This window comes from Hyla sarda, unplaced genomic scaffold (genome assembly GCF_029499605.1).
Source record: "Hyla sarda isolate aHylSar1 unplaced genomic scaffold, aHylSar1.hap1 scaffold_22, whole genome shotgun sequence".
In the NCBI taxonomy this organism is placed as follows: Eukaryota; Metazoa; Chordata; class Amphibia; order Anura; family Hylidae; genus Hyla; species Hyla sarda.
In genome coordinates, this window is record NW_026608872.1 from 211409 (window position 1) to 280864 (window position 69456).

Genomic DNA, 69456 nt, shown 5'->3' on the forward strand with positions numbered 1-69456 from the left:
TATCCTGGAATAATGAGGCCCTCTGCGCGACCTTTAAAAAAGGCCTATCCAGCAACATTAAAGATGTTCTGGCCGCACGAGAAATTCCTGCTAACCTGCATGAACTTATTCATCTGGCCACCCGCATTGACATGCGTTTTTCTGAAAGGCGTCAGGAGCTCCGCCAGGATATGGACTTTGTTCGCACAAGGCGTTTTTTCTCCCCGGCTCCTCTCTCCTCTGGTCCTCTGCAATCCGTTCCTGTGCCTCCCGCCGTGGAGGCTATGCAAGTTGACCGGTCTCGCTTGACACCTCAAGAGAGGACACGACGCCGCATGGAGAATCTGTGCCTGTACTGTGCCGGTACCGAACACTTCCTGAAGGATTGTCCTATCCGTCCTCCCCGCCTGGAAAGACGTACGCTGACTCCGCACAAAGGTGAGACAGTTCTTGATGTCAACTCTGCTTCTCCACGCCTTACTGTGCCTGTGCGGATATCTTCCTCTACCTTCTCCTTCTCTACTATGGCCTTCTTGGATTCCGGATCTGCAGGAAATTTTATTTTGGCCTCTCTCATCAACAGGTTCAACATCCCGGTGACCAGTCTCGCCAGACCCCTCTACATCAATTGTGTTAACAATGAAAGATTGGACTGTACCGTGCGTTACCGCACGGAACCCCTCCTAATGTGCATCGGACCTCATCACGAAAAAATTTAGTTTTTGGTCCTCTCCAATTGCACTTCCGAAATTCTTCTTGGATTACCGTGGCTTCAACGCCATTCCCCAACCCTTGATTGGTCCACAGGAGAAATCAAGAGCTGGGGTACTTCTTGTTTCAAAGACTGTCTTAAACCGGTTCCCAGTACTCCCTGCCGTGACCCTGTGGTTCCCCCTGTAACCGGTCTTCCTAAGGCTTATATGGACTATGCTGACGTGTTTTGCAAAAAGCAAGCTGAGACTTTACCTCCTCACAGGCCTTATGACTGTCCTATTGACCTCCTCCCGGGTACTACTCCACCCCGGGGCAGAATTTATCCTCTGTCCGCTCCAGAGACTCTTGCTATGTCTGAATACATCCAGGAAAATTTAAAAAAGGGGTTTATCCGCAAATCCTCCTCTCCTGCCGGAGCTGGATTTTTTTTTTGTGTCCAAAAAAGATGGCTCCCTACGTCCTTGCATTGATTACCGCGGACTTAATAAAATCACGGTAAAGAACCGCTACCCCCTACCTCTTATCTCAGAACTCTTTGATCGCCTTCAAGGTGCCCACATCTTTACCAAACTGGACTTAAGAGGTGCTTATAATCTCATCCGCATCAGGGAGGGGGACGAATGGAAGACTGCATTTAACACCAGAGATGGACACTTTGAGTATCTGGTCATGCCCTTTGGCCTGTGCAACGCCCCTGCCGTCTTCCAAGACTTTGTTAATGAAATTTTTCGTGATCTCTTATATTCCTGTGTTGTTGTTTATCTGGACGATATTCTGATTTTTTCTGCCAACTTAGAAGAACACCGCCAGCATGTCCGCATGGTTCTTCAGAGACTTCGAGACAATCAACTTTATGCCAAAATGGAGAAATGTCTGTTTGAATGTCAATCTCTTCCTTTCCTAGGATACTTGGTCTCTGGCCAGGGATTACAAATGGACCCAGATAAACTCTCTGCCGTCTTAGATTGGCCACGCCCCTCCGGACTCCGTGCTATCCAACGTTTTTTGGGGTTCGCCAATTATTACAGACAATTTATTCCACACTTTTCCACTATTGTGGCTCCTATCGTGGCTTTAACCAAGAAAAATGCCAATCCCAAGTCCTGGTCTCCCCAAGCGGAAGACGCATTTAAACGGCTCAAGTCTGCCTTTTCTTCTGCTCCCGTGCTCTCCAGACCTGACCCATCTAAACCCTTCCTATTGGAGGTAGATGCCTCCTCAGTGGGAGCTGGAGCGGTCCTTCTACAAAAAAATTCTTCCGGGCATGCTGTTACTTGTGGTTTTTTTTCTAGGACCTTCTCTCCGGCGGAGAGAAACTACTCCATCGGGGATCGAGAACTACTGGCCATTAAATTGGCGCTTGAGGAATGGAGGCATCTGCTGGAGGGATCAAAATTTCCAGTTATCATTTACACCGATCACAAGAATCTCTCCTATCTCCAGTCTGCCCAACGGCTGAACCCTCACCAGGCCAGGTGGTCGTTGTTCTTTGCCCGTTTTAACTTTGAAATTCATTTTCGCCCTGCCGACAAGAACATTAGGGCCGATGCCCTCTCTCGTTCCTCGGATGCCTCGGAAGTAGAGGTCTCTCCGCAACACATCATTCCTCCTGACTGTCTGATCTCCACTTCTCCAGCCTCCATCAGGCAAACTCCTCCAGGGAAGACCTTAGTTTCTCCACGCCAACGTCTCGGGATTCTCAAATGGGGACACTCCTCCCACCTCGCAGGCCATGCGGGCATCAAAAAGTCCTTGCAACTCATCTCTCGTTTCTATTGGTGGCCGACTCTGGAGACGGATGTTGTTGATTTTGTGCGGGCCTGTACTGTCTGTGCCCGGGATAAGACTCCTCGCCAGAAGCCTGCTGGTCTCCTTCATCCTCTGCCTGTCCCCGAACAGCCTTGGTCACTGATTGGTATGGACTTTATTACAGACTTACCCCCATCCCGTGGCAACACTGTTGTTTGGGTGGTCGTTGATCGATTTTCCAAGATGGCACATTTTATTCCTCTTCCTGGTCTTCCTTCAGCGCCTCAGTTGGCAAAAAATTTTTTGTACACATTTTTCGTCTTCACGGTTTGCCCACGCAGATCGTCTCGGATAGAGGCGTCCAATTCGTGTCTAAATTCTGGAGGGCCCTCTGTAAACAGCTCAAGATTAAATTAAACTTCTCTTCTTCTTATCATCCCCAATCCAATGGGCAAGTAGAAAGAATTAACCAGGTCCTGGGTGACTATTTACGGCATTTTGTTTCCTCCCGCCAGGATGACTGGGCAGACCTTCTACCATGGGCCGAATTCTCATACAACTTCAGAGTCTCTGAATCTTCTGCTAAGTCCCCATTTTTTGTGGTGTACGGCCGTCACCCTCTTCCCCCCCTCCCTACTCCCTTGCCCTCTGGTTTGCCCGCTGTGGATGAAGTGACTCGTGATCTTTCCACCATATGGAAAGAGACCCAAAATTCTCTTTTACAGGCTTCATTCCGCATGAAAAGGTTTGCCGATAAGTAAAGAAGAACTCCCCCCATTTTTGCTCCCGGAGACAAGGTATGGCTATCTTGGTCCTTTCAAAGTCTTGTGCCAGATTAATCCTGTCTCTTACAAACTCCTTCTTCCTCCTTCTCTTCGTATTCCCAATGCCTTCCATGTCTCTCTCCTTAAACCACTCATCATCAACCGTTTCTCTCCCAAACTTGTTTCTCCCACTCCTGTTTCCGGTTCTTCTGACGTCTTCTCCGTGAAGGAGATACTGGCCTCCAAGACGGTCAGAGGGAAAAAAAATTTTTGGGTGGATTGGGAAGGCTGTGGTCCAGAAGAGAGATCCTGGGAACCTGAGGACAACATCCTAGACAAAAGTCTGGTCCTCAGGTTCTCAGGCTCCAAGAAGAGGGGGAGACCCAAGGGGGGGTACTGTTACGCCGAGCGCTCCGGGTCCCCGCTCCTCCCCGGAGCGCTCGCAACATCCTCGCAATTGCAGCGCCCCGGTCAGACCTGCTGACCGGGTGTGCTGCGATACCTCTCCCAGCCGGGATGCGATTCGCGATGCGGGAGGCGCCCGCTCGCGATGCGCACCCCGGCTCCCGTACCTGATTCGCTCTCCGTCGGTCTTGTCCCGGCGCGCGCGGCCCCGCTCCTTAGGGCGCGCGTGCGCCGGGTCTCTGCGATTTAAAGGGCCACTGCGCCACTGATTGGCGCAGTTGGCTTAATTAGTGTGTTCACCTGTGCACTCCCTATTTATACCTCACTTCCCCTGCACTCCCTCGCCGGATCTTGTTGCCTTTGTGCCAGTGAAAGCGTTTCCTTGTGTGTTCCTAGCCTGTGTTCCAGACCTCCTGCCGTTGCCCCTGACTACGATCCTTGCTGCCTGCCCCGACCTTCTGCTACGTCCGACCTTGCTCTTGTCTACTCCCTTGTACCGCGCCTATCTTCAGCAGTCAGAGAGGTTGAGCCGTTGCTGGTGGATACGACCTGGTTGCTACCGCCGCTGCAAGACCATCCCGCTTTGCGGCGGGCTCTGGTGAATACCAGTAGCAACTTAGAACCGGTCCACCAGCACGGTCCACGCCAATCCCTCTCTGGCACAGAGGATCCACCTCCTGCCAGCCGAATCGTGACACATATGTGTATCTATCTATCTCTCTCTCTCTCTCTCTCTCTCTCTCTCTCTCTCTCTCTCTCTCTATATATATATATATATATATATAGATATTGTGATGATTCCTCCTTGGGGATTAGCTCTGGGATCGTCCTGGTCACTTGCCACGTGACACGTTCCTCACAATAACACCAGAGACCACAGTTCCGCATACAAGTCTGGCTCCTCGCCAGATTTATTTCCACAGGTTGCAGGTAAAACAAAACATAGACAGGAACAAAATAAAGTCCTAGACAGTCTGGTCACTGACTACACATGTCAGCATGCCCTGACTACGAACTGGTGAGCTTCCCTCAGCCAGTTAAACATGTGTCTCCTGCAACCTGTTACTCACAGTTCACACCACTTCTTGGACCACTCGTAGCGCCTTCTACGTGTTACCTAAACAGGGTCTGTGTGTCTCCCCCTCTAACAGCCAGCATACTGTTTCCAAGGGAGAGCCCCAACTATTCTGATTCCTTTTCTTTTACACACACTTCCCCTTCCTGATACCTCATTAATCAGTCCACAGGTGGAGCATGCTCCAGAGTTAGTGAGGGAAATACAGCCTTTCCCTTGCCACACTGCCACAAATCCCCCCCCCCTCCCCTCTGCTCAGACCACCGGGAAGGAGCTCTTTTATTCAAAAGGCAGAGTCCAACTTCCTTTTCTTTTCCTTGGTCAACTTTTGTCCCTCAGTCTCTGAAGTCCTTGACTTTTTTTTTCCGGATTTTTACCAGCCACCAATTGCAAGTCTCTCGGTCACACCTCTCCAGTACTAGGTTCTTCACCCTGGTGTGGGCAGGGTTCTTGAAATTAAGGAGAGAGAGGACCGATGCTTCTAACCTTTGTCTTCTTCTGGCTTGCCAGACCTCTGCCTCTGCTTCAGAGAATCTTTCGGTCTCAGTGGCTTCACCAACCACTGTCTTGTTCTCTGTAGCTTCAGAGGACCTCTGACACGGGTCCATCTCAGTTTCAACTATAGAGTACTTCCCACCTGGTTTCACCACAGTTTTGACTTCAGTGCATTTCTCACATGGTTTCACCTCATCCCTTCCAGCTTTCTCTTCAGTGGCACCAGCTTCCTCATGTTTGGCTTCAGAGTCTTTGGCTCCTTCAGATTCTTGTCTAGAATCAGCTTCTCCTACTGTTTGGCTCTTCTCTGCAACTTCTTCAGGCTTACTCTTCTCTTCACCTGTAGCTTCAGTTGTGCCATTCTCTTTACTCATAGCTTTTGAGGTTGACTCTGGTTTAGCTTCTGCTTCAGAAGATTTCTCTGTCTCAGCATTACCTTCAGAATTTTTGGTCTGCTCAGGTTCAGAGGATTTCCCGCCTGACTCCTCCTTAGTCTCCACTTCAGAGGATTTCACACCAGGTTTCTGCTCAGTCCTAGCTTCAGGGGACTTCTTACAGGGCTTCACCTCAATCTTAGCATTAGAGGACTTTTTACCAGGCTTCAGAGAAAGCATCCCTGTATCCCGTAACTTCTGCCCCAGAAGCCTTTCTTGAGCCAATTCCCCCATAGCTTGGTCTCTGCTCTCTTTTAGGACTTCCTGGTCCTCTTCCTTTTTCTCACATTTTCGCTGCTTACACTGGAGCTTAGCGGACTTCATCCTCTCACTGTCAAGTAACTCTCTCAAGTCCCTGACAGTATCTTCCGAAGACAGCAATTGTTTCCTCAACTGTTCATTGTCCGCCAGAACAGCCACCTGCTCGTAGAGTGGCGCTCCCAGCAAAACCAAGGCAGCTACGTGGGACCTTCTGCGCATTTCGTTCTGCATTTCCAGGCTCTCTTTTAAGATCTTCATGTCATCTTCCAGCTTTATATATTTCAGCTGCTCACTCTTGAGTTTAGCAGAGTTCATCTTCTCACTGCCCAGCAACTGTTTCTTGGTTTTCTCTAACTCATTGATACATTTTCCACTCTCACCAATCTGTTCAGATAGATCTGAGATCTCCTGTTGCAAGTTCTTGTTTTCATGTTTCAGAGTCTCAACTTGTTTCAGGGCCTCCTCATACTGCTCACGGAGCAAGTCATTGTCATGACGAGCAGATTGAAGAGCATGTGCAAGGGCATTCTTCGCCTTGACTTCCTCCTCAAGTTGTCTCTTAGCTTTAGAGACTTTCTCCAGATTGCTGGCAAGAGCCTCAACTTCCATCTTCATTTCATTCTTCGTTTTTTCTATTTTTTTCATGGCTACCAGCCTAGCCTTGTGATCACTCCACAGAGCCTGATATGCACCATGTAGAAGACTCACTTCTTCTTCCTGGAATGACATCCGCTTGGCCAGACTCTCCACTTCACTCTCCTTGCTGGTCACAAGACCCTGGGAGAGGGACAGTTCATCCTGCAGAGCCACAAACTCACTTCTGTGGTGATCCATGACTTTTTCCAGCTGAAGCCTCGCTTCTTGCTCTTTCTTAAAGTCAGCAAGTGATTTGTCCTTCTCCTCTGTCAAGCAATGTACCTCTTTTTCTTTTTCCATCAACTTCACAGAAACCATCTGCAGGGTTTCTTCCAGATTCTGGATCTGCTCCAGTTTTTTTTCAAGGCCAGCTCGTCTTTTCCGAGACCTTTTACTGACAGCGGTCTCCTCACTCTCGCTGTTAGACCTTGAGACATCCTCTGGTCCTCTGTCAGACACTCGACCCAGCTCTTCTCCATCTCTAGATGAAGTCTCCCCCTTTTTCGGGGTTGTGGCCACTTGTGCCTCATTATTATCATCAACAACAGGTGCCACTGACACCTGGCCCTCTTCCTCTCCCACCACGTTGGCAACTCAGGAGACTCTTGCTAAACACTCCCGTCGGACTGGCAATCCCTTTGTGGTAAGTTTGTTCAATGACTCTGGGCACCAGCGAATCCGGGTGATTCCCAAACAGTTCCTCTGAACTGTCTCTTGGCTCCTTGGCCTTGACTTTTCTTTTGTCTTGTCACAGTCTCTTCATGGCCTGGAAAAAACTAGTAGGGCTCCTGGGTCTGCAACAATATGTGGTCCAGTGGTTCGACCTTCCTGGTTACGACCTCTCTCTAGTTCAGACACCACATCTTTTTCCCCTTAGGACTCTGTCTGTGACCGTAAGTGCAGCCCCCCAGCTCCACCGGTACTCTTTTCCGGAGTTTTGGTTTCTCCACAGCCATCTCTGTAGCTTCTTTTCCAGTCACCTCTTTATCTTGACTCGCGGACTGTTCTTCAGCTCCCCTAGTGGTCTGGCACACTCCCACCTGAGATATACCTAGGGTCTGCTGACACTCCCCGTCCTCAGCCTCTGTGGAGTTACTGTCCCCTGCTATGTGGTGTAAATCAAGTGTTGTGAGCCTATCAGGTGTTCCTGCTCTAGTCACCTGACTATCTTCCCACAGCTGCGGAAAAAATGGAAAATCCTTCCCCAGCACTGCTTCATACTCTTAGGTAGGCTCAATTGCAACCTTATGACTTATGGTACCATAGGGAGTAGAAATACACACATTAACTGTTTTATAACCCCAGATACCGGCTTGTATATACACTACAGCAGGGTCTGGCTTTCTGCCGCTGGTCTTTACCAGAGTTATTACAAATTTTGGATCTAACAAAACCATCATCTTTTTACCTTCTATTTCCAGCTCACAAAGGTTTTCTTTTGTCCTGTGCGAGGTGGCGACAGTACTCTTTACATCGGAACACATTAACATAGGTGCTTCAAGAAAAACATTATCAGCCTGCATGGGTTCACAATATACAGCACCATTCACACAGTCCAGTAGAGACCCCCCCAGTCCTCACTACAAACGGAACCTTTGTGCGTGAACTCTGAGGTGCACTCTCAGCATCCCACAGCTGCCAGAAATATGGAAAGTCTCTGCCCAGTGCAATTTCCACTGTAAGTTCCGCACATACCTCCATCATATGGCTTACCAAAACATGTATCAAAGGTAATTTGAACAGTCTTACTGGGCTCCGGGCGGGACTTCACAAATGGAATTATTTCTGGCATAATCCGAGATACAGTCTGGCAACAATCCAAGTTCACCCACAGTGGGATTCCGCCCACCAACAACTCACGGGACCTCGGCTTCATTCTGGCGACCACCGGTTGTGGCCCACGTCGGTTGCCCCCAGCAACGGCCTGCCGATGTCCTTTTTCCAGGAAAAAAATCTCGATCCGTTGCCCCGAGCAATGCTCCTCCACAGACTCGCTCACTCTCATACTTGGCTCGCTCGCTCGCATATCTGGCTTGCTCGCACGCATATCTGGCTCGCTCGCTTTCATATCTGGCTCGCTCGCATGCTCTCATGTCTCGCTCGCTTGCTCTAACGTCTCGCTCGCTCTCATATCTGGCTCGCTCGCTCACAAATCTGGCTCGCTCGCTCTCATATCTGGCTCGCTCTCATATCTGGCTCGCTCGCTTGCTCTCATATCTGGCTCGCTCGCTCTCATGTCTGGCTCGCTCGCTCTCATATCTGGATTGCTCGCTTGCTCTCATATCTGGCTCGCTCGCTTGCTTCCTTGTCTGGCTCGCTCTCTTATCTGGCTCGCTCGCATATCTGGCTCGCTCTCACATCTGGCTTGCTAGCTTGCTCTCATATCTGGCTCGCTCGCTTGCTCTCTTGTTTGGTTCGCTCTCTTATCTGGCTCGCTCTCATATCTGGCTTGCTCGCTTGCTCTCATATCTGGCTCGCTCGCTTGCTCTCATATCTGGCTCACTCGCTTGCTCTCTTGTCTGGCTCGCTCTTCTATCTGGCAAGCTCGCTCTCACATCTGGCTCGCTCGTTTGCTCTCATATCTGGCTCGCTTGCGCTCTTGTCTGGCTCGCTCTCTTATCTGGCTGGCTCGCATATCTTGCTCGCTAGCTCTCACATCTGGCTCGCTCTCTTGTTCTCATATCTGGCTCGCTCGCTTGCTCTCTTGTCTGACTCGCTCTCTTGTCTGTCTCGCTCTCACATCTGGCTCGCTCGCTTGCTCTCATATCTGGCTCGCTTGCTCTCTTGTGTGGCTTGCTCTCTTATCTGGCTCGCTCGCTCTCATATCTGGCTCGCTCGCTTGCTCTCATGTCTGCCTCGCTCGCTCTCATATCTGGATCACTCGCTTGCTCTCATGTCTGGCTCGCTCGCTCTCTTATCTTGCTCGCTCGCTTGCTCTCTTGTCTGGTTCGCTCTCTTAACTGGCTCGGTCTCATATCTGGCTTGCTAGCTTGCTCTCATATCTGGCTCGCTCGCTTGCTCTCTTGTCTGTCTCGCTCTCTTTTATGGCTCGCTCGCATATCTGGCTCGCTCGCTCTCACATCTGGCTCGCTCGCTTGCTCTCTTGTCTGGCTCGCTCTCTTATCTGGCCCGCTTGAATATATGGCTCACTCGCTCTCACATCTGGCTGGCGCGCTTGCTCTCATATCTGGCTCGCTTGCTTGCTCTCTTGTCTGGCTCGCTCTCTTATCTGGCTCATCTCATATCTGGCTTGCTAGCTTGCTCTCATATCTGGCTCGCTCGCTTGCTCTCTTGTCTGTCTCACTCTCTTTTATGGCTCACTCGCATATCTGGCTCGCTCACTCTCACATCTGACTCGCTCGCTTGCTCTCTTGTCTGGCTCGCTCTCTTATCTGGCTCGCTCGCATATCTGGCTCGCTCGCTCTCATATCTTGCTCGCTCGCTCTCATATCTGGCTTGCTCACTTACTCTCATGCCTGGCTCGCTCGCTCTCATATCTGGCTCGCTCGCTTGCTCTCATGTCTGGCTCGCTCGCTCTCATATCTGGCTCGCTCGCTTGCTCTCTTGTCTGGTTCGCTCTCTTATCTGTCTCGCTCTCATATCTGACTTGCTCGCTTGCTCTCACATCTGGCTCACTCGCTTGCTCTCATATCTGGCTCGCTCGCTCGCTTGCTCTCTTGTCTTGCTCGCTCTCTTATCTGTCTCGCTCTCATATCTGAATTGCTCGCTTGCTCTCACATCTGGCTCACTCGCTTGCTCTCACATCTGGCTCGCTCGCTTGCTCTCATATCTGGCTCGCTCTCTTATCTGGCTTGCTCACTAGCATATCTGGCTCGCTCGCTTGCTCTCTTGTCTGGCTTGTTCTCATATCTGGCTCGCTCGCTCTCATATCTGGCTCGCTCGCTTGCTCTCATGTCTGGCTCGCTCGCTCTCATATCTGGCTCGCTCGCTTGGGCTCATGTCTGGCTCGCTCACTCTCATATCTGGCTCGCTCGCTTGCTCTCATGTCTGGCTTGCTCGCTCTCATATCTGGCTCGCTCGCTTGCTCTCATGTCTGGCTCGCTCGCTCTCAGATCTGGTTCGCTCGCTTGCTCTCATTTCTTGCTCACTTGCTCTCATATCTGGCTCGCTCGATTGCTCTCTTGTCTGGCTCGCTCTCTTAAATGGCTCGCTCGCTCGCATATCTGGCTCACTCGCTTGCTCTCATAACTAGCTCGCTCGCTTGCACTCTTGTCTGGCTCGCTCTCTTATCTGGCTCGCTCGCTTGCATATCTGGCTAGCTCGCTCTCATATCTGTCTCGCTCGCTTGCTCTCATGTCTGGCTCGCTCGCTCTCATATCTGGATCGCTCGCTCACATATCTGTCTCGCTCGCTTGCTCTCTTGTCTGGTTCGCTCTCTTATCTGGCTCGCTCTCATATCTGGCTTGCTCGCTTGCACTCATATCTGGCTCGCTCGCCTGCTCTCATATCTGGCTCGCTCGCTTGCTCTCTTGTCTGGCTCGCTCTCTTATCTGGCTCGCTCGCATATCTGGCTCGCTCGCATATCTGGCTCGCTTGCTCTCACATCTGGTTTGCTCGCTTGTTCTCATATCTGGCTAGCTCGTTTTCTCTTTTGCCTGGCTCACTCGCATATCTTATGTGGCTCGCTCGCATATTTGGCTAGCTCGCTCTCATATCTGGCTCGCTCGCTTGCTCTCATATCTGTCTAGCTCGCTTGCTCTCATATCTGGCTCGCTCGCTTGCTCTCTTGTCTGGTTCGCTCTCTTATTTGGCTTGCTCGCATATCTGGCTCGCTCGCTCTCACATCTGGCTCGCTCGCTTGCTCTCATATCTGGCTCGCTCGTTTGCTCTCTTGTCTGGCTCGCTCTCTTATTTGCTCGCTCGCATATCTGGCTCGCTCGCTCTCAAATCTGGCTCGCTCGCTTGCTCTCATATCTGGCTTGCTCGCTTGCTCTCATATCCGGCTCGCTCGCTTGCTCTCATATCTTGCTCGCTCGCTTGCTCTCTTGTCTGGCTCGCTCTCTTATCTGGCTCTCTCGCATATCTGGCTCGCTCGCTCTCACATCTAGCTGGCTCGCTTGCTCTCATATCTGGCTCGCTTGCTCTCTTGTCTGGCTCGCTCTCTTATCTGGCTCGCTCTTATATCTGCCTTGCTAGCTCGCTCTCATATCTGGCTCGCTCGCTTGCTCTCTTGTCTGTCTCGCTCTCTTTTATGGCTCGCTCGCATATCTGGCTAGCTTGCTCTCACATCTGGCTCGCTCGCTTGCTCTCTTGTCTGGCTCGCTCTCTTATCTGGCTCGCTCGCTCGCATATCTGGCTCGCTCGCTCTCATGTCTGGCTCGCTCGCTCTCATATCTGGCTTGCTCGCTTGCTCTCATATCTGGCTCGCTCGCTTACTCTCATATCTGGCTCGCTCGCTTGCTCTCTTGTCTGGCTCACTCTCTTATCTGGCTCACTCTCTTATCTGGCTCGCTCGCATATCTGGCTCGCTCGCTCTCAAATCTGGCTCGTTCGCTTGCTCTCATATCTGGCTTGCACGCTTGCTCCCATATCTGGCTCGCTCGCTTGCTCTCATATCTGGCTCGCTCGCTTTTTCTCATATCTGGCTCGCTCGCTTGCTCTCTTGTCTGGCTCGCTCTCTTATCTGGCTCGCTCTCTTATCTGGCTCGCTCGCATATCTGGCTCGCTCGCTCTCAAATCTGGCTCGCTCGCTTGCTCTCATATTTGGCTAGCTCGCTTTCTCTCTTGTCTTGCTCGCTCTCATATCTGGCTCGCTCGCTCTCATATCTGGCTGGTTCGCTTGCTCTCATATCTGGCTCGCTCGCTTGCTCTCTTGTCTGGCTCACTCTCTTATCTGGCTTGCTCGCTAGCATATCTGGCTCGCACGCTTGCTCTCTTGTCTGGCTTGCTCTCTTATCTGTCTCGCTCTCACATCTGGCTCGCTCGCTTGCTCTCATATCTGGCTCGCTCGCTTGCTCTCTTGTCTGGCTCACTCTCTTATCTGGCTCGCTCGCTAGCATATCTGGCTTGCACGCTTGCTCTTTTGTCTGGCTTGCTCTCTTATCTCGCTCGCTCGCTCTCATATCTGGCTCGCTTGCTTGCTCTCATATCTGGCTTGCTCGCTTTCTCTCTTGTCTGGCTCGCTCTCTTATCTGGCTCGCTCACATATCTGGCTCGCTCGCTCTCACATCTAGCTGGCTCGCTTGCTCTCATATTTGGCTCGCTCGCTTGCTCTCTTGTCTGGCTCGCTCTCTTATCTGGCTCGCTCTCATATCTGGCTTGCTAGCTTGCTCTGATATCTGGCTCCCTCGCTTGCTCTCTTGTCTGTCTCGCTCGCTTGCTCTCATATCTGGCTCGCTCGCTTTTTCTCATATCTGGCTCGCTCGCTTGCTCTCTTGTCTGGCTCGCTCTCTTCTCTGGCTCGCTCGCATATCTGGCTCGCTCGCTCTCTTGTCTGGCACGCTCACTTGCTCTCATATTTGGCTAGCTCGCTTTCTCTCTTGTCTTGCTCACTCTCATATCTGGCTCGCTCGCTCTCATATCTGGCTGGTTCGCCTACTCTCATATCTGGCTCGCTCGCTTGCTCTCTTGTCTGGCTCGCTCTCTTATCTGGCTTGCTCGCTAGCATATCTGGCTCGCACGCTTGCTCTCTTGTCTGGCTTGCTCTCTTATCTGTCTCGCTCTCACATCTGGCTCGCTCGCTTGCTCTCATATCTGGCTCGATCGCTCTCATATCTGGCTTGCTCGCTTGCTCTCATGTCTGGCTCGCTCGCTCTCATATCTGGCTTTCTCACTTGCTCTCTTGTATGGTCGCTCTCTTATCTGGCTCGCTCTCATATCTGGCTCGCTCGCTTGTTCTCATATCTGGCTCGCTCGCTTGCTCTCTTGTCTGGCTCGCTCTCTTATCTGGCTCGCTCGCATATCTGGCTCGCTCGCTCTCATATCTGGCTCGCTCGCTTGCTCTCATATTTGGCTAGCTCTCTTTCTCTCTTGTCTTGCTCGCTCTCTTATCTGGCTCGCTCGCTCTCATATCTGGCTGGTTCGCTTGCTCTCATATCTGGCTCGCTCGCTTGCTCTCTTGTCTGGCTCGCTCTCTTATCTGGCTCGCTCGCTAGCATATCTGGCTTGCACGCTTGCTCTCTTGTCTGGCTTGCTCTCTTATCTGGCTCGCTCGCTCTCATATCTGGCTCGCTTGCTTGCTCTCATATCTGGCTCGCTCGCTTGCTCTCTTGTCTGGCTCGCTCTCTTATCTGGCTCGCTCACATATCTGGCTCGCTCGCTCTCACATCTAGCTGGCTCGCTTGCTCTCATATTTGGCTCACTCGCTTGCTCTCTTGTCTGGCTCGCTCTCTTATCTGGCTCGCACTCATATCTGGCTTGCTCGCTTGCTCTCATATCTGGCTCGCTCGCTTGCTCTCTTGTCTGGCTCGCTCTCTTATTTGCTCGCTCGCCTATCTGGCTCGCTCGCTCTCACATCTGGCTCGCTCGCTTGCTCTCATATCTGGCTTGCTCGCTTGCTCTCTTGTCTGGCTCGCTCTCTTATCAGGCTCGCTCGCATATCTGGCTCGCTCGCTCTCACATCTGGCTCACTCGCTTGCTCTCATATCTGGCTTGCTCGCTTGCGCTCTTGTCTGGCTCGCTCGCATATCTGGATCACTCGCTTGCTCTCATATCTGGCTCGCTCGCTTGCGCTCATGTCTGGCTCGCTCACTTTCATATCTGGCTCGCTCGCTTGCTCTCATATCTGGCACGCTCGCTTGCTCTCTTGTCTGGCTCGCTCTCTTATCTGGCTCGCTCGCATATCTGGCTCGCTCGCTCTCACATCTGGCTGGCTTGCTTGCTCTCATATCTGGCTCGCTCGCTTGCTCTCATATCTGGCTCGCTCGCTTGCTCACTTGTCTGGTTCGCTCTCATATCTGGCTTGCTAGCTTGCTCTCATATCTGGCTCTCTCGCTTGCTCTCTTGTCTGTCTCGCTCTCTTTTATGGCTCGCTTGCATATCTGGCTTGCTTGCTCTCAAATCTGGCTCGCTCGCTTGCTCTCATATCTGGCTTGTTCGGTTGCTCTCATATCCGGCTCGCTCGCTTGCTCTCATATCTGGCTCGCTCGCTTGCTCTCTTGTCTGGCTCGCTCTCTTATCTGGCTCGCTCGCATATCTGACTCGCTCGCTCTCAAATCTGGCTCGCTCGCTTGCTCTCATATCTGGCTAGCTCGCTTGCTCTCTTGTCTGGCTCGCTCTCTTATCTGGCTCGCTCGCATATCTGGCTCGCTCGCTCTCACATCTGGCTGGCTCGCTTGCTCTCATTTCTGGCTGGCTCGCTTGCTCTCATTTCTGGCTCGCTCGCTTGCTCTCATATCTGGCTCGCTCGCTTGCTCTCATATCTGGCTCGCTCGCTTGCTCTCTTGTCTGGCTCGCTCTCTTATCTGGCTAGCTCGCATACCTGGCTCGCTCGCTCTCACATCTAGCTGGCTCGCTTGCTCTCATATCTGGCTCGCTCACTTGCTCTCTTGTCTGGCTCGCTCTCTTATCTGGCTCGCTCTCATATCTGACTTGCTAGCTTGCTCTCATATCTGGCTCGCTCGCTTGCTCTCGTCTGTCTTGCTCTCTTTTATGGCTCGCTCGCATATCTGGCTCGCTCGCTCTCACATCTGGCTCGCTCGCTTGCTCTCTTGTCTGGCTCGCTCTCTTATCTGGCTCGCTCGCTCGCATATCTGGCTCGCTCGCTCTCATGTCTGGCTCGCTCGCTCTCATATCTGGCTGGCTCGCTCGCTCTCATATCTTGCTTGCTCGCTTGCTCTCATATCTGGCTTGCTCGCTATCTCTCATATCTGGCTCGCTCGCTTGCTCTCTTGTCTGGCTCGCTCTCTTATCTGGCTCGCTCGCATATCTGGCTCGCTCACTTGCTCTCAAATCTGGCTCGCTCGCTTGCTCTCATATGTGGCTTGCTCTCTTGTCTGTCTCGCTCTCTTTTATGGCTCGCTCGCTCTCACATCTGGCTCGCTCGCTTGCTCTCTTGTCTGGCTCGCTCTCTTATATGGCTCGCTCGCTCGCATATCTGGCTTGCTCGCTCTCATGTCTGGCTCGCTCGCTCTCATATCTGGCTTGCTCGCTTGCTCTCATATCTGGCTCGCTCGCTATCTCTCATATCTGGCTCGCTTGTTTGCTTTCTTGTCTGGCTCGCTCTCTTATCTGGCTCGCTCGAATATCTGTCTCGCTCGCTTGCTCTTATATCTGGCTTGCTCCCAAATCTGGCTCGCTCGCTTGCTCTCATATCTGGCTTGCTCTCTTGCTCTCATATCTGGCTCGCTCTCTTATATGGCTTGCTCGCATATCTGGCTCGCTCGCTCTCACATCTGGCTGGCTTGCTTGCTCTCATATCTGGCTCGCTCGCTTGCTCTCATATCTGGCTCGCTCGCTTGCTGTCTTGTCTGGCTCGCTCTCTTTTATGGCTCGCTCGCTCTCAAATCTGTCTCGCTCGCTTGCTCTCATATCTGGCTTGCTCGCTTTCTCTCATATCCGGCTCGCTCGCTTGTTCTCATATCTGGCTCGCTCGCTTGCTCTCTTGTCTGGCTCGCTCTCTTATCTGGCTCGCTCGCATATCTGGCTCGCTCGCTCTCAAATCTGGCTCGCTCGCTTGCTCTCATATCTGGCTAGCTCGCTTGCTCTCTTGTCTTGCTCGCTCTCTTATCTGGCTCGCTCGCTCTCATATCTGGCTGGCTCGCTTGCTCTCATATCTGGCTCGCTCGCTTGCTCTCTTGTCTGGCTCGCTCTCTTATCTGGTTTGCTCGCTAGCATTTCTGGCTCGCACGCTTGCTCTCTTGTCTGGCTTGCTCTCTTATCTGGCTCGCTCGCTTTCATATCTGGCTCGCTCACTTGCTCTCATGTCTGGCTCGCTCGCTTGCTCTCATGTCTGGTTCGCTCGCTCTCATATCTGGCTTTCTCGCTTGCTCTCTTGTCTGGCTCGCTCTCTTATCTGGCTCGCTCGCATATCTGGCTCGCTCGCATATCTGGAGCGCTCGCTCTCACATCTGGCTGGCTCGCTTGCTCTAATTTCTGGCTGGCTCGCTTGCTCTCATATCTGGCTCGCTCGCTTGCTCTCTTGTCTGTCTCACTCTCTTTTATGGCTCGTTTGCATAACTGGCTCGCTCGCTTGCTCTCATATCTGGCTTGCTAGCTCACTCTCATATCTGGCTTGCTCCCTTGCTCTCATATTCGGCTCGCTCGCTTGCTCTCATATCTGGCTCGCTCGCTTGCTCTCTCTTCTGGCTCGCTCTCTTAACTGGCTCGCTCGCATATCTTGCTCGCTCGCTCTCAAATCTGGCTAGCTCGCTTGCTCTCTTGTCTTGCTCGCTCTCTTATCTGGCTCGCTCGCTCTCATATCTGGCTGGCTCGCTTGCTCTCATATCTGGCTCACTCGCTTGCTCTCTTGTCTGGCTCGCTCTCTTATCTGGCTTGCTCGCTAGCATATCTGGCTCGCACGCTTGCTCTCTTGTCTGGCTTGCTCTCTTATCTGGCTCGCTCGCTCTCATATCTGGCTCGCTCGCTTGCTCTCATGTCTGGCTCGCTCTCATATCTGGCTTTCTCGCTTGCTCTCTTGTCTGGCTCGCTCTCTTATCTGGCTCGCTCGCATACCTGGCTCGCTCGCTCTCACATCTAGCTGGCTCGCTTGCTCTCATATCTGGCTCGCTTGCTCTCTTGTCTGGCTTGCTCTCTTATCTGGCTCGCTCTTATATCTGCCTTGCTAGCTCGCTCTCATATCTGGCTCGCTCGCTTGCTCTCTTGTCTGTCTCGCTCTCTTTTATGGCTCGCTCGCATATCTGGCTAGCTTGCTCTCACATCTGGCTCGCTCGCTTGCTCTCTTGTCTGGCTCGCTCTCTTATCTGGCTCGCTCGCTCGCATATCTGGCTCGCTCGCTCTCATGTCTGGCTCGCTTCGCTCTCATATCTGGCTTGCTCGCTTGCTCTCATATCTGGCTCGCTTGCTTACTCTCATATCTGGCTCGCTCGCTTGCTCTCTTGTCTGGCTCACTCTCTTATCTGGCTCGCTCGCATATCTGGCTCGCTCGCTCTCAAATCTGGCTTGCTCGCTTGCTCTCATATCTGGCTTGCTCGCTTGCTCTCATATCTGGCTCGCTCGCTTGCTCTCATATCTGGCTTTCTCGCTTTTTCTCATATCTGGCTCGCTCGCTTGCTCTCTTGTCTGGCTCGCTCTCTTGTCTGGCTCGCTCGCATATCTGGCTCGCTCGCTCTCAAATCTGGCTTGCTCGCTTGCTCTCATATCTGGCTTGCTCGCTTGCTCTCATATCTGGCGCGCTCGCTTGCTCTCATATCTGGCTCGCTCGCTTGCTCTCATATTTGGCTAGCTCGCTTTCTCTCTTGTCTTGCTCGCTCTCATATCTGGCTCGCTCGTTCTCATATCTGGCTGGTTCGATTGCTCTCATATCTGGCTCGCTCGCTTGCTCTCTTGTCTGGCTCGCTCTCTTATCTGGCTTGCTCGCTAGCATATCTGGCTCGCACGCTTGCTCTCTTATCTGGCTCGATCGCTCTCATATCTGGCTCGCTCGCTTGCTCTCATGTCTGGCTCGCTCGCTTGCTCTCATATCTGGCTCGCTCGCTTGCTCTCTTATCTGGCTCGATCGCTCTCATATCTGGCTCGCTCGCTTGCTCTCATATCCGGCTCGCTCGCTTGCTCTCATATCTGGCTCGCTCGCTTGCTCTCTTGTCTGGGTCGCTCTCTTATCTGGCTCGCTCTCTTATCTGGCTCGCTTGCTCTCCTGTCTGGCTCGCTCTCTTATCTGGCTCGCTCTTATATCTGCCTTGCTAGCTCGCTCTCATATCTGGCTCGCTCGCTTGCTCTCTTGTCTGTCTCGCTCTCTTTTATGGCTTGCTCGCATATCTGGCTAGCTTGCTCTCACATCTGGCTCGCTCGCTTGCTCTCTTGTCTGGCTCGCTCTCTTATCTGGCTCGCTCGCTCGCATATCTGGCTCGCTCGCTCTCATGTCTGGCTCGCTCGCTCTCATATCTGGCTTGCTCGCTTGCTCTCATATCTGGCTCGCTCGCTTACTCTCATATCTGGCTCGCTCGCTTGCTCTCTTGTCTGGCTTGCTCTCTTATCTGTCTCGCTCTCACATCTGGCTCGCTCGCTTTTTCTCATATCTGGCTCGCTCGCTTGCTCTCTTGTCTGGCTCGCTCTCTTCTCTGGCTCGCTCGCATATCTGGCTCGCTCGCTCTCAAATCTGGCTTGCTCGCTTGCTCTCATATTTGGCTTGCTCGCTTGCTCTCATATCTGGCTCGCTCGCTTGCTCTCATATCTGGCTCGCTCGCTTGCTCTCATATTTGGCTAGCTCGCTTTCTCTCTTGTCTTGCTCGCTCTCATATCTGGCTCGCTCGCTCTCATATCTGGCTGGTTCGATTGCTCTCATATCTGGCTCGCTCGCTTGCTCTCTTGTCTGGCTTGCTCTCTTATCTGGCTTGCTCGCTAGCATATCTGGCTCGCACGCTTGCTCTCTTGTCTGGCTTGCTCTCTTATCTGTCTCGCTCTCACATCTGGCTCGCTCGCTTGCTCTCATATCTGGCTCGCTCACTTGCTCTCTTGTCTGGCTCGCTCTCTTATCTGGCTTGCTCGCTAGCATATCTGGCTCGCACGCTTGCTCTCTTATCTGGCTCGATCGCTCTCATATCTGGCTCGCTCGTTTGCTCTCATGTCTGGCTCGCTCGCTTGCTCTCATATCTGGCTCGCTCGCTTGCTCTCTTATCTGGCTCGATCGCTCTCATATCTGGCTCGCTCGCTTGCTCTCATATCCGGCTCGCTCGCTTGCTCTCATATCTGGCTCGGTCGCTTGCTCTCTTGTCTGGCTTGCTCTCTTATCTGGCTTGCTCGCTTTCATATCTGGCTCGCTCGCTTGCTCTCATGTCTGGCTCGCTCGCTCTCATATCTGGCTTTCTCGCTTGCTCTCTTGTCTGGCTCGCTCTCTTATCTGGCTTGCTCGCATATCTGGCTCGCTCTTATATCTGCCTTGCTAGCTCGCTCTCATATCTGGCTCGCTCGCTTGCTCTCTTGTCTGTCTCGCTCTCTTTTATGGCTCGCTCGCATATCTGGCTAGCTTGCTCTCACATCTGGCTCGCTTGCTCTCTTGTCTGGCTCGTTCTCTTATCTGGCTCGCTCGCTCGCATATCTGGCTCGCTCGCTCTCATGTCTGGCTCGCTTCGCTCTCATATCTGGCTTGCTCGCTTGCTCTCATATCTGGCTCGCTCGCTTACTCTCATATCTGGCTCGCTCGCTTGCTCTCTTGTCTGGCTCACTCTCTTATCTGGCTCGCTCGCATATCTGGCTCGCTCGCTCTCAAATCTGGCTTGCTCGCTTGCTTTCATATCTGGCTTGCTCGCTTGCTCTCATATCTGGCTCGCTCGCTTGCTCTCATATCTGGCTCGCTCGCTTTTTCTCATATCTGGCTCGCTCGCTTGCTCTCTTGTCTGGCTCGCTCTCTTCTCTGGCTCGCTCGCATATCTGGCTCGCTCGCTCTCAAATCTGGCTTGCTCGCTTGCTCTCATATCTGGCTTGCTCGCTTGCTCTCATATCTGGCTCGCTCGCTTGCTCTCATATCTGGCTCGCTCGCTTGCTCTCATATTTGGCTAGCTCGCTTTCTCTCTTGTCTTGCTCGCTCTCATATCTGGCTCGCTCGCTCTCATATCTGGCTGGTTCGATTGCTCTCATATCTGGCTCGCTCGCTTGCTCTCTTGTCTGGCTCGCTCTCTTATTTGGCTTGCTCGCTAGCATATCTGGCTCGCACGCTTGCTCTCTTGTCTGGCTTGCTCTCTTATCTGTCTCGCTCTCACATCTGGCTCGCTTGCTTGCTCTCATATCTGGCTCGCTCACTTGCTCTCTTGTCTGGCTCGCTCTCTTATCTGGCTTGCTCGCTAGCATATCTGGCTCGCACGCTTGCTCTCTTATCTGGCTCGATCGCTCTCATATCTGGCTCGCTCGCTTGCTCTCATGTCTGGCTCGCTCGCTTGCTCTCATATCTGGCTCGCTCGCTTGCTCTCTTATCTGGCTAGATCGCTCTCATATCTGGCTCTCTCGCTTGCTCTCATATCCGGCTCGCTCGCTTGCTCTCATATCTGGCTCGCTCGCTTGCTCTCTTGTCTGGGTCGCTCTCTCATCTGGCTCGCTCTCATATCTGGCTCTCATATCTGGCTCGCTCGCTTGCTCTCTTGTCTGGGTCGCTCTCTTATCTGGCTCGCTCTCATATCTGGCTCGCTTGCTCTCCTGTCTGGCTCGCTCTCTTATCTGGCTCGCTCTTATATCTGCCTTGCTAGCTCGCTCTCATATCTGGCTCGCTCGCTTGCTCTCTTGTCTGTCTCGCTCTCTTTTATGGCTCGCTCGCATATCTGGCTAGCTTGCTCTCACATCTGGCTCGCTCGCTTGCTCTCTTGTCTGGCTCGCTCTCTTATCTGGCTCGCTCGCTCGCATATCTGGCTCGCTCGCTCTCATGTCTGGCTCGCTCGCTCTCATATCTGGCTTGCTCGCTTGCTCTCATATCTGGCTCGCTCGCTTACTCTCATATCTGGCTCGCTCGCTTGCTCTCTTGTCTGGCTTGCTCTCTTATCTGTCTCGCTCTCACATCTGGCTCGCTCGCTTGCTCTCATATCTGGCTCGCTCGCTTGCTCTTTTATCTGGCTCGCTCTCTTATCTGGCTTGCTCGCTAGCATTTCTGGCTCGCAGCTTGCTCTCTTATCTGGCTCGATCGCTCTCATATCTGGCTCGCTCGCTTGCTCTCATGTCTGGCTCGCTCGCTCTCATATCTGGCTTTCTCGCTTGCTCTCTTGTCTGGCTGGCTCTCTTATCTGGCTCGCTCTCATACCTGGCTCGCTCGCTCTCACATCTAGCTGTCTCCCTTGCTCTCATATCTGGCTCGCTTGCTCTCTTGTCTGGCTCGCTTTCTTATCTGGCTCGCTCTTATATCTGCCTTGCTAGCTCGCTCTCATATCTGGCTCGCTCGCTTGCTCTCTTGTCTGTCTCGCTCTCTTTTATCGCTCGCACGCATATCTGGCTCCCTTGCTCTCACATCTGGCTCGCTCGCTTGCTCTCTTGTCTGGCTCGCTCTCTTATCTGGCTCGCTCGCTCGCATATCTGGCTCGCTCGCTCTCATGTCTGGCTCGCTCGCTCTCATATCTGGCTTGCTCGCTTGCTCTCATATCTGGCTTGCTCGCTTGCTCTCATATCTGGCTCGCTCGCTTGTTCTCATATCTGGCTCGCTCGCTTGCTCTCTTGTCTGGCTCGCTCTCTTATCTGGCTCGCTCGCATATCTGGCTCGCTCGCTCTCATATCTGGCTGGTTCGCTTGCTCTCATATCTGGCTCGCTCGCTTGCTCTCCTGTCTGGCTCGCTCTCTTATCTGGCTTGCTCGCTAGCATATCTGGCTTGCACGCTTGCTCTTTTGTCTGGCTTGCTCTCTTATCTGGCTCGCTCGCTCTCATATCTGGCTCGCTCGCTTGCTCTCATATCTGGCTCGCTCGCTTGCTCTCTTGTCTGGCTCGCTCTCTTATCTGGCTCGCTCACATATCTGGCTCGCTCGCTCTCACATCTAGCTGGCTCGCTTGCTCTCATATTTGGCTCGCTCGCTTGCTCTCTTGTCTGGCTCGCTCTCTTATCTGGCTCGCTCTCATATCTGGCTTGCTAGCTTGCTCTCATATCTGGCTCGCTCGCTTGCTCTCTTGTCTGTCTCGCTCTCTTTTATGGCTCGCTCGCATATCTGGTTCGCTCGCTCTCATATCTTATTCGCTCCGTCTCATGTCTGGCTCGCTCGCTCTCATATCTGGCTTGCTCGCTTGCTCTCATATCTGGCTCGCTCGCTTGCTCTCTTGTCTGGCTCGCTCTCTTATCTGGCTTGCTCGCATATCTGGCTCGCTCTTATATCTGCCTTGCTAGCTCGCTCTCATATCTGGCTCGCTCGCTTGCTCTCTTGTCTGTCTCGCTCTCTTTTATGGCTCGCTCGCATATCTGGCTAGCTTGCTCTCACATCTGGCTCGCTCGCTTGCTCTCTTGTCTGGCTCGCTCTCTTATCTGGCTCGCTCGCTCGCATATCTGGCTCGCTCGCTCTCATGTCTGGCTCGCTCGCTCTCATATCTGGCTTGCTCGCTTGCTCTCATATCTGGCTCGCTCGCTTACTCTCATATCTGGCTCGCTCGCTTGCTCTCTTGTCTGGCTTGCTCTCTTATCTGTCTCGCTCTCACATCTGGCTCGCTCGCTTTTTCTCATATCTGGCTCGCTCGCTTGCTCTCTTGTCTGGCTCGCTCTCTTCTCTGGCTCGCTCGCATATCTGGCTCGCTCGCTCTCAAATCTGGCTTGCTCGCTTGCTCTCATATTTGGCTTGCTCGCTTGCTCTCATATCTGGCTCGCTCGCTTGCTCTCATATCTGGCTCGCTCGCTTGCTCTCATATTTGGCTAGCTCGCTTTCTCTCTTGTCTTGCTCGCTCTCATATCTGGCTCGCTCGCTCTCATATCTGGCTGGTTCGATTGCTCTCATATCTGGCTCGCTCGCTTGCTCTCTTGTCTGGCTTGCTCTCTTATCTGGCTTGCTCGCTAGCATATCTGGCTCGCACGCTTGCTCTCTTGTCTGGCTTGCTCTCTTATCTGTCTCGCTCTCACATCTGGCTCGCTCGCTTGCTCTCATATCTGGCTCGCTCACTTGCTCTCTTGTCTGGCTCGCTCTCTTATCTGGCTTGCTCGCTAGCATATCTGGCTCGCACGCTTGCTCTCTTATCTGGCTCGATCGCTCTCATATCTGGCTCGCTCGTTTGCTCTCATGTCTGGCTCGCTCGCTTGCTCTCATATCTGGCTCGCTCGCTTGCTCTCTTATCTGGCTCGATCGCTCTCATATCTGGCTCGCTCGCTTGCTCTCATATCCGGCTCGCTCGCTTGCTCTCATATCTGGCTCGGTCGCTTGCTCTCTTGTCTGGCTTGCTCTCTTATCTGGCTTGCTCGCTTTCATATCTGGCTCGCTCGCTTGCTCTCATGTCTGGCTCGCTCGCTCTCATATCTGGCTTTCTCGCTTGCTCTCTTGTCTGGCTCGCTCTCTTATCTGGCTTGCTCGCATATCTGGCTCGCTCTTATATCTGCCTTGCTAGCTCGCTCTCATATCTGGCTCGCTCGCTTGCTCTCTTGTCTGTCTCGCTCTCTTTTATGGCTCGCTCGCATATCTGGCTAGCTTGCTCTCACATCTGGCTCGCTTGCTCTCTTGTCTGGCTCGTTCTCTTATCTGGCTCGCTCGCTCGCATATCTGGCTCGCTCGCTCTCATGTCTGGCTCGCTTCGCTCTCATATCTGGCTTGCTCGCTTGCTCTCATATCTGGCTCGCTCGCTTACTCTCATATCTGGCTCGCTCGCTTGCTCTCTTGTCTGGCTCACTCTCTTATCTGGCTCGCTCGCATATCTGGCTCGCTCGCTCTCAAATCTGGCTTGCTCGCTTGCTTTCATATCTGGCTTGCTCGCTTGCTCTCATATCTGGCTCGCTCGCTTGCTCTCATATCTGGCTCGCTCGCTTTTTCTCATATCTGGCTCGCTCGCTTGCTCTCTTGTCTGGCTCGCTCTCTTCTCTGGCTCGCTCGCATATCTGGCTCGCTCGCTCTCAAATCTGGCTTGCTCGCTTGCTCTCATATCTGGCTTGCTCGCTTGCTCTCATATCTGGCTCGCTCGCTTGCTCTCATATCTGGCTCGCTCGCTTGCTCTCATATTTGGCTAGCTCGCTTTCTCTCTTGTCTTGCTCGCTCTCATATCTGGCTCGCTCGCTCTCATATCTGGCTGGTTCGATTGCTCTCATATCTGGCTCGCTCGCTTGCTCTCTTGTCTGGCTCGCTCTCTTATTTGGCTTGCTCGCTAGCATATCTGGCTCGCACGCTTGCTCTCTTGTCTGGCTTGCTCTCTTATCTGTCTCGCTCTCACATCTGGCTCGCTTGCTTGCTCTCATATCTGGCTCGCTCACTTGCTCTCTTGTCTGGCTCGCTCTCTTATCTGGCTTGCTCGCTAGCATATCTGGCTCGCACGCTTGCTCTCTTATCTGGCTCGATCGCTCTCATATCTGGCTCGCTCGCTTGCTCTCATGTCTGGCTCGCTCGCTTGCTCTCATATCTGGCTCGCTCGCTTGCTCTCTTATCTGGCTAGATCGCTCTCATATCTGGCTCTCTCGCTTGCTCTCATATCCGGCTCGCTCGCTTGCTCTCATATCTGGCTCGCTCGCTTGCTCTCTTGTCTGGGTCGCTCTCTCATCTGGCTCGCTCTCATATCTGGCTCTCATATCTGGCTCGCTCGCTTGCTCTCTTGTCTGGGTCGCTCTCTTATCTGGCTCGCTCTCATATCTGGCTCGCTTGCTCTCCTGTCTGGCTCGCTCTCTTATCTGGCTCGCTCTTATATCTGCCTTGCTAGCTCGCTCTCATATCTGGCTCGCTCGCTTGCTCTCTTGTCTGTCTCGCTCTCTTTTATGGCTCGCTCGCATATCTGGCTAGCTTGCTCTCACATCTGGCTCGCTCGCTTGCTCTCTTGTCTGGCTCGCTCTCTTATCTGGCTCGCTCGCTCGCATATCTGGCTCGCTCGCTCTCATGTCTGGCTCGCTCGCTCTTATATCTGGCTTGCTCGCTTGCTCTCATATCTGGCTCGCTCGCTTACTCTCATATCTGGCTCGCTCGCTTGCTCTCTTGTCTGGCTTGCTCTCTTATCTGTCTCGCTCTCACATCTGGCTCGCTCGCTTGCTCTCATATCTGGCTCGCTCGCTTGCTCTTTTGTCTGGCTCGCTCTCTTATCTGGCTTGCTCGCTAGCATTTCTGGCTCGCAGCTTGCTCTCTTATCTGGCTCGATCGCTCTCATATCTGGCTCGCTCGCTTGCTCTCATGTCTGGCTCGCTCGCTCTCATATCTGGCTTTCTCGCTTGCTCTCTTGTCTGGCTGGCTCTCTTATCTGGCTCGCTCTCATACCTGGCTCGCTCGCTCTCACATCTAGCTGTCTCCCTTGCTCTCATATCTGGCTCGCTTGCTCTCTTGTCTGGCTCGCTTTCTTATCTGGCTCGCTCTTATATCTGCCTTGCTAGCTCGCTCTCATATCTGGCTCGCTCGCTTGCTCTCTTGTCTGTCTCGCTCTCTTTTATCGCTCGCACGCATATCTGGCTCCCTTGCTCTCACATCTGGCTCGCTCGCTTGCTCTCTTGTCTGGCTCGCTCTCTTATCTGGCTCGCTCGCTCGCATATCTGGCTCGCTCGCTCTCATGTCTGGCTCGCTCGCTCTCATATCTGGCTTGCTCGCTTGCTCTCATATCTGGCTTGCTCGCTTGCTCTCATATCTGGCTCGCTCGCTTGTTCTCATATCTGGCTCGCTCGCTTGCTCTCTTGTCTGGCTCGCTCTCTTATCTGGCTCGCTCGCATATCTGGCTCGCTCGCTCTCATATCTGGCTGGTTCGCTTGCTCTCATATCTGGCTCGCTCGCTTGCTCTCCTGTCTGGCTCGCTCTCTTATCTGGCTTGCTCGCTAGCATATCTGGCTTGCACGCTTGCTCTTTTGTCTGGCTTGCTCTCTTATCTGGCTCGCTCGCTCTCATATCTGGCTCGCTCGCTTGCTCTCATATCTGGCTCGCTCGCTTGCTCTCTTGTCTGGCTCGCTCTCTTATCTGGCTCGCTCACATATCTGGCTCGCTCGCTCTCACATCTAGCTGGCTCGCTTGCTCTCATATTTGGCTCGCTCGCTTGCTCTCTTGTCTGGCTCGCTCTCTTATCTGGCTCGCTCTCATATCTGGCTTGCTAGCTTGCTCTCATATCTGGCTCGCTCGCTTGCTCTCTTGTCTGTCTCGCTCTCTTTTATGGCTCGCTCGCATATCTGGTTCGCTCGCTCTCATATCTTATTCGCTCCGTCTCATGTCTGGCTCGCTCGCTCTCATATCTGGCTTGCTCGCTTGCTCTCATATCTGGCTCGCTCGCTTGCTCTCTTGTCTGGCTCGCTCTCTTATCTGGCTCGCTCGCATATCTTGCGCGCTCACTCTCAAATCTGGCTCGCTTGCTTGCTCTCATATCTGGCTAGCTCGCTTGCTCTCATATGTGGCTCTCTTGCTCTCATATCTGGCTCGCTTGCTTGCTTAATTGTCTGGCTCGCTCTCTTATCTGGCTAGCTCTCTCTCACATCTGGCTTGCTCGCTGCTCTCTTGTCTGGCTCGCTCTCTTATCTGGCTCGCTCGCATATCTTGCTCGCTCGCTCTCACATCTGGCTCGCTCGCTTGCTCTCAAATGTGGCTAGCTCGCTTGCTCTCTTGTCTTGCTCGCTCTCTTATCTGGCTCGCTCGCTCTTATATCTGGCTGGCTCGCTTGCTCTCATATCTGGCTCGCTCGCTTGCTCTCGTGTCTGGCTCGCTCTCTTATCTGGTTTGCTCGCTAGCATATCTGGCTCGCATGCTTGCTCTCTTGTCTGGCTTGCTCTCTTATCTGGCTTGCTCGCTTTCATATCTGGCTCGCTCGCTTGCTCTCATGTCTGGCTCGCTCGCTCTCATATCTGGCTTTCTCGCTTGCTCTCTTGTCTGGCTCGCTCTCTTATCTGGCTTGCTCGCATATCTGGCTCGCTCGCATATCTGGCTCGCTCGCTCTCACATCTGGCTTGCTTGCTCTCATTTCTGGCTGGCTCGCTTGCTCTCATATCTGGCTCGCTCGCTTGCTCTCTTGTCTGGCTCGCTCTCTTATCTGGCTCGCTCGCATATCTGGCTCGCTCGCTCTCAAATCTGGCACGCTCGCTTGCTCTCATATCTGGCTAGCTCGCTTGCTCTCTTGTCTTGCTCGCTCTCTTATCTGGCTCGCTCGCTCTCATATCTGGCTCGCTCGCTTGCTCTCATGTCTGGCTCGCTCTCATATCTGGCTTTCCCGCTTGCTCTCTTGTCTGGCTCGCTCTCTTATCTGGCTCGCTCTCATGTCTGGCTCGCTCGCTTTCACATCTAGCTGGCTCGCTTGCTCTCATGTCTGGCTCGCTTGCTCTCTTGTCTGGCTCGCTCTCTTATCTGGCTCGCTCTTATATCTGCCTTGCTAGCTCGCTCTCATATCTGGCTCGCTCGCTTGCTCTCTTGTCTGTCTCGCTCTCTTTTATGGCTCGCTCGCATATCTGGCTAGCTTGCTCTCACATCTGGCTCGCTCGCTTGCTCTCTTGTCTGGCTCGCTCTCTTATCTGGCTCGCTCGCATATCTGGCTCGCTCGCTCTCATGTCTGGCTCGCTTCGCTCTCATATCTGGCTTGCTCGCTTGCTCTCATATCTGGCTCGCTCGCTTACTCTCATATCTGGCTCGCTCGCTTGCTCTCTTGTCTGGCTCACTCTCTTATCTGGCTCGCTCACATATCTGGCTCGCTCGCTCTCAAATCTGGCTCGCTCGCTTGCTCTCATATCTGGCTTGCTCGCTTGCTCTCATATCTGGCTCGCTCGCTTGCTCTCATATCTGGCTCGCTCGCTTTTTCTCATATCTGGCTCGCTCGCTTGCTCTCTTGTCTGGCTCGCTCGCTTGCTCTCTTGTCTGGCTCGCTCTCTTATCTGGCTCGCTCGCATATCTGGCTCGCTCGCTTTCAAATCTGGCTCGCTCGCTTGCTCTCATATCTGGCTAGCTCGCTTGCTCTCTTGTCTTGCTCGATCTCTTATCTGGCTCGCTCGCTCTCACATCTGGCTGGCTCGCTTGCTCTCATGTCTGGCTGGCTCGCTTGCTCTCATATCTGGCTCGCTCGCTTGCTTTCTTGTCTGTCTCACTCTCTTTTATGGCTCGTTTGCATTTCTGGCTCGCTCGCTTGCTCTCATATCTGGCTTGCTCGCTCAGTCTCATATCTGGCTTGCTCGCTTGCTCTCATATTCGGCTCGCTCGCTTGCTCTCATATCTGGCTCGCTCGCTTGCTCTCTTGTCTGGCTCGCTCTCTTATCTGGCTCGCTCGCATATCTGGCTTGCTCGCTCTCAAATCTGGCTCGCTCGCTTGCTCTCATATCTGGCTAGCTCGCTTGCTCTCTTGCCTTGCTCGCTCTCTTATCTGGCTCGCTCTCTCTCATATCTGGCTGGCTCGCTTGCTCTCATATCTGGCTCGCTCGCTTGCTTTCTTGTCTGGCTCGCTCTCTTATCTGGCTTGCTCGCTAGCATATCTGGCTCGCACGCTTGCTCTCTTGTCTGGCTTGCTCTCTTATCTGGCTCGCTCGCTCTCATATCTGGCTCGCTCGCTTGCTCTCATGTCTGGCTCGCTCTCATATCTGGCTTGCTCGCTTGCTCTCATATCTGGCTCGCTCGCTTGCTCTCTTGTCTGGCTCGCTCTCTTATCTGGCTCGCTCGCATATCTTGCGCGCTCACTCTCAAATCTGGCTCGCTTGCTTGCTCTCATATCTGGCTAGCTCGCTTGCTCTCATATGTGGCTCTCTTGCTCTCATATCTGGCTCGCTTGCTTGCTTAATTGTCTGGCTCGCTCTCTTATCTGGCTAGCTCTCTCTCACATCTGGCTTGCTCGCTGCTCTCTTGTCTGGCTCGCTCTCTTATCTGGCTCGCTCGCATATCTTGCTCGCTCGCTCTCACATCTGGCTCACTCGCTTGCTCTCAAATGTGGCTAGCTCGCTTGCTCTCTTGTCTTGCTCGCTCTCTTATCTGGCTCGCTCGCTCTTATATCTGGCTGGCTCGCTTGCTCTCATATCTGGCTCGCTCGCTTGCTCTCTTGTCTGGCTCGCTCTCTTATCTGGTTTGCTCGCTAGCATATCTGGCTCGCACGCTTGCTCTCTTGTCTGGCTTGCTCGCTTGCTCTCATATCTGACTTGCTCGCTTGCTCTCATATCTGGCTCGCTCGCTTGTTCTCATATCTGGCTCGCTCGCTTGCTCTCTTGTCTGGCTCGCTCTCTTATCTGGCTCGCTCGCATATCTGGCTCGCTCGCTCTCATATCTGGCTGGTTCGCTTGCTCTCATATCTGGCTCGCTCGCTTGCTCTCCTGTCTGGCTCGCTCTCTTATCTGGCTTGCTCGCTAGCATATCTGGCTTGCACGCTTGCTCTTTTGTCTGGCTTGCTCTCTTATCTGGCTCGCTCGCTCTCATATCTGGCTCGCTCGCTTGCTCTCATATCTGGCTTGCTCGCTTGCTCTCTTGTCTGGCTCGCTCTCTTATCTGGCTCGCTCACATATCTGGCTAGCTCGCTCTCACATCTAGCTGGCTCGCTTGCTCTCATATTTGGCTCGCTCGCTTGCTCTCTTGTCTGGCTCGCTCTCTTATCTGGCTCGCTCTCATATCTGGCTTGCTAGCTTGCTCTCATGTCTGGCTCGCTCGCTTGCTCTCTTGTCTGTCTCGCTCTCTTTTATGGCTCGCTCGCATATCTGGTTCGCTCGCTCTCATATCTTATTCGCTCCGTCTCATGTCTGGCTCGCTCGCTCTCATATCTGGCTTGCTCGCTTGCTCTCATATCTGGCTCGCTCGCTTGCTCTCTTGTCTGGCTCGCTCTCTTATCTGGCTCGCTCGCATATCTTGCGCGCTCACTCTCAAATCTGGCTCGCTTGCTTGCTCTCATATCTGGCTAGCTCGCTTGCTCTCATATGTGGCTCTCTTGCTCTCATCTGGCTCGCTTGCTTGCTTAATTGTCTGGCTCGCTCTCTTATCTGGCTAGCTCTCTCTCACATCTGGCTTGCTCGCTGCTCTCTTGTCTGGCTCGCTCTCTTATCTGGCTCGCTCGCATATCTTGCTCGCTCGCTCTCACATCTGGCTCGCTCGCTTGCTCTCAAATGTGGCTAGCTCGCTTGCTCTCTTGTCTTGCTCGCTCTCTTATCTGGCTCGCTCGCTCTTATATCTGGCTGGCTCGCTTGCTCTCATATCTGGCTCGCTCGCTTGCTCTCTTGTCTGGCTCGCTCTCTTATCTGGTTTGCTCGCTAGCATATCTGGCTCGCACGCTTGCTCTCTTGTCTGGCTTGCTCTCTTATCTGGCTTGCTCGCTTTCATATCTGGCTCGCTCGCTTGCTCTCATGTCTGGCTCGCTCGCTCTCATATCTGGCTTTCTCGCTTGCTCTCTTGTCTGGCTCGCTCTCTTATCTGGCTTGCTCGCATATCTGGCTCGCTCTTATATCTGCCTTGCTAGCTCGCTCTCATATCTGGCTCGCTCGCTTGCTCTCTTGTCTGTCTCGCTCTCTTTTATGGCTCTCTCGCATATCTGGCTAGCTTGCTCTCACATCTGGCTCGCTCGCTTGCTCTCTTGTCTGGCTCGCTCTCTTATCTGGCTCGCTCGCTCGCATATCTGGCTCGCTCGCTCTCATGTCTGGCTCGCTTCGCTCTCATATCTGGCTTGCTCGCTTGCTCTCATATCTGGCTCGCTCGCTTACTCTCATATCTGGCTCGCTCGCTTGCTCTCTTGTCTGGCTCACTCTCTTATCTGGCTCGCTCGCATATCTGGCTCGCTCGCTCTCAAATCTGGCTTGCTCGCTTGCTTTCATATCTGGCTTGCTCGCTTGCTCTCATATCTGGCTCGCTCGCTTGCTCTCATATCTGGCTCGCTCGCTTTTTCTCATATCTGGCTCGCTCGCTTGCTCTCTTGTCTGGCTCGCTCTCTTCTCTGGCTCGCTCGCATATCTGGCTCGCTCGCTCTCAAATCTGGCTTGCTCGCTTGCTCTCATATTTGGCTTGCTCGCTTGCTCTCATATCTGGCTCGCTCGCTTGCTCTCATATCTGGCTCGCTCGCTTGCTCTCATATTTGGCTAGCTCGCTTTCTCTCTTGTCTTGCTCGCTCTCATATCTGGCTCGCTCGCTCTCATATCTGGCTGGTTCGATTGCTCTCATATCTGGCTCGCTCGCTTGCTCTCTTGTCTGGCTTGCTCTCTTATCTGGCTTGCTCGCTAGCATATCTGGCTCGCACGCTTGCTCTCTTGTCTGGCTTGCTCTCTTATCTGTCTCGCTCTCACATCTGGCTCGCTCGCTTGCTCTCATATCTGGCTCGCTCACTTGCTCTCTTGTCTGGCTCGCTCTCTTATCTGGCTTGCTCGCTAGCATATCTGGCTCGCACGCTTGCTCTCTTATCTGGCTCGATCGCTCTCATATCTGGCTCGCTCGTTTGCTCTCATGTCTGGCTCGCTCGCTTGCTCTCATATCTGGCTCGCTCGCTTGCTCTCTTATCTGGCTCGATCGCTCTCATATCTGGCTCGCTCGCTTGCTCTCATATCCGGCTCGCTCGCTTGCTCTCATATCTGGCTCGGTCGCTTGCTCTCTTGTCTGGCTTGCTCTCTTATCTGGCTTGCTCGCTTTCATATCTGGCTCGCTCGCTTGCTCTCATGTCTGGCTCGCTCGCTCTCATATCTGGCTTGCTCGCTTGCTCTCTTGTCTGGCTCGCTCTCTTATCTGGCTTGCTCGCATATCTGGCTCGCTCTTATATCTGCCTTGCTAGCTCGCTCTCATATCTGGCTCGCTCGCTTGCTCTCTTGTCTGTCTCGCTCTCTTTTATGGCTCGCTCGCATATCTGGCTAGCTTGCTCTCACATCTGGCTCGCTCGCTTGCTCTCTTGTCTGGCTCGTTCTCTTATCTGGCTCGCTCGCTCGCATATCTGGCTCGCTCGCTCTCATGTCTGGCTCGCTTCGCTCTCATATCTGGCTTGCTCGCTTGCTCTCATATCTGGCTCGCTCGCTTACTCTCATATCTGGCTCGCTCGCTTGCTCTCTTGTCTGGCTCACTCTCTTATCTGGCTCGCTCGCATATCTGGCTCGCTCGCTCTCAAATCTGGCTTGCTCGCTTGCTTTCATATCTGGCTTGCTCGCTTGCTCTCATATCTGGCTCGCTCGCTTGCTCTCATATCTGGCTCGCTCGCTTTTTCTCATATCTGGCTCGCTCGCTTGCTCTCTTGTCTTGCTCGCTCTCTTCTCTGGCTCGCTCGCATATCTGGCTCGCTCGCTCTCAAATCTGGCTTGCTCGCTTGCTCTCATATCTGGCTTGCTCGCTTGCTCTCATATCTGGCTCGCTCGCTTGCTCTCATATCTGGCTCGCTCGCTTGCTCTCATATTTGGCTAGCTCGCTTTCTCTCTTGTCTTGCTCGCTCTCATATCTGGCTCGCTCGCTCTCATATCTGGCTGGTTCGATTGCTCTCATATCTGGCTCGCTCGCTTGCTCTCTTGTCTGGCTCGCTCTCTTATCTGGCTTGCTCGCTAGCATATCTGGCTCGCACGCTTGCTCTCTTGTCTGGCTTGCTCTCTTATCTGTCTCACTCTCACATCTGGCTCGCTTGCTTGCTCTCATATCTGGCTCGCTCACTTGCTCTCTTGTCTGGCTCGCTCTCTTATCTGGCTTGCTCGCTAGCATATCTGGCTCGCACGCTTGCTCTCTTATCTGGCTCGATCGCTCTCATATCTGGCTCGCTCGCTTGCTCTCATGTCTGGCTCGCTCGCTTGCTCTCATATCTGGCTCGCTCGCTTGCTCTCTTATCTGGCTCGATCGCTCTCATATCTGGCTCGCTCGCTTGCTCTCATATCCTGCTCGCTCGCTTGCTCTCATATCTGGCTCGCTCGCTTGCTCTCTTGTCTGGGTCGCTCTCTTATCTGGCTCGCTCTCATATCTGGCTCTCATATCTGGCTCGCTCGCTTGCTCTCTTGTCTGGGTCGCTCTCTTATCTGGCTCGCTCTCATATCTGGCTCGCTTGCTCTCCTGTCTGGCTCGCTCTCTTATCTGGCTCGCTCTTATATCTGCCTTGCTAGCTCGCTCTCATATCTGGCTCGCTCGCTTGCTCTCTTGTCTGTCTCGCTCTCTTTTATGGCTCGCTCGCATATCTGGCTAGCTTGCTCTCACATCTGGCTCGCTCGCTTGCGCTCTTGTCTGGCTCGCTCTCTTATCTGGCTCGCTCGCTCGCATATCTGGCTCGCTCGCTCTCATGTCTGGCTCGCTCGCTCTCATATCTGGCTTGCTCGCTTGCTCTCATATCTGGCTCGCTCGCTTACTCTCATATCTGGCTCGCTCGCTTGCTCTCTTGTCTGGCTTGCTCTCTTATCTGTCTCGCTCTCACATCTGGCTCGCTCGCTTGCTCTCATATCTGGCTCGCTCGCTTGCTCTTTTGTCTGGCTCGCTCTCTTATCTGGCTTGCTCGCTAGCATTTCTGGCTCGCACGCTTGCTCTCTTATCTGGCTCGATCGCTCTCATATCTGGCTCGCTCGCTTGCTCTCATGTCTGGCTCGCTCGCTCTCATATCTGGCTTTCTCGCTTGCTCTCTTGTCTGGCTGGCTCTCTTATCTGGCTCGCTCTCATACCTGGCTCGCTCGCTCTCACATCTAGCTGTCTCCCTTGCTCTCATATCTGGCTCGCTTGCTCTCTTGTCTGGCTCGCTTTCTTATCTGGCTCGCTCTTATATCTGCCTTGCTAGCTCGCTCTCATATCTGGCTCGCTCGCTTGCTCTCTTGTCTGTCTCGCTCTCTTTTATCGCTCGCACGCATATCTGGCTCCCTTGCTCTCACATCTGGCTCGCTCGCTTGCTCTCTTGTCTGGCTCGCTCTCTTATCTGGCTCGCTCGCTCGCATATCTGGCTCGCTCGCTCTCATGTCTGGCTCGCTCGCTCTCATATCTGGCTTGCTCGCTTGCTCTCATATCTGGCTTGCTCGCTTGCTCTCATATCTGGCTCGCTCGCTTGTTCTCATATCTGGCTCGCTCGCTTGCTCTCTTGTCTGGCTCGCTCTCTTATCTGGCTCGCTCGCATATCTGGCTCGCTCGCTCTCATATCTGGCTGGTTCGCTTGCTCTCATATCTGGCTCGCTCGCTTGCTCTCCTGTCTGGCTCGCTCTCTTATCTGGCTTGCTCGCTAGCATATCTGGCTTGCACGCTTGCTCTTTTGTCTGGCTTGCTCTCTTATCTGGCTCGCTCGCTCTCATATCTGGCTCGCTCGCTTGCTCTCATATCTGGCTCGCTCGCTTGCTCTCTTGTCTGGCTCGCTCTCTTATCTGGCTCGCTCACATATCTGGCTCGCTCGCTCTCACATCTAGCTGGCTCGCTTGCTCTCATATTTGGCTCGCTCGCTTGCTCTCTTGTCTGGCTCGCTCTCTTATCTGGCTCGCTCTCATATCTGGCTTGCTAGCTTGCTCTCATATCTGGCTCGCTCGCTTGCTCTCTTGTCTGTCTCGCTCTCTTTTATGGCTCGCTCGCATATCTGGTTCGCTCGCTCTCATATCTTATTCGCTCCGTCTCATGTCTGGCTCGCTCGCTCTCATATCTGGCTTGCTCGCTTGCTCTCATATCTGGCTCGCTCGCTTGCTCTCTTGTCTGGCTCGCTCTCTTATCTGGCTCGCTCGCATATCTTGCGCGCTCACTCTCAAATCTGGCTCGCTTGCTTGCTCTCATATCTGGCTAGCTCGCTTGCTCTCATATGTGGCTCTCTTGCTCTCATATCTGGCTCGCTTGCTTGCTTAATTGTCTGGCTCGCTCTCTTATCTGGCTAGCTCTCTCTCACATCTGGCTTGCTCGCTGCTCTCTTGTCTTGCTCGCTCTCTTATCTGGCTCGCTCGCATATCTTGCTCGCTCGCTCTCACATCTGGCTCGCTCGCTTGCTCTCAAATGTGGCTAGCTCGCTTGCTCTCTTGTCTTGCTCGCTCTCTTATCTGGCTCGCTCGCTCTTATATCTGGCTGGCTCGCTTGCTCTCATATCTGGCTCGCTCGCTTGCTCTCTTGTCTGGCTCGCTCTCTTATCTGGTTTGCTCGCTAGCATATCTGGCTCGCACGCTTGCTCTCTTGTCTGGCTTGCTCTCTTATCTGGCTTGCTCGCTTTCATATCTGGCTCGCTCGCTTGCTCTCATGTCTGGCTCGCTCGCTCTCATATCTGGCTTTCTCGCTTGCTCTCTTGTCTGGCTCGCTCTCTTATCTGGCTTGCTCGCATATCTGGCTCGCTCGCATATCTGGCTCGCTCGCTCTCACATCTGGCTTGCTTGCTCTCATTTCTGGCTGGCTCGCTTGCTCTCATATCTGGCTCGCTCGCTTGCTCTCTTGTCTGGCTCGCTCTCTTATCTGGCTCGCTCGCATATCTGGCTCGCTCGCTCTCAAATCTGGCACGCTCGCTTGCTCTCATATCTGGCTAGCTCGCTTGCTCTCTTGTCTTGCTCGCTCTCTTATCTGGCTCGCTCGCTCTCATATCTGGCTCGCTCGCTTGCTCTCATGTCTGGCTCGCTCTCATATCTGGCTTTCCCGCTTGCTCTCTTGTCTGGCTCGCTCTCTTATCTGGCTCGCTCGCATACCTGGCTCGCTCGCTTTCACATCTAGCTGGCTCGCTTGCTCTCATGTCTGGCTCGCTTGCTCTCTTGTCTGGCTCGCTCTCTTATCTGGCTCGCTCTTATATCTGCCTTGTTAGCTCGCTCTCATATCTGGCTCGCTCGCTTGCTCTCTTGTCTGTCTCGCTCTCTTTTATGGCTCGCTCGCATATCTGGCTAGCTTGCTCTCACATCTGGCTCACTCGCTTGCTCTCTTGTCTGGCTCGCTCTCTTATCTGGCTCGCTCGCATATCTGGCTCGCTCGCTCTCATGTCTGGCTCGCTTCGCTCTCATATCTGGCTTGCTCGCTTGCTCTCATATCTGGCTCGCTCGCTTACTCTCATATCTGGCTCGCTCGCTTGCTCTCTTGTCTGGCTCACTCTCTTATCTGGCTCGCTCACATATCTGGCTCGCTCGCTCTCAAATCTGGCTCGCTCGCTTGCTCTCATATCTGGCTTGCTCGCTTGCTCTCATATCTGGCTCGCTCGCTTGCTCTCATATCTGGCTCGCTCGCTTTTTCTCATATCTGGCTCGCTCGCTTGCTCTCTTGTCTGGCTCGCTCGCTTGCTCTCTTGTCTGGCTCGCTCTCTTATCTGGCTCGCTCGCATATCTGGCTCGCTCGCTTTCAAATCTGGCTCGCTCGCTTGCTCTCATATCTGGCTAGCTCGCTTGCTCTCTTGTCTTGCTCGATCTCTTATCTGGCTCGCTCGCTCTCACATCTGGCTGGCTCGCTTGCTCTCATGTCTGGCTGGCTCGCTTGCTCTCATATCTGGCTCGCTCGCTTGCTTTCTTGTCTGTCTCACTCTCTTTTATGGCTCGTTTGCATATCTGGCTCGCTCGCTTGCTCTCATATCTGGCTTGCTCGCTCAGTCTCATATCTGGCTTGCTCGCTTGCTCTCATATTCGGCTCGCTCGCTTGCTCTCATATCTGGCTCGCTCGCTTGCTCTCTTGTCTGGCTCGCTCTCTTATCTGGCTCGCTCGCATATCTGGCTTGCTCGCTCTCAAATCTGGCTCGCTCGCTTGCTCTCATATCTGGCTAGCTCGCTTGCTCTCTTGCCTTGCTCGCTTTCTTATCTGGCTCGCTCTCTCTCATATCTGGCTGGCTCGCTTGCTCTCATATCTGGCTCGCTCGCTTGCTTTCTTGTCTGGCTCGCTCTCTTATCTGGCTTGCTCGCTAGCATATCTGGCTCGCACGCTTGCTCTCTTGTCTGGCTTGCTCTCTTATCTGGCTCGCTCGCTCTCATATCTGGCTCGCTCGCTTGCTCTCATGTCTGGCTCGCTCTCATATCTGGCTTTCTCGCTTGCTCTCTTGTCTGGCTCGCTCTCTTATCTGGCTCGCTCGCATACCTGGCTCGCTCGCTCTCACATCTAGCTGGCTCGCTTGCTCTCATATCTGGCTCGCTTGCTCTCTTGTCTGGCTCGCTCTTATATCTGCCTTGCTAGCTCGCTCTCATATCTGGCTCGCTCGCTTGCTCTCTTGTCTGTCTCGCTCTCTTTTATGGCTCGCTCGCATATCTGGCTAGCTTGCTCTCACATCTGGCTCGCTCGCTTGCTCTCTTGTCTGGTTCGCTCTCTTATCTGGCTTGCTCGCATATCTGGCTCGCTCGCTCTCATGTCTGGCTCGCTTCGCTCTCATATCTGGCTTGCTCGCTTGCTCTCATATTTGGCTCGCTCGCTTACTCTCATATCTGGCTCGCTCGCTTGCTCTCTTGTCTGGCTCACTCTCTTATCTGGCTCGCTCGCATATCTAGCTCGCTCGCTCTCAAATCTGGCTCGCTCGCTTGCTCTCATATCTGGCTTGCTCGCTTGCTCTCTTGTCTGGCTCGCTCTCTTATCAGGCTCGCTCGCTCGCATATCTGGCTCGCTCGCTCTCATGTCTGGCTCGCTCGCTCTCATATCTGGCTCGCTCGCTCTCATATCTGGCTGGTTCGCTTGCTCTCATATCTGGCTCGCTCGCTTGCTCTCCTGTCTGGCTTGCTCTCTTATCTGGCTTGCTCGCTAGCATATCTGGCTTGCACGCTTGCTCTTTTGTCTGGCTTGCTCTCTTATCTGGCTCGCTCGCTCTCATATCTGGCTCGCTCGCTTGCTCTCATATCTGGCTCGCTCGCTTGCTCTCTTGTCTGGCTCGCTCTCTTATCTGGCTCGCTCACATATCTGGCTCGCTCGCTTGCTCTCATATCTGGCTCGCTCGCTTACTCTCATATCTGGCTCGCTCGCTTGCTCTCTTGTCTGGCTCGCTCTCTTATCTGGCTCGCTCTTATATCTGCCTTGCTAGCTCGCTCTCATATCTGGCTCTCTCGCTTGCTCTCTTGTCTGTCTCGCTCTCTTTTATGGCTCGCTCGCATATCTGGCTAGCTTGCTCTCACATCTGGCTCGCTCGCTTGCTCTCTTGTCTGGTTCGCTCTCTTATCTGGCTCGCTCGCATATTTGGCTCGCTCGCTCTCATGTCTGGCTCGCTTCGCTCTCATATCTGGCTTGCTCGCTTGCTCTCATATCTGGCTCGCTCGCTTACTCTCATATCTGGCTCGCTCGCTTGCTCTCTTGTCTGGCTCACTCTCTTATCTGGCTCGCTTGCATATCTAGCTCGCTCGCTCTCAAATCTGGCTCGCTCGCTTGCTCTCATATCTGGCTTGCTCGCTTGCTCTCATATCTGGCTCGCTCGCTTGCTCTCATATCTGGCTCGCTCACTTTTTCTCATATCTGGCTCGCTCGCTTGCTCTCTTGTCTGGCTCGCTCTCTTATCTGGCTCGCTCGCATATCTGGCTCGCTGCTCTCAAATCTGGCTCGCTCGCTTGCTCTCATATCTGGCTAGCTCGCTTGCTCTCTTGTCTTGCTCGCTCTCATATCTGGCTCGCTCGCTCTCATATCTGGCTGGTTTGCTTGCTCTCATATCTGGCTTGCTCGCTTGCTCTCTTGTCTGGCTCACTCTCTTTTATCGCTCGCACGCATATCTGGCTCCCATGCTCTCACATCTGGCTCGCTCGCTTGCTCTCTTGTCTGGCTCGCTCTCTTATCTGGCTCGCTCGCTCGCATATCTGGCTCGCTCGCTCTCATGTCTGGCTCGCTCGCTCTCATATCTGGCTCGCTCGCTCTCATATCTGGCTGGTTCGCTTGCTCTCATATCTGGCTCGCTCGCTTGCTCTCCTGTCTGGCTCGCTCTCTTATTTGGCTTGCTCGCTAGCATATCTGGCTTGCACGCTTGCTCTTTTGTCTGGCTTGCTCTCTTATCTGGCTCGCTCGCTCTCATATCTGGCTCGCTCGCTTGCTCTCATATCTGGCTCGCTCGCTTGCTCTCTTGTCTGGCTCGCTCTCTTATCTGGCTCGCTCACATGTCTGGCTCGCTCGCTTGCTCTCATATCTGGCTCGCTCGCTTACTCTCATATCTGGCTCGCTCGCCTGCTCTCTTGTCTGGCTCACTCTCTTATCTGGCTCGCTCGCATATCTGGCTCGCTCGCTCTCAAATCTGGCTTGCTCGCTTGCTTTCATATCTGGCTTGCTCGCTTGCTCTCATATCTGGCTCGCTCGCTTGCTCTCATATCTGGCTAGCTCGCTTGCTCTCTTGTCTTGCGCGCTCTCATATCTGGCTCGCTCGCTCTCATATCTGGCTGGTTTGCTTGCTCTCATATCTGGCTCGCTCGCTTGCTCTCTTGTCTGGCTCGCTCTCTTTTATCGCTCGCACGCATATCTGGCTCCCATGCTCTCACATCTGGCTCGCTCGCTTGCTCTCTTGTCTGGCTCGCTCTCTTATCTGGCTCGCTCGCTCGCATATCTGGCTCGCTCGCTCTCATGTCTGGCTCGCTCGCTCTCATATCTGGCTCGCTCGCTCTCATATCTGGCTGGTTCGCTTGCTCTCATATCTGGCTCGCTCGCTTGCTCTCCTGTCTGGCTCGCTCTCTTATCTGGCTTGCTCGCTAGCATATCTGGCTTGCACGCTTGCTCTTTTGTCTGGCTTGCTCTCTTATATGGCTCGCTCGCTCTCATATCTGGCTCGCTCGCTTGCTCTCATATCTGGCTCGCTCGCTTGCTCTCTTGTCTGGCTCGCTCTCTTATCTGGCTCGCTCACATATCTGGCTCGCTCGCTTGCTCTCATATCTGGCTCGCTCGCTTACTCTCATATCTGGCTCGCTCGCTTGCTCTCTTGTCTGGCTCACTCTCTTATCTGGCTCGCTCGCATATCTGGCTCGCTCGCTCTCAAATCTGGCTTGCTCGCTTGCTTTCATATCTGGCTTGCTCGCTTGCTCTCATATCTGGCTCGCTCGCTTGCTCTCATATCTGGCTCGCTCGCTTTTTCTCATATCTGGCTCGCTCGCTTGCTCTCTTGTCTGGCTCGCTCTCTTCTCTGGCTCGCTCGCATATCTGGCTCGCTCGCTCTCAAATCTGGCTTGCTCGCTTGCTCTCATATCTGGCTTGCTCGCTTGCTCTCATATCTGGCTTGCTCGCTTGCTCTCATATCTGGCTCGCTCGCTTGCTCTCATATTTGGCTAGCTCGCTTTCTCTCTTGTCTTGCTCGCTCTCATATCTGGCTCGCTCGCTCTCATATCTGGCTGGTTCGATTTGTCTCATATCTGGCTCGCTCGCTTGCTCTCTTGTCTGGCTCGCTCTCTTATCTGGCTTGCTCGCTAGCATATCTGGCTCGCACGCTTGCTCTCTTGTCTGGCTTGCTCTCTTATCTGTCTCGCTCTCACATCTGGCTCGCTCGCTTGCTCTCATATCTGGCTCGCTCACTTGCTCTCTTGTCTGGCTCGCTCTCTTATCTGGCTTGCTTGCTAGCATATCTGGCTCGCACGCTTGCTCTCTTATCTGGCTCGATCGCTCTCATATCTGGCTCGCTCGCTTGCTCTCATGTCTGGCTCGCTCGCTTGCTCTCATATCTGGCTCGCTCGCTTGCTCTCTTATCTGGCTCGATCGCTCTCATATCTGGCTCGCTCGCTTGCTCTCTTGTCTGGGTCGCTCTCTTATCTGGCTCACTCTCATATCTGGCTCTCATATCTGGCTCGCTCGCTTGCTCTCTTGTCTGGGTCGCTCTCATATCTGGCTCGCTTGCTCTCCTGTCTGGCTCGCTCTCTTATCTGGCTCGCTCTTATATCTGCCTTGCTAGCTCGCTCTCATATCTGGCTCGCTCGCTTGCTCTCTTGTCTGTCTCGCTCTCTTTTATGGCTCGCTCGCATATCTGGCTAGCTTGCTCTCACATCTGGCTCGCTCGCTTGCTCTCTTGTCTGGCTCGCTCTCTTATCTGGCTCGCTCGCATATCTGGCTCGCTCGCTCTCATGTCTGGCTCGCTCGCTCTCATATCTGGCTTGCTCGCTTGCTTTCTATCTGGCTCGCTCGCTTACTCTCATATCTGGCTCGCTCGCTTGCTCTCTTGTCTGGCTTGCTCTCTTATCTGTCTCGCTCTCACATCTGGCTCGCTCGCTTGCTCTCATATCTGGCTCGCTCGCTTGCTCTTTTGTCTGGCTCGCTATCTTATCTGGCTTGCTCGCTAGCATATCTGGCTCGCACGCTTGCTCTCTTATCTGGCTCGATCGCTCTCATATCTGGCTCGCTCGCTTGCTCTCATGTCTGGCTCGCTCTCATATCTGGCTTTCTCGCTTGCTCTCTTGTCTGGCTCGCTCTCTTATCTGACTCGCTCTCATACCTGGCTCGCTCGCTCTCACATCTAGCTGTCTCCCTTGCTCTCATATCTGGCTCGCTTGCTCTCTTGTCTGGCTCGCTTTCTTATCTGGCTCGCTCTTATATCTGCCTTGCTAGCTCGCTCTCATATCTGGCTCGCTCGCTTGCTCTCTTGTCTGTCTCGCTCTCTTTTATCGGTCGCACGCATATCTGGCTCCCTTGCTCTCACATCTGGCTCGCTCGCTTGCTCTCTTGTCTGGCTCGCTCTCTTATCTGGCTCGCTCGCTCGCATATCTGGCTCGCTCGCTCTCATGTCTGGCTCGCTCGCTCTCATATCTGGCTTGCTCGCTTGCTCTCATATCTGGCTTGCTCGCTTGCTCTCATATCTGGCTCGCTCGCTTGTTCTCATATCTGGCTCGCTCGCTTGCTCTCTTGTCTGGCTCGCTCTCTTATCTGGCTCGCTCGCATATCTGGCTCGCTCGCTCTCATATCTGGCTGGTTCGCTTGCTCTCATATCTGGCTCGCTCGCTTGCTCTCCTGTCTGGCTCGCTCTCTTATCTGGCTTGCTCGCTAGCATATCTGGCTTGCACGCTTGCTCTTTTGTCTGGCTTGCTCTCTTATCTGGCTCGCTCGCTCTCATATCTGGCTCGCTCGCTTGCTCTCATATCTGGCTCGCTCGCTTGCTCTCTTGTCTGGCTCGCTCTCTTATCTGGCTCGCTCACATATCTGGCTCGCTCGCTCTCACATCTAGCTGGCTCGCTTGCTCTCATATTTGGCTCGCTCGGTTGCTCTCTTGTCTGGCTCGCTCTCTTATCTGGCTCGCTCTCATATCTGGTTTGCTAGCTTGCTCTCATATCTGGCTCGCTCGCTTGCTCTCTTGTCTGTCTCGCTCTCTTTTATGGCTCGCTCGCATATCTGGTTCGCTCGCTCTCATATCTTACTCGCTCCGTCTCATGTCTGGCTCGCTCGCTCTCATATATGGCTTGCTCGCTTGCTCTCATATCTGGCTCGCTCGCTTGCTCTCATGTCTGGCTCGCTCTCTTATCTGGCTCGCTCGCATATCTTGCGCGCTCACTCTCAAATCTGGCTCGCTTGCTTGCTCTCATATCTGGCTAGCTCGCTTGCTCTCATATGTGGCTCTCTTGCTCTCATATCTGGCTCGCTTGCTTGCTTAATTGTCTGGCTCGCTCTCTTATCTGGCTAGCTCTCTCTCACATCTGGTTTGCTCGCTGCTCTCTTGTCTGGCTCGCTCTCTTATCTGGCTCGCTCGCATATCTTGCTCGCTCGCTCTCACATCTGGCTCGCTCGCTTGCTCTCAAATGTGGCTAGCTCGCTTGCTCTCTTGTCTTGCTCGCTCTCTTATCTGGCTCGCTCGCTCTTATATCTGGCTGGCTCGCTTGCTCTCATAACTGGCTCGCTCGCTTGCTCTCTTGTCTGGCTCGCTCTCTTATCTGGTTTGCTCGCTAGCATATCTGGCTCGCACGCTTGCTCTCTTGTCTGGCTTGCTCTCTTATCTGGCTTGCTCGCTTTCATATCTGGCTCGCTCGCTTGCTCTCATGTCTGGCTCGCACGCTCTCATATCTGGCTTTCTCGCTTGCTCTCTTGTCTGGCTCGCTCTCTTATCTGGCTTGCTCGCATATCTGGCTCGCTCGCATATCTGGCTCGCTCGCTCTCACATCTGGCTGGCTCGCTTGCTCTCATTTCTGGCTGGCTCGCTTGCTCTCATATCTGGCTCGCTCGCTTGCTCTCTTGTCTGGCTCGCTCGCTTGCTCTCTTGTCTTGCTCGCTCTCTTATCTGGCTTGCTCGCATATCTGGCTCGCTCGCTCTCACATCTGGCTGGCTTGCTTGCTCTCATATCTGGCTCGCTCGCTCGCTCGCATATCTGGCTCGCTCGCTCTCAAATCTGGCTCGCTCGCTTGCTCTCATATCTGGCTAGCTCGCTTGCTCTCTTGTCTTGCTCGCTCTCTTATCTGGCTCGCTCGCTCTTATATCTGGCTCGCTCGCTTGCTCTCATGTCTGGCTCGCTCTCATATCTGGCTTTCCCGCTTGCTCTCTTGTCTGGCTCGCTCTCTTATCTGGCTCGCTCGCATACCTGGCTCGCTCGCTTTCACATCTAGCTGGCTCGCTTGCTCTCATGTCTGGCTCGCTTGCTCTCTTGTCTGGCTCGCTCTCTTATCTGGCTCGCTCTTATATCTGCCTTGCTAGCTCGCTCTCATATCTGGCTCGCTCGCTTGCTCTCTTGTCTACTCGCTCTCTTTTATGGCTCGCTCGCATATCTGGCTAGCTTGCTCTCACATCTGGCTCGCTCGCTTGCTCTCTTGTCTGGCTCGCTCTCTTATCTGGCTCGCTCGCATATCTGGCTCGCTCGCTCTCATGTCTGGCTCGCTTCGCTCTCATATCTGGCTTGCTCGCTTGCTCTCATATCTGGCTCGCTCGCTTACTCTCATATCTGGCTCGCTCGCTTGCTCTCTTGTCTGGCTCACTCTCTTATCTGGCTCGCTCGCATATCTGGCTCGCTCGCTCTCAAATCTGGCTCGCTCGCTTGCTCTCATATCTGGCTTGCTCGCTTGCTCTCATATCTGGCTCGCTCGCTTGCTCTCATATCTGGCTCGCTCGCTTTTTCTCATATCTGGCTCGCTCGCTTGCTCTCTTGTCTGGCTCGCTCGCTTGCTCTCTTGTCTGGCTCGCTCTCTTATCTGGCTCGCTCGCATATCTGGCTCGCTCGCTTTCAAATCTGGCTCGCTCGCTTGCTCTCATATCTGGCTAGCTCGCTTGCTCTCTTGTCTTGCTCGATCTCTTATCTGGCTCGCTCGCTCTCACATCTGGCTGGCTCGCTTGCTCTCATGTCTGTCTGGCTCGCTTGCTCTCATATCTGGCTCGCTCGCTTGCTTTCTTGTCTGTCTCACTCTCTTTTATGGCTCGTTTGCATATCTGGCTCGCTCGCTTGCTCTCATATCTGGCTTGCTCGCTCAGTCTCATATCTGGCTTGCTCGCTTGCTCTCATATTCGGCTCGCTCGCTTGCTCTCATATCTGGCTCGCTCGCTTGCTCTCTTGTCTGGCTCGCTCTCTTATCTGGCTCGCTCGCATATCTGGCTTGCTCGCTCTCAAATCTGGCTCGCTCTCTTGCTCTCATATTTGGCTAGCTCGCTTTCTCTCTTGTCTTGCTCGCTCTCATATCTGGCTCGCTCGCACTCATATCTGGCTGGTTTGCTTGCTCTCATATCTGGCTCGCTCGCTTGCTCTCTTGTCTGGCTCGCTCTCTTTTATCGCTCGCACGCATATCTGGCTCCCATGCTCTCACATCTGGCTCGCTCGCTTGCTCTCTTGTCTGGCCCGCTCTCTTATCTGGCTCGCTCGCTCGCATATCTGGCTCGCTCGCTCTCATGTCTGGCTCGCTCGCTCTCATATCTGGCTTGCTCGCTTGCTCTCATATCTGGCTTGCTCGCTTGCTCTCATATCTGGCTCGCTCGCTTGTTCTCATATCTGGCTCGCTCGCTTGCTCTCTTGTCTGGCTCGCTCTCTTATCTGGCTTGCTCGCATATCTGGCTCGCTCGCTCTTATATCTGGCTGGTTCGCTTGCTCTCATATCTGGCTCGCTCGCTTGCTCTCCTGTCTGGCTCGCTCTCTTATCTGGCTTGCTCGCTAGCATATCTGGCTTGCACGCTTGCTCTTTTGTCTGGCTTGCTCTCTTATCTGGCTCGCTCGCTCTCATATCTGGCTCGCTCGCTTGCTCTCATATCTGGCTCGCTCGCTTGCTCTCTTGTCTGGCTCGCTCTCTTATCTGGCTCGCTCACATATCTGGCTCGCTCGCTCTCACATCTAGCTGGCTCGCTTGCTCTCATATTTGGCTCGCTCGGTTGCTCTCTTGTCTGGCTCGCTCTCTTATCTGGCTCGCTCTCATATCTGGCTTGCTAGCTTGCTCTCATATCTGGCTCGCTCGCTTGCTCTCTTGTCTGGCTCGCTCTCTTATCTGGCTCGCTCGCATATCTTGCGCGCTCACTCTCAAATCTGGCTCGCTTGCTTGCTCTCACATCTGGCTCGCTCGCTTGCTCTCAAATGTGGCTAGCTCGCTTGCTCTCTTGTCTTGCTCGCTCTCTTATCTGGCTCGCTCGCTCTTATATCTGGCTGGCTCGCTTGCTCTCATATCTGGCTCGCTCGCTTGCTCTCTTGTCTGGCTCGCTCTCTTATCTGGTTTGCTCGCTAGCATATCTGGCTCGCACGCTTGCTCTCTTGTCTGGCTTGCTCTCTTATCTGGCTTGCTCGCTTTCATATCTGGCTCGCTCGCTTGCTCTCATGTCTGGCTCGCTCGCTTGCTCTCATGTCTGGCTCGCTCCCTCTCATATCTGGCTTTCTCGCTTGCTCTCTTGTCTGGCTCGCTCTCTTATCTGGCTTGCTCGCATATCTGGCTCGCTCGCATATCTGGCTCGCTCGCTCTCACATCTGGCTGGCTCGCTTGCTCTCATTTCTGGCTGGCTCGCTTGCTCTCATATCTGGCTCGCTCGCTTGCTCTCTTGTCTGGCTCGCTCTCTTATCTGGCTCGCTCGCATATCTGGCTCGCTCGCTCTCAAATCTGGCTCGCTCGCTTGCTCTCATATCTGGCTTTCTCGCTTGCTCTCTTGTCTGGCTCGCTCTCTTATCTGGCTCGCTCGCCTACCTGGCTCGCTCGCTTTCACATCTAGCTGGCTCGCTTGCTCTCATATCTGGCTCACTTGCTCTCTTGTCTGGCTCGCTCTCATATCTGGCTTTCCCGCTTGCTCTCTTGTCTGGCTCGCTCTCTTATCTGGCTCGCTCGCATACCTGGCTCGCTCGCTTTCACATCTAGCTGGCTCGCTTGCTCTCATGTCTGGCTCGCTTGCTCTCTTGTCTGGCTCGCTCTCTTATCTGGCTCGCTCTTATATCTGCCTTGCTAGCTCGCTCTCATATCTGGCTCGCTCGCTTGCTCTCTTGTCTGTCTCGCTCTCTTTTATGGCTCGCTCGCATATCTGGCTAGCTTGCTCTCACATCTGGCTCGCTCGCTTGCTCTCTTGTCTGGCTCGCTCTCTTATCTGGCTCGCTCGCATATCTGGCTCGCTCGCTCTCATGTCTGGCTCGCTTCGCTCTCATATCTGGCTTGCTTGCTTGCTCTCATATCTGGCTCGCTCGCTTACTCTCATATCTGGCTCGCTCGCTTGCTCTCTTGTCTGGCTCACTCTCTTATCTGGCTCGCTCGCATATCTGGCTCGCTCGCTCTCAAATCTGGCTCGCTCGCTTGCTCTCATATCTGGCTTGCTCGCTTGCTCTCATATCTGGCTCGCTCGCTTGCTCTCATATCTGGCTCGCTCGCTTTTTCTCATATCTGGCTCGCTCGCTTGCTCTCTTGTCTGGCTCGCTCGCTTGCTCTCTTGTCTGGCTCGCTCTCTTATCTGGCTCGCTCGCATATCTGGCTCGCTCGCTTTCAAATCTGGCTCGCTCGCTTGCTCTCATATCTGGCTAGCTCGCTTGCTCTCTTGTCTTGCTCGATCTCTTATCTGGCTCGCTCGCTCTCACATCTGGCTGGCTCGCTTGCTCTCATGTCTGGCTGGCTCGCTTGCTCTCATATCTGGCTCGCTCGCTTGCTTTCTTGTCTGTCTCACTCTCTTTTATGGCTCGTTTGCATATCTGGCTCGCTCGCTTGCTCTCATATCTGGCTTGCTCGCTTGCTCTCATATTCGGCTCGCTCGCTTGCTCTCATATCTGGCTCGCTCGCTTGCTCTCTTGTCTGGCTCGCTCTCTTATCTGGCTCGCTCGCATATTTGGCTTGCTTGCTCTCAAATCTGGCTCGCTCGCTTGCTCTCATATCTGGCTAGCTCGCTTGCTCTCTTGCCTTGCTCGCTCTCTTATCTGGCTCGCTCTCTCTCATATCTGGCTGGCTCGCTTGCTCTCATATCTGGCTCGCTCGCTTGCTTTCTTGTCTGGCTCGCTCTCTTATCTGGCTTGCTCGCTAGCATATCTGGCTCGCACGCTTGCTCTCTTGTCTGGCTTGCTCTCTTATCTGGCTTGCTCGCTTTCATATCTGGCTCGCTCGCTTGCTCTCATGTCTGGCTCGCTCGCTTGCTCTCATGTCTGGCTCGCTCGCTCTCATATCTGGCTTTCTCGCTTGCTCTCTTGTCTGGCTCGCTCTCTTATCTGGCTTGCTCGCATATCTGGCTCGCTCGCATATCTGGCTCGCTCGCTCTCACATCTGGCTGGCTCGCTTGCTCTCATTTCTGGCTGGCTCGCTTGCTCTCATATCTGGCTCGCTCGCTTGCTCTCTTGTCTGGCTCGCTCTCTTATCTGGCTCGCTCGCATATCTGGCTCGCTCGCTCTCAAATCTGGCTCGCTCGCTTGCTCTCATATCTGGCTTTCTCGCTTGCTCTCTTGTCTGGCTCGCTCTCTTATCTGGCTCGCTCGCATACCTGGCTCGCTCGCTTTCACATCTAGCTGGCTCGCTTGCTCTCATATCTGGCTCACTTGCTCTCTTGTCTGGCTCGCTCTCATATCTGGCTTTCCCGCTTGCTCTCTTGTCTGGCTCGCTCTCTTATCTGGCTCGCTCGCATACCTTGCTCGCTCGCTTTCACATCTAGCTGGCTCGCTTGCTCTCATGTCTGGCTCGCTTGCTCTCTTGTCTGGCTCGCTCTCTTATCTGGCTCGCTCTTATATCTGCCTTGCTAGCTCGCTCTCATATCTGGCTCGCTCGCTTGCTCTCTTGTCTGTCTCGCTCTCTTTTATGGCTCGCTCGCATATCTGGCTAGCTTGCTCTCACATCTGGCTCGCTCGCTTGCTCTCTTGTCTGGCTCGCTCTATTATCTGGCTCGCTCGCATATCTGGCTCGCTCGCTCTCATGTCTGGCTCGCTTCGCTCTCATATCTGGCTTGCTTGCTTGCTCTCATATCTGGCTCGCTCGCTTACTCTCATATCTGGCTCGCTCGCTTGCTCTCTTGTCTGGCTCACTCTCTTATCTGGCTCGCTCGCATATCTGGCTCGCTCGCTCTCAAATCTGGCTCGCTCGCTTGCTCTCATATCTGGCTTGCTCGCTTGCTCTCATATCTGGCTCGCTCGCTTGCTCTCATATCTGGCTCGCTCGCTTTTTCTCATATCTGGCTCGCTCGCTTGCTCTCTTGTCTGGCTCGCTCGCTTGCTCTCTTGTCTGGCTCGCTCTCTTATCTGGCTCGCTCGCATATCTGGCTCGCTCGCTTTCAAATCTGGCTCGCTCGCTTGCTCTCATATCTGGCTAGCTCGCTTGCTCTCTTGTCTTGCTCGATCTCTTATCTGGCTCGCTCGCTCTCACATCTGGCTGGCTCGCTTGCTCTCATGTCTGGCTGGCTCGCTTGCTCTCATATCTGGCTCGCTCGCTTGCTTTCTTGTCTGTCTCACTCTCTTTTATGGCTCGTTTGCATATCTGGCTCGCTCGCTTGCTCTCATATCTGGCTTGCTCGCTTGCTCTCATATTCGGCTCGCTCGCTTGCTCTCATATCTGGCTCGCTCGCTTGCTCTCTTGTCTGGCTCGCTCTCTTATCTGGCTCGCTCGCATATCTGGCTTGCTTGCTCTCAAATCTGGCTCGCTCGCTTGCTCTCATATCTGGCTCGCTCGCTTGCTCTTTTGTCTGGCTCGCTCTCTTATCTGGCTTGCTCGCTAGCATATCTGGCTCGCACGCTTGCTCTCATATCTGGCTCGCTCGCTTGCTTTCTTGTCTGGCTCGCTCTCTTATCTGGCTTGCTCGCTAGCATATCTGGCTCGCACGCTTGCTCTCTTGTCTGGCTTGCTCTCTTATCTGGCTTGCTCGCTTTCATATCTGGCTCGCTCGCTTGCTCTCATGTCTGGCTCGCTCGCTTGCTCTCATGTCTGGCTCGCTCGCTCTCATATCTGGCTTTCTCGCTTGCTCTCTTGTCTGGCTCGCTCTCTTATCTGGCTTGCTCGCATATCTGGCTCGCTCGCATATCTGGCTCGCTCGCTCTCACATCTGGCTGGCTCGCTTGCTCTCATTTCTGGCTGGCTCGCTTGCTCTCATATCTGGCTCGCTCGCTTGCTCTCTTGTCTGGCTCGCTCTCTTATCTGGCTCGCTCGCATATCTGGCTCGCTCGCTCTCAAATCTGGCTCGCTCGCTTGCTCTCATATCTGGCTTTCTCGCTTGCTCTCTTGTCTGGCTCGCTCTCTTATCTGGCTCGCTCGCATACCTGGCTCGCTCGCTTTCACATCTAGCTGGCTCGCTTGCTCTCATATCTGGCTCACTTGCTCTCTTGTCTGGCTCGCTCTCATATCTGGCTTTCCCGCTTGCTCTCTTGTCTGGCTCGCTCTCTTATCTGGCTCGCTCGCATACCTTGCTCGCTCGCTTTCACATCTAGCTGGCTCGCTTGCTCTCATGTCTGGCTCGCTTGCTCTCTTGTCTGGCTCGCTCTCTTATCTGGCTCGCTCTTATATCTGCCTTGCTAGCTCGCTCTCATATCTGGCTCGCTCGCTTGCTCTCTTGTCTGTCTCGCTCTCTTTTATGGCTCGCTCGCATATCTGGCTAGCTTGCTCTCACATCTGGCTCGCTCGCTTGCTCTCTTGTCTGGCTCGCTCTATTATCTGGCTCGCTCGCATATCTGGCTCGCTCGCTCTCATGTCTGGCTCGCTTCGCTCTCATATCTGGCTTGCTTGCTTGCTCTCATATCTGGCTCGCTCGCTTACTCTCATATCTGGCTCGCTCGCTTGCTCTCTTGTCTGGCTCACTCTCTTATCTGGCTCGCTCGCATATCTGGCTCGCTCGCTCTCAAATCTGGCTCGCTCGCTTGCTCTCATATCTGGCTTGCTCGCTTGCTCTCATATCTGGCTCGCTCGCTTGCTCTCATATCTGGCTCGCTCGCTTTTTCTCATATCTGGCTCGCTCGCTTGCTCTCTTGTCTGGCTCGCTCGCTTGCTCTCTTGTCTGGCTCGCTCTCTTATCTGGCTCGCTCGCATATCTGGCTCGCTCGCTTTCAAATCTGGCTCGCTCGCTTGCTCTCATATCTGGCTAGCTCGCTTGCTCTCTTGTCTTGCTCGATCTCTTATCTGGCTCGCTCGCTCTCACATCTGGCTGGCTCGCTTGCTCTCATGTCTGGCTGGCTCGCTTGCTCTCATATCTGGCTCGCTCGCTTGCTTTCTTGTCTGTCTCACTCTCTTTTATGGCTCGTTTGCATATCTGGCTCGCTCGCTTGCTCTCATATCTGGCTTGCTCGCTTGCTCTCATATTCGGCTCGCTCGCTTGCTCTCATATCTGGCTCGCTCGCTTGCTCTCTTGTCTGGCTCGCTCTCTTATCTGGCTCGCTCGCATATCTGGCTTGCTTGCTCTCAAATCTGGCTCGCTCGCTTGCTCTCATATCTGGCTCGCTCGCTTGCTCTTTTGTCTGGCTCGCTCTCTTATCTGGCTTGCTCGCTAGCATATCTGGCTCGCACGCTTGCTCTCTTATCTGGCTCGATCGCTCTCATATCTGGCTCGCTCGCTTGCTCTCATGTCTGGCTCGCTCTCATATCTGGCTTTCTCGCTTGCTCTCTTGTCTGGCTCGCTCTCTTATCTGACTCGCTCTCATACCTGGCTCGCTCGCTCTCACATCTAGCTGTCTCCCTTGCTCTCATATCTGGCTCGCTTGCTCTCTTGTCTGGCTCGCTTTCTTATCTGGCTCGCTCTTATATCTGCCTTGCTAGCTCGCTCTCATATCTGGCTCGCTCGCTTGCTCTCTTGTCTGTCTCGCTCTCTTTTATCGGTCGCACGCATATCTGGCTCCCTTGCTCTCACATCTGGCTCGCTCGCTTGCTCTCTTGTCTGGCTCGCTCTCTTATCTGGCTCGCTCGCTCGCATATCTGGCTCGCTCGCTCTCATGTCTGGCTCGCTCGCTCTCATATCTGGCTTGCTCGCTTGCTCTCATATCTGGCTTGCTCGCTTGCTCTCATATCTGGCTCGCTCGCTTGTTCTCATATCTGGCTCGCTCGCTTGCTCTCTTGTCTGGCTCGCTCTCTTATCTGGCTCGCTCGCATATCTGGCTCGCTCGCTCTCATATCTGGCTGGTTCGCTTGCTCTCATATCTGGCTCGCTCGCTTGCTCTCCTGTCTGGCTCGCTCTCTTATCTGGCTTGCTCGCTAGCATATCTGGCTTGCACGCTTGCTCTTTTGTCTGGCTTGCTCTCTTATCTGGCTCGCTCGCTCTCATATCTGGCTCGCTCGCTTGCTCTCATATCTGGCTCGCTCGCTTGCTCTCTTGTCTGGCTCGCTCTCTTATCTGGCTCGCTCACATATCTGGCTCGCTCGCTCTCACATCTAGCTGGCTTGCTTGCTCTCATATTTGGCTCGCTCGGTTGCTCTCTTGTCTGGCTCGCTCTCTTATCTGGCTCGCTCTCATATCTGGTTTGCTAGCTTGCTATCATATCTGGCTCGCTCGCTTGCTCTCTTGTCTGTCTCGCTCTCTTTTATGGCTCGCTCGCATATCTGGTTCGCTCGCTCTCATATCTTACTCGCTCCGTCTCATGTCTGGCTCGCTCGCTCTCATATCTGGCTTGCTCGCTTGCTCTCATATCTGGCTCGCTCGCTTGCTCTCATGTCTGGCTCGCTCTCTTATCTGGCTCGCTCGCATATCTTGCGCGCTCACTCTCAAATCTGGCTCGCTTGCTTGCTCTCATATCTGGCTAGCTCGCTTGCTCTCATATGTGGCTCTCTTGCTCTCATATCTGGCTCGCTTGCTTGCTTAATTGTCTGGCTCGCTCTCTTATCTGGCTAGCTCTCTCTCACATCTGGTTTGCTCGCTGCTCTCTTGTCTGGCTCGCTCTCTTATCTGGCTCGCTCGCATATCTTGCTCGCTCGCTCTCACATCTGGCTCGCTCGCTTGCTCTCAAATGTGGCTAGCTCGCTTGCTCTCTTGTCTTGCTCGCTCTCTTATCTGGCTCGCTCGCTCTTATATCTGGCTGGCTCGCTTGCTCTCATAACTGGCTCGCTCGCTTGCTCTCTTGTCTGGCTCGCTCTCTTATCTGGTTTGCTCGCTAGCATATCTGGCTCGCACGCTTGCTCTCTTGTCTGGCTTGCTCTCTTATCTGGCTTGCTCGCTTTCATATCTGGCTCGCTCGCTTGCTCTCATGTCTGGCTCGCACGCTCTCATATCTGGCTTTCTCGCTTGCTCTCTTGTCTGGCTCGCTCTCTTATCTGGCTTGCTCGCATATCTGGCTCGCTCGCATATCTGGCTCGCTCGCTCTCACATCTGGCTGGCTCGCTTGCTCTCATTTCTGGCTGGCTCGCTTGCTCTCATATCTGGCTCGCTCGCTTGCTCTCTTGTCTGGCTCGCTCGCTTGCTCTCTTGTCTTGCTCGCTCTCTTATCTGGCTTGCTCGCATATCTGGCTCGCTCGCTCTCACATCTGGCTGGCTTGCTTGCTCTCATATCTGGCTCGCTCGCTCGCTCGCATATCTGGCTCGCTCGCTCTCAAATCTGGCTCGCTCGCTTGCTCTCATATCTGGCTAGCTCGCTTGCTCTCTTGTCTTGCTCGCTCTCTTATCTGGCTCGCTCGCTCTTATATCTGGCTCGCTCGCTTGCTCTCATGTCTGGCTCGCTCTCATATCTGGCTTTCCCGCTTGCTCTCTTGTCTGGCTCGCTCTCTTATCTGGCTCGCTCGCATACCTGGCTCGCTCGCTTTCACATCTAGCTGGCTCGCTTGCTCTCATGTCTGGCTCGCTTGCTCTCTTGTCTGGCTCGCTCTCTTATCTGGCTCGCTCTTATATCTGCCTTGCTAGCTCGCTCTCATATCTGGCTCGCTCGCTTGCTCTCTTGTCTACTCGCTCTCTTTTATGGCTCGCTCGCATATCTGGCTAGCTTGCTCTCACATCTGGCTCGCTCGCTTGCTCTCTTGTCTGGCTCGCTCTCTTATCTGGCTCGCTCGCATATCTGGCTCGCTCGCTCTCATGTCTGGCTCGCTTCGCTCTCATATCTGGCTTGCTCGCTTGCTCTCATATCTGGCTCGCTCGCTTACTCTCATATCTGGCTCGCTCGCTTGCTCTCTTGTCTGGCTCACTCTCTTATCTGGCTCGCTCGCATATCTGGCTCGCTCGCTCTCAAATCTGGCTCGCTCGCTTGCTCTCATATCTGGCTTGCTCGCTTGCTCTCATATCTGGCTCGCTCGCTTGCTCTCATATCTGGCTCGCTCGCTTTTTCTCATATCTGGCTCGCTCGCTTGCTCTCTTGTCTGGCTCGCTCGCTTGCTCTCTTGTCTGGCTCGCTCTCTTATCTGGCTCGCTCGCATATCTGGCTCGCTCGCTTTCAAATCTGGCTCGCTCGCTTGCTCTCATATCTGGCTAGCTCGCTTGCTCTCTTGTCTTGCTCGATCTCTTATCTGGCTCGCTCGCTCTCACATCTGGCTGGCTCGCTTGCTCTCATGTCTGTCTGGCTCGCTTGCTCTCATATCTGGCTCGCTCGCTTGCTTTCTTGTCTGTCTCACTCTCTTTTATGGCTCGTTTGCATATCTGGCTCGCTCGCTTGCTCTCATATCTGGCTTGCTCGCTCAGTCTCATATCTGGCTTGCTCGCTTGCTCTCATATTCGGCTCGCTCGCTTGCTCTCATATCTGGCTCGCTCGCTTGCTCTCTTGTCTGGCTCGCTCTCTTATCTGGCTCGCTCGCATATCTGGCTTGCTCGCTCTCAAATCTGGCTCGCTCTCTTGCTCTCATATTTGGCTAGCTCGCTTTCTCTCTTGTCTTGCTCGCTCTCATATCTGGCTCGCTCGCACTCATATCTGGCTGGTTTGCTTGCTCTCATATCTGGCTCGCTCGCTTGCTCTCTTGTCTGGCTCGCTCTCTTTTATCGCTCGCACGCATATCTGGCTCCCATGCTCTCACATCTGGCTCGCTCGCTTGCTCTCTTGTCTGGCCCGCTCTCTTATCTGGCTCGCTCGCTCGCATATCTGGCTCGCTCGCTCTCATGTCTGGCTCGCTCGCTCTCATATCTGGCTTGCTCGCTTGCTCTCATATCTGGCTTGCTCGCTTGCTCTCATATCTGGCTCGCTCGCTTGTTCTCATATCTGGCTCGCTCGCTTGCTCTCTTGTCTGGCTCGCTCTCTTATCTGGCTTGCTCGCATATCTGGCTCGCTCGCTCTTATATCTGGCTGGTTCGCTTGCTCTCATATCTGGCTCGCTCGCTTGCTCTCCTGTCTGGCTCGCTCTCTTATCTGGCTTGCTCGCTAGCATATCTGGCTTGCACGCTTGCTCTTTTGTCTGGCTTGCTCTCTTATCTGGCTCGCTCGCTCTCATATCTGGCTCGCTCGCTTGCTCTCATATCTGGCTCGCTCGCTTGCTCTCTTGTCTGGCTCGCTCTCTTATCTGGCTCGCTCACATATCTGGCTCGCTCGCTCTCACATCTAGCTGGCTCGCTTGCTCTCATATTTGGCTCGCTCGGTTGCTCTCTTGTCTGGCTCGCTCTCTTATCTGGCTCGCTCTCATATCTGGCTTGCTAGCTTGCTCTCATATCTGGCTCGCTCGCTTGCTCTCTTGTCTGGCTCGCTCTCTTATCTGGCTCGCTCGCATATCTTGCGCGCTCACTCTCAAATCTGGCTCGCTTGCTTGCTCTCACATCTGGCTCGCTCGCTTGCTCTCAAATGTGGCTAGCTCGCTTGCTCTCTTGTCTTGCTCGCTCTCTTATCTGGCTCGCTCGCTCTTATATCTGGCTGGCTCGCTTGCTCTCATATCTGGCTCGCTCGCTTGCTCTCTTGTCTGGCTCGCTCTCTTATCTGGTTTGCTCGCTAGCATATCTGGCTCGCACGCTTGCTCTCTTGTCTGGCTTGCTCTCTTATCTGGCTTGCTCGCTTTCATATCTGGCTCGCTCGCTTGCTCTCATGTCTGGCTCGCTCGCTTGCTCTCATGTCTGGCTCGCTCCCTCTCATATCTGGCTTTCTCGCTTGCTCTCTTGTCTGGCTCGCTCTCTTATCTGGCTTGCTCGCATATCTGGCTCGCTCGCATATCTGGCTCGCTCGCTCTCACATCTGGCTGGCTCGCTTGCTCTCATTTCTGGCTGGCTCGCTTGCTCTCATATCTGGCTCGCTCGCTTGCTCTCTTGTCTGGCTCGCTCTCTTATCTGGCTCGCTCGCATATCTGGCTCGCTCGCTCTCAAATCTGGCTCGCTCGCTTGCTCTCATATCTGGCTTTCTCGCTTGCTCTCTTGTCTGGCTCGCTCTCTTATCTGGCTCGCTCGCCTACCTGGCTCGCTCGCTTTCACATCTAGCTGGCTCGCTTGCTCTCATATCTGGCTCACTTGCTCTCTTGTCTGGCTCGCTCTCATATCTGGCTTTCCCGCTTGCTCTCTTGTCTGGCTCGCTCTCTTATCTGGCTCGCTCGCATACCTGGCTCGCTCGCTTTCACATCTAGCTGGCTCGCTTGCTCTCATGTCTGGCTCGCTTGCTCTCTTGTCTGGCTCGCTCTCTTATCTGGCTCGCTCTTATATCTGCCTTGCTAGCTCGCTCTCATATCTGGCTCGCTCGCTTGCTCTCTTGTCTGTCTCGCTCTCTTTTATGGCTCGCTCGCATATCTGGCTAGCTTGCTCTCACATCTGGCTCGCTCGCTTGCTCTCTTGTCTGGCTCGCTCTCTTATCTGGCTCGCTCGCATATCTGGCTCGCTCGCTCTCATGTCTGGCTCGCTTCGCTCTCATATCTGGCTTGCTTGCTTGCTCTCATATCTGGCTCGCTCGCTTACTCTCATATCTGGCTCGCTCGCTTGCTCTCTTGTCTGGCTCACTCTCTTATCTGGCTCGCTCGCATATCTGGCTCGCTCGCTCTCAAATCTGGCTCGCTCGCTTGCTCTCATATCTGGCTTGCTCGCTTGCTCTCATATCTGGCTCGCTCGCTTGCTCTCATATCTGGCTCGCTCGCTTTTTCTCATATCTGGCTCGCTCGCTTGCTCTCTTGTCTGGCTCGCTCGCTTGCTCTCTTGTCTGGCTCGCTCTCTTATCTGGCTCGCTCGCATATCTGGCTCGCTCGCTTTCAAATCTGGCTCGCTCGCTTGCTCTCATATCTGGCTAGCTCGCTTGCTCTCTTGTCTTGCTCGATCTCTTATCTGGCTCGCTCGCTCTCACATCTGGCTGGCTCGCTTGCTCTCATGTCTGGCTGGCTCGCTTGCTCTCATATCTGGCTCGCTCGCTTGCTTTCTTGTCTGTCTCACTCTCTTTTATGGCTCGTTTGCATATCTGGCTCGCTCGCTTGCTCTCATATCTGGCTTGCTCGCTTGCTCTCATATTCGGCTCGCTCGCTTGCTCTCATATCTGGCTCGCTCGCTTGCTCTCTTGTCTGGCTCGCTCTCTTATCTGGCTCGCTCGCATATTTGGCTTGCTTGCTCTCAAATCTGGCTCGCTCGCTTGCTCTCATATCTGGCTAGCTCGCTTGCTCTCTTGCCTTGCTCGCTCTCTTATCTGGCTCGCTCTCTCTCATATCTGGCTGGCTCGCTTGCTCTCATATCTGGCTCGCTCGCTTGCTTTCTTGTCTGGCTCGCTCTCTTATCTGGCTTGCTCGCTAGCATATCTGGCTCGCACGCTTGCTCTCTTGTCTGGCTTGCTCTCTTATCTGGCTTGCTCGCTTTCATATCTGGCTCGCTCGCTTGCTCTCATGTCTGGCTCGCTCGCTTGCTCTCATGTCTGGCTCGCTCGCTCTCATATCTGGCTTTCTCGCTTGCTCTCTTGTCTGGCTCGCTCTCTTATCTGGCTTGCTCGCATATCTGGCTCGCTCGCATATCTGGCTCGCTCGCTCTCACATCTGGCTGGCTCGCTTGCTCTCATTTCTGGCTGGCTCGCTTGCTCTCATATCTGGCTCGCTCGCTTGCTCTCTTGTCTGGCTCGCTCTCTTATCTGGCTCGCTCGCATATCTGGCTCGCTCGCTCTCAAATCTGGCTCGCTCGCTTGCTCTCATATCTGGCTTTCTCGCTTGCTCTCTTGTCTGGCTCGCTCTCTTATCTGGCTCGCTCGCATACCTGGCTCGCTCGCTTTCACATCTAGCTGGCTCGCTTGCTCTCATATCTGGCTCACTTGCTCTCTTGTCTGGCTCGCTCTCATATCTGGCTTTCCCGCTTGCTCTCTTGTCTGGCTCGCTCTCTTATCTGGCTCGCTCGCATACCTTGCTCGCTCGCTTTCACATCTAGCTGGCTCGCTTGCTCTCATGTCTGGCTCGCTTGCTCTCTTGTCTGGCTCGCTCTCTTATCTGGCTCGCTCTTATATCTGCCTTGCTAGCTCGCTCTCATATCTGGCTCGCTCGCTTGCTCTCTTGTCTGTCTCGCTCTCTTTTATGGCTCGCTCGCATATCTGGCTAGCTTGCTCTCACATCTGGCTCGCTCGCTTGCTCTCTTGTCTGGCTCGCTCTCTTATCTGGCTCGCTCGCATATCTGGCTCGCTCGCTCTCATGTCTGGCTCGCTTCGCTCTCATATCTGGCTTGCTTGCTTGCTCTCATATCTGGCTCGCTCGCTTACTCTCATATCTGGCTCGCTCGCTTGCTCTCTTGTCTGGCTCACTCTCTTATCTGGCTCGCTCGCATATCTGGCTCGCTCGCTCTCAAATCTGGCTCGCTCGCTTGCTCTCATATCTGGCTTGCTCGCTTGCTCTCATATCTGGCTCGCTCGCTTGCTCTCATATCTGGCTCGCTCGCTTTTTCTCATATCTGGCTCGCTCGCTTGCTCTCTTGTCTGGCTCGCTCGCTTGCTCTCTTGTCTGGCTCGCTCTCTTATCTGGCTCGCTCGCATATCTGGCTCGCTCGCTTTCAAATCTGGCTCGCTCGCTTGCTCTCATATCTGGCTAGCTCGCTTGCTCTCTTGTCTTGCTCGATCTCTTATCTGGCTCGCTCGCTCTCACATCTGGCTGGCTCGCTTGCTCTCATGTCTGGCTGGCTCGCTTGCTCTCATATCTGGCTCGCTCGCTTGCTTTCTTGTCTGTCTCACTCTCTTTTATGGCTCGTTTGCATATCTGGCTCGCTCGCTTGCTCTCATATCTGGCTTGCTCGCTTGCTCTCATATTCGGCTCGCTCGCTTGCTCTCATATCTGGCTCGCTCGCTTGCTCTCTTGTCTGGCTCGCTCTCTTATCTGGCTCGCTCGCATATCTGGCTTGCTTGCTCTCAAATCTGGCTCGCTCGCTTGCTCTCATATCTGGCTAGCTCGCTTGCTCTCTTGCCTTGCTCGCTCTCTTATCTGGCTCGCTCTCTCTCATATCTGGCTGGCTCGCTTGCTCTCATATCTGGCTCGCTCGCTTGCTTTCTTGTCTGGCTCGCTCTCTTATCTGGCTTGCTCGCTAGCATATCTGGCTCGCACGCTTGCTCTCTTGTCTGGCTTGCTCTCTTATCTGGCTCGCTCGCTCTCATATCTGGCTCGCTCGCTTGCTCTCATGTCTGGCTCGCTCTCATATCTGGCTTTCTCGCTTGCTCTCTTGTCTGGCTCGCTCTCTTATCTGGCTCGCTCGCATACCTGGCTCGCTCGCTCTCACATCTAGCTGGCTCGCTTGCTCTCATATCTGGCTCGCTTGCTCTCTTGTCTGGCTCGCTCTCTTATCTGGCTCGCTCTTATATCTGCCTTGCTAGCTCGCTCTCATATCTGGCTCGCTCGCTTGCTCTCTTGTCTGTCTCGCTCTCTTTTATGGCTCGCTCGCATATCTGGCTAGCTTGCTCTCACATCTGGCTCGCTCGCTTGCTCTCTTGTCTGGTTCGCTCTCTTATCTGGCTCGCTCGCATATCTGGCTCGCTTCGCTCTCATATCTGGCTTGCTCGCTTGCTCTCATATCTGGCTCGCTCGCGTACTCTCATATCTGGCTCGCTCGCTTGCTCTCTTGTCTGGCTCACTCTCTTATCTGGCTCGCTCGCATATCTAGCTCGCTCGCTCTCAAATCTGGCTCGCTCGCTTGCTCTCATATCTGGCTTGCTTGCTTGCTCTCATATCTGGCTCGCTCGCTTGCTCTCATATCTGGCTCGCTCACTTTTTCTCATATCTGGCTCGCTCGCTTGCTCTCTTGTCTGGCTCGCTCTCTTATCTGGCTCGCTCGCATATCTGGCTCGCTGCTCTCAAATCTGGCTCGCTCGCTTGCTCTCATATCTGGCTAGCTCGCTTGCTCTCTTGTCTTGCTCGCTCTCATATCTGGCTCGCTCGCTCTCATATCTGGCTGGTTTGCTTGCTCTCATATCTGGCTCGCTCGCTTGCTCTCTTGTCTGGCTCGCTCTCTTTTATCGCTCGCACGCATATCTGGCTCCCATGCTCTCACATCTGGCTCGCTCGCTTGCTCTCTTGTCTGGCTCGCTCTCTTATCTGGCTCGCTCGCTCGCATATCTGGCTCGCTCGCTCTCATGTCTGGCTCGCTCGCTCTCATATCTGGCTCGCTCGCTTGCTTTCTTGTCTGTCTCACTCTCTTTTATGGCTCGTTTGCATATCTGGCTCGCTCGCTTGCTCTCATATCTGGCTTGCTCGCTTGCTCTCATATTCGGCTCGCTCGCTTGCTCTCATATCTGGCTCGCTCGCTTGCTCTCTTGTCTGGCTCGCTCTCTTATCTGGCTCGCTCGCATATCTGGCTTGCTTGCTCTCAAATCTGGCTCGCTCGCTTGCTCTCATATCTGGCTAGCTCGCTTGCTCTCTTGCCTTGCTCGCTCTCTTATCTGGCTCGCTCTCTCTCATATCTGGCTGGCTCGCTTGCTCTCATATCTGGCTCGCTCGCTTGCTCTCTTGTCTGGCTCGCTCTCTTATCTGGCTCGCTCGCATATCTGGCTCGCTCGCTCTCAAATCTGGCTCGCTCGCTTGCTCTCATATCTGGCTTTCTCGCTTGCTCTCTTGTCTGGCTCGCTCTCTTATCTGGCTCGCTCGCATACCTGGCTCGCTCGCTTTCACATCTAGCTGGCTCGCTTGCTCTCATATCTGGCTCACTTGCTCTCTTGTCTGGCTCGCTCTCATATCTGGCTTTCCCGCTTGCTCTCTTGTCTGGCTCGCTCTCTTATCTGGCTCGCTCGCATACCTGGCTCGCTCGCTTTCACATCTAGCTGGCTCGCTTGCTCTCATGTCTGGCTCGCTTGCTCTCTTGTCTGGCTCGCTCTCTTATCTGGCTCGCTCTTATATCTGCCTTGCTAGCTCGCTCTCATATCTGGCTCGCTCGCTTGCTCTCTTGTCTGTCTCGCTCTCTTTTATGGCTCGCTCGCATATCTGGCTAGCTTGCTCTCACATCTGGCTCGCTCGCTTGCTCTCTTGTCTGGCTCGCTCTCTTATCTGGTTCGCTCGCATATCTGGCTCGCTCGCTCTCATGTCTGGCTCGCTTCGCTCTCATATCTGGCTTGCTTGCTTGCTCTCATATCTGGCTCGCTCGCTTACTCTCATATCTGGCTCGCTCGCTTGCTCTCTTGTCTGGCTCACTCTCTTATCTGGCTCGCTCGCATATCTGGCTCGCTCGCTCTCAAATCTGGCTCGCTCGCTTGCTCTCATATCTGGCTTGCTCGCTTGCTCTCATATCTGGCTCGCTCGCTTGCTCTCATATCTGGCTCGCTCGCTTTTTCTCATATCTGGCTCGCTCGCTTGCTCTCTTGTCTGGCTCGCTCGCTTGCTCTCTTGTCTGGCTCGCTCTCTTATCTGGCTCGCTCGCATATCTGGCTCGCTCGCTTTCAAATCTGGCTCGCTCGCTTGCTCTCATATCTGGCTAGCTCGCTTGCTCTCTTGTCTTGCTCGATCTCTTATCTGGCTCGCTCGCTCTCACATCTGGCTGGCTCGCTTGCTCTCATGTCTGGCTGGCTCGCTTGCTCTCATATCTGGCTCGCTCGCTTGCTTTCTTGTCTGTCTCACTCTCTTTTATGGCTCGTTTGCATATCTGGCTCGCTCGCTTGCTCTCATATCTGGCTTGCTCGCTTGCTCTCATATTCGGCTCGCTCGCTTGCTCTCATATCTGGCTCGCTCGCTTGCTCTCTTGTCTGGCTCGCTCTCTTATCTGGCTCGCTCGCATATCTGGCTTGCTTGCTCTCAAATCTGGCTCGCTCGCTTGCTCTCATATCTGGCTAGCTCGCTTGCTCTCTTGCCTTGCTCGCTCTCTTATCTGGCTCGCTCTCTCTCATATCTGGCTGGCTCGCTTGCTCTCATATCTGGCTCGCTCGCTTGCTTTCTTGTCTGGCTCGCTCTCTTATCTGGCTTGCTCGCTAGCATATCTGGCTCGCACGCTTGCTCTCTTGTCTGGCTTGCTCTCTTATCTGGCTTGCTCGCTTTCATATCTGGCTCGCTCGCTTGCTCTCATGTCTGGCTCGCTCGCTTGCTCTCATGTCTGGCTCGCTCGCTCTCATATCTGGCTTTCTCGCTTGCTCTCTTGTCTGGCTCGCTCTCTTATCTGGCTTGCTCGCATATCTGGCTCGCTCGCATATCTGGCTCGCTCGCTCTCACATCTGGCTGGCTCGCTTGCTCTCATTTCTGGCTGGCTCGCTTGCTCTCATATCTGGCTCGCTCGCTTGCTCTCTTGTCTGGCTCGCTCTCTTATCTGGCTCGCTCGCATATCTGGCTCGCTCGCTCTCAAATCTGGCTCGCTCGCTTGCTCTCATATCTGGCTTTCTCGCTTGCTCTCTTGTCTGGCTCGCTCTCTTATCTGGCTCGCTCGCATACCTGGCTCGCTCGCTTTCACATCTAGCTGGCTCGCTTGCTCTCATATCTGGCTCACTTGCTCTCTTGTCTGGCTCGCTCTCATATCTGGCTTTCCCGCTTGCTCTCTTGTCTGGCTCGCTCTCTTATCTGGCTCGCTCGCATACCTGGCTCGCTCGCTTTCACATCTAGCTGGCTCGCTTGCTCTCATGTCTGGCTCGCTTGCTCTCTTGTCTGGCTCGCTCTCTTATCTGGCTCGCTCTTATATCTGCCTTGCTAGCTCGCTCTCATATCTGGCTCGCTCGCTTGCTCTCTTGTCTGTCTCGCTCTCTTTTATGGCTCGCTCGCATATCTGGCTAGCTTGCTCTCACATCTGGCTCGCTCGCTTGCTCTCTTGTCTGGCTCGCTCTCTTATCTGGCTCGCTCGCATATCTGGCTCGCTCGCTCTCATGTCTGGCTCGCTTCGCTCTCATATCTGGCTTGCTTGCTTGCTCTCATATCTGGCTCGCTCGCTTACTCTCATATCTGGCTCGCTCGCTTGCTCTCTTGTCTGGCTCACTCTCTTATCTGGCTCGTTCGCATATCTGGCTCGCTCGCTCTCAAATCTGGCTCGCTTGCTTGCTCTCATATCTGGCTTGCTCGCTTGCTCTCATATCTGGCTCGCTCGCTTGCTCTCATATCTGGCTCGCTCGCTTTTTCTCATATCTGGCTCGCTCGCTTGCTCTCTTGTCTGGCTCGCTCGCTTGCTCTCTTGTCTGGCTCGCTCTCTTATCTGGCTCGCTCGCATATCTGGCTCGCTCGCTTTCAAATCTGGCTCGCTCGCTTGCTCTCATATCTGGCTAGCTCGCTTGCTCTCTTGTCTTGCTCGATCTCTTATCTGGCTCGCTCGCTCTCACATCTGGCTGGCTCGCTTGCTCTCATGTCTGGCTGGCTCGCTTGCTCTCATATCTGGCTCGCTCGCTTGCTTTCTTGTCTGTCTCACTCTCTTTTATGGCTCGTTTGCATATCTGGCTCGCTCGCTTGCTCTCATATCTGGCTTGCTCGCTTGCTCTCATATTCGGCTCGCTCGCTTGCTCTCATATCTGGCTCGCTCGCTTGCTCTCTTGTCTGGCTCGCTCTCTTATCTGGCTCGCTCGCATATCTGGCTTGCTTGCTCTCAAATCTGGCTCGCTCGCTTGCTCTCATATCTGGCTAGCTCGCTTGCTCTCTTGCCTTGCTCGCTCTCTTATCTGGCTCGCTCTCTCTCATATCTGGCTGGCTCGCTTGCTCTCATATCTGGCTCGCTCGCTTGCTTTCTTGTCTGGCTCGCTCTCTTATCTGGCTTGCTCGCTAGCATATCTGGCTCGCACGCTTGCTCTCTTGTCTGGCTTGCTCTCTTATCTGGCTCGCTCGCTCTCATATCTGGCTCGCTCGCTTGCTCTCATGTCTGGCTCGCTCTCATATCTGGCTTTCTCGCTTGCTCTCTTGTCTGGCTCGCTCTCTTATCTGGCTCGCTCGCATACCTGGCTCGCTCGCTCTCACATCTAGCTGGCTCGCTTGCTCTCATATCTGGCTCGCTTGCTCTCTTGTCTGGCTTGCTCTCTTATCTGGCTCGCTCTTATATCTGCCTTGCTAGCTCGCTCTCATATCTGGCTCGCTCGCTTGCTCTCTTGTCTGTCTCACTCTCTTTTATGGCTCGCTCGCATATCTGGCTAGCTTGCTCTCACATCTGGCTCGCTCGCTTGCTCTCTTGTCTGGTTCGCTCTCTTATCTGGCTCGCTCGCATATCTGGCTCGCTTCGCTCTCATATCTGGCTTGCTCGCTTGCTCTCATATCTGGCTCGCTCGCGTACTCTCATATCTGGCTCGCTCGCTTGCTCTCTTGTCTGGCTCACTCTCTTATCTGGCTCGCTCGCATATCTAGCTCGCTCGCTCTCAAATCTGGCTCGCTCGCTTGCTCTCATATCTGGCTTGCTTGCTTGCTCTCATATCTGGCTCGCTCGCTTGCTCTCATATCTGGCTCGCTCACTTTTTCTCATATCTGGCTCGCTCGCTTGCTCTCTTGTCTGGCTCGCTCTCTTATCTGGCTCGCTCGCATATCTGGCTCGCTGCTCTCAAATCTGGCTCGCTCGCTTGCTCTCATATCTGGCTAGCTCGCTTGCTCTCTTGTCTTGCTCGCTCTCATATCTGGCTCGCTCGCTCTCATATCTGGCTGGTTTGCTTGCTCTCATATCTGGCTCGCTCGCTTGCTCTCTTGTCTGGCTCGCTCTCTTTTATCGCTCGCACGCATATCTGGCTCCCATGCTCTCACATCTGGCTCGCTCGCTTGCTCTCTTGTCTGGCTCGCTCTCTTATCTGGCTCGCTCGCTCGCATATCTGGCTCGCTCGCTCTCATGTCTGGCTCGCTCGCTCTCATATCTGGCTCGCTCGCTTGCTTTCTTGTCTGTCTCACTCTCTTTTATGGCTCGTTTGCATATCTGGCTCGCTCGCTTGCTCTCATATCTGGCTTGCTCGCTTGCTCTCATATTCGGCTCGCTCGCTTGCTCTCATATCTGGCTCGCTCGCTTGCTCTCTTGTCTGGCTCGCTCTCTTATCTGGCTCGCTCGCATATCTGGCTTGCTTGCTCTCAAATCTGGCTCGCTCGCTTGCTCTCATATCTGGCTAGCTCGCTTGCTCTCTTGCCTTGCTCGCTCTCTTATCTGGCTCGCTCTCTCTCATATCTGGCTGGCTCGCTTGCTCTCATATCTGGCTCGCTCGCTTGCTTTCTTGTCTGGCTCGCTCTCTTATCTGGCTTGCTCGCTAGCATATCTGGCTCGCACGCTTGCTCTCTTGTCTGGCTTGCTCTCTTATCTGGCTCGCTCGCTCTCATATCTGGCTCGCTCGCTCTCATGTCTGGCTCGCTCTCATATCTGGCTTTCTCGCTTGCTCTCTTGTCTGGCTCGCTCTCTTATCTGGCTCGCTCGCATACCTGGCTCGCTCGCTCTCACATCTAGCTGGCTCGCTTGCTCTCATATCTGGCTCGCTTGCTCTCTTGTCTGGCTCGCTCTCTTATCTGGCTCGCTCTTATATCTGCCTTGCTAGCTCGCTCTCATATCTGGCTCGCTCGCTTGCTCTCTTGTCTGTCTCGCTCTCTTTTATGGCTCGCTCGCATATCTGGCTAGCTTGCTCTCACATCTGGCTCGCTCGCTTGCTCTCTTGTCTGGTTCGCTCTCTTATCTGGCTCGCTCGCATATCTGGCTCGCTTCGCTCTCATATCTGGCTTGCTCGCTTGCTCTCATATCTGGCTCGCTCGCTTACTCTCATATCTGGCTCGCTCGCTTGCTCTCTTGTCTGGCTCACTCTTTTATCTGGCTCGCTCGCATATCTGGCTCGCTCGCTCTCAAATCTGGCTCGCTCGCTTGCTCTCATATCTGGCTTGCTCGCTTGCTCTCATATCTGGCTCGCTCGCTTGCTCTCATATCTGGCTCGCTCGCTTTTTCTCATATCTGGCTCGCTCGCTTGCTCTTTTGTCTGGCTCGCTCGCTTGCTCTCTTGTCTGGCTCGCTCTCTTATCTGGCTCGCTCGCATATCTGGCTCGCTCGCTTTCAAATCTGGCTCGCTTGCTTGCTCTCATATCTGGCTAGCTCGCTTGCTCTCTTGTCTTGCTCGATCTCTTATCTGGCTCGCTCGCTCTCACATCTGGCTGGCTCGCTTGCTCTCATGTCTGTCTGGCTCGCTTGCTCTCATATCTGGCTCGCTCGCTTGCTTTCTTGTCTGTCTCACTCTCTTTTATGGCTCGTTTGCATATCTGGCTCGCTCGCTTGCTCTCATATCTGGCTTGCTCGCTCAGTCTCATATCTGGCTTGCTCGCTTGCTCTCATATTCGGCTCGCTCGCTTGCTCTCATATCTGGCTCGCTCGCTTGCTCTCTTGTCTGGCTCGCTCTCTTATCTGGCTCGCTCGCATATCTGGCTTGCTCGCTCTCAAATCTGGCTCGCTCGCTTGCTCTCATATCTGGCTAGCTCGCTTGCTCTCTTGCCTTGCTCGCTCTCTTATCTGGCTCGCTCTCTCTCATATCTGGCTGGCTCGCTTGCTCTCATATCTGGCTCGCTCGCTTGCTTTCTTGTCTGGCTCGCTCTCTTATCTGGCTTGCTTGCTAGCATATCTGGCTCGCACGCTTGCTCTCTTGTCTGGCTTGCTCTCTTATCTGGCTCGCTCGCTCTCATATCTGGCTCGCTCGCTTGCTCTCATGTCTGGCTCGCTCTCATATCTGGCTTTCTCGCTTGCTCTCTTGTCTGGCTCGCTCTCTTATCTGGCTCGCTCGCATACCTGGCTCGCTCGCTCTCACATCTAGCTGGCTCGCTTGCTCTCATATCTGGCTCGCTTGCTCTCTTGTCTGGCTCGCTCTCTTATCTGGCTCGCTCTTATATCTGCCTTGCTAGCTCGCTCTCATATCTGGCTCGCTCGCTTGCTCTCTTGTCTGTCTCGCTCTCTTTTATGGCTCGCTCGCATATCTGGCTAGCTTGCTCTCACATCTGGCTCGCTCGCTTGCTCTCTTGTCTGGTTCGCTCTCTTATCTGGCTCGCTCTCATATCTGGCTCGCTCGCTCTCATGTCTGGCTCGCTTCGCTCTCATATCTGGCTTGCTCGCTTGCTCTCATATCTGGCTCGCTCGCTTACTCTCATATCTGGCTCGCTCGCTTGCTCTCTTGTCTGGCTCACTCTCTTATCTGGCTCGCTCGCATATCTAGCTCGCTCGCTCTCAAATCTGGCTCGCTCGCTTGCTCTCATATCTGGCTTGCTCGCTTGCTCTCATATCTGGCTCGCTCGCTTGCTCTCATATCTGGCTCGCTCACTTTTTCTCATATCTGGCTCGCTCGCTTGCTCTCTTGTCTGGCTCGCTCTCTTATCTGGCTCGCTCGCATATCTGGCTCGCTGCTCTCAAATCTGGCTCGCTCGCTTGCTCTCATATCTGGCTAGCTCGCTTGCTCTCTTGTCTTGCTCGCTCTCATATCTGGCTCGCTCGCTTGCTCTCTTGTCTGGCTCGCTCGCTTGCTCTCTTGTCTGGCTCGCTCTCTTATCTGGCTCGCTCGCATATCTGGCTCGCTCGCTTTCAAATCTGGCTCGCTCGCTTGCTCTCATATCTGGCTAGCTCGCTTGCTCTCTTGTCTTGCTCGATCTCTTATCTGGCTCGCTCGCTCTCACATCTGGCTGGCTCGCTTGCTCTCATGTCTGTCTGGCTCGCTTGCTCTTATATCTGGCTCGCTCGCTTGCTTTCTTGTCTGTCTCACTCTCTTTTATGGCTCGTTTGCATATCTGGCTCGCTCGCTTGCTCTCATATCTGGCTTGCTCGCTCAGTCTCATATCTGGCTTGCTCGCTTGCTCTCATATTCGGCTCGCTCGCTTGCTCTCATATCTGGCTCGCTCGCTTGCTCTCTTGTCTGGCTCGCTCTCTTATCTGGCTCGCTCGCATATCTGGCTTGCTCGCTCTCAAATCTGGCTCGCTCGCTTGCTCTCATATCTGGCTAGCTCGCTTGCTCTCTTGCCTTGCTCGCTCTCTTATCTGGCTCGCTCTCTCTCATATCTGGCTGGCTCGCTTGCTCTCATATCTGGCTCGCTCGCTTGCTTTCTTGTCTGGCTCGCTCTCTTATCTGGCTTGCTTGCTAGCATATCTGGCTCGCACGCTTGCTCTCTTGTCTGGCTTGCTCTCTTATCTGGCTCGCTCGCTCTCATATCTGGCTCGCTCGCTTGCTCTCATGTCTGGCTCGCTCTCATATCTGGCTTTCTCGCTTGCTCTCTTGTCTGGCTCGCTCTCTTATCTGGCTCGCTCGCATACCTGGCTCGCTCGCTCTCACATCTAGCTGGCTCGCTTGCTCTCATATCTGGCTCGCTTGCTCTCTTGTCTGGCTCGCTCTCTTATCTGGCTCGCTCTTATATCTGCCTTGCTAGCTCGCTCTCATATCTGGCTCGCTCGCTTGCTCTCTTGTCTGTCTCGCTCTCTTTTATGGCTCGCTCGCATATCTGGCTAGCTTGCTCTCACATCTGGCTCGCTCGCTTGCTCTCTTGTCTGGTTCGCTCTCTTATCTGGCTCGCTCTCATATCTGGCTCGCTCGCTCTCATGTCTGTCTCGCTTCGCTCTCATATCTGGCTTGCTCGCTTGCTCTCATATCTGGCTCGCTCGCTTACTCTCATATCTGGCTCGCTCGCTTGCTCTCTTGTCTGGCTCACTCTCTTATCTGGCTCGCTCGCATATCTAGCTCGCTCGCTCTCAAATCTGGCTCGCTCGCTTGCTCTCATATCTGGCTTGCTCGCTTGCTCTCATATCTGGCTCGCTCGCTTGCTCTCATATCTGGCTCGCTCACTTTTTCTCATATCTGGCTCGCTCGCTTGCTCTCTTGTCTGGCTCGCTCTCTTATCTGGCTCGCTCGCATATCTGGCTCGCTGCTCTCAAATCTGGCTCGCTCGCTTGCTCTCATATCTGGCTAGCTCGCTTGCTCTCTTGTCTTGCTCGCTCTCATATCTGGCTCGCTCGCACTCATATCTGGCTGGTTTGCTTGCTCTCATATCTGGCTCGCTCGCTTGCTCTCTTGTCTGGCTCGCTCTCTTTTATCGCTCGCACGCATATCTGGCTCCCATGCTCTCACATCTGGCTCGCTCGCTTGCTCTCTTGTCTGGCCCGCTCTCTTATCTGGCTCGCTCGCTCGCATATCTGGCTCGCTCGCTCTCATGTCTGGCTCGCTCGCTCTCATATCTGGCTTGCTCGCTTGCTCTCATATCTGGCTTGCTCGCTTGCTCTCATATCTGGCTCGCTCGCTTGTTCTCATATCTGGCTCGCTCGCTTGCTCTCTTGTCTGGCTCGCTCTCTTATCTGGCTTGCTCGCATATCTGGCTCGCTCGCTCTCATATCTGGCTGGTTCGCTTGCTCTCATATCTGGCTCGCTCGCTTGCTCTCCTGTCTGGCTCGCTCTCTTATCTGGCTTGCTCGCTAGCATATCTGGCTTGCACGCTTGCTCTCTTGTCTGGCTTGCTCTCTTATCTGGCTCGCTCGCTCTCATATCTGGCTCGCTTGCTTGATCTCATATCTGGCTCGCTCGCTTGCTCTCTTGTCTGGCTCGCTCTCTTATCTGGCTCGCTCACATATCTGACTCGCTCGCTCTCACATCTAGCTGGCTCGCTTGCTCTCATATCTGGCTCGCTTGCTCTCTTGTCTGGCTCGCTCTCTTATCTGGCTCGCTCTTATATCTGCCTTGCTAGCTCGCTCTCATATCTGGCTCGCTCGCTTGCTCTCTTGTCTGTCTCGCTCTCTTTTATGGCTCGCTCGCATATCTGGCTCGCTCGCTCTCACATCTGGCTCGCTCGCTTGCTCGCACGCATATCTGGTTCGCTCGCTCTCATATCTTTCTCGCTCCGTCTCATGTCTGGCTCGCTCGCTCTCATATCTAGCTTGCTCGCTTGCTCTCATTTCTGGCTCGCTCGCTTGCTCTCTTGTCTGGCTCGCTCTCTTATCTGGCTCGCTCGCATATCTTGCGCGCTCACTCTCAAATCTGTCTCGCTTGCTTGGTCTCATATCTGGCTAGCTCGCTTGCTCTCATATCTGGCTAGCTCGTTTGCTCTCTTGTCTTGCTCGCTCTCTTATCTGGCT